General features: G+C 39.1%; 1 protein-coding gene across 1 annotated transcript; it reads right to left on the bottom strand.

Annotated features, from left to right (window-relative positions):
* Nucleotides 1-30,136: 30,136 nt before the first annotated feature.
* GRXCR1 (glutaredoxin and cysteine rich domain containing 1) lies at nt 30,137-71,315 on the bottom strand. Its single transcript, XM_027813440.2, has 4 exons — nt 70,781-71,315; nt 40,774-41,013; nt 32,613-32,678; nt 30,137-30,390 (listed from the first exon to the last, which is right to left on the bottom strand). Exons 1-4 carry the CDS (start codon nt 71,225-71,227, stop codon nt 30,211-30,213), a joined length of 933 nt encoding a protein of 310 aa, XP_027669241.1. The 5' UTR covers nt 71,228-71,315; the 3' UTR covers nt 30,137-30,210.
* Nucleotides 71,316-72,089: the final 774 nt, after the last annotated feature.

Below are 72,089 nucleotides of genomic sequence, written 5' to 3'. Positions count from 1 at the left end.
GATCTTATCAATGTATATAAGCACCTGAAGGGAGACTGTAAAGAGGACAAAGCCAGGCTCTTTTCAGTGGTGCCTGGTGACAGGACATGAGACAATGGGCACAAACCAAAACACAGAAGGTTCCCCTCTGAACATCAGGAAACTCTTTTTCACTGTGAGGGTGACTGAGCACTGGCACAGGTTGCTCGGTGTGGTTGTAGAGTTTCCATCTTTGGAGACATTCAAAAGTCATCTGGACACAGTCCTGGGCACCCTGCACTAGGGGACCCTGCTTGAGCAAGGGCATCAGACCAGATGACATCGAGGTCCCTTCTAACCCCAGCTTTCTGTGACTCTAGGATTTGGTTCCATTAAGAGAGGACAAAAGGAAAAAAAAAAAAAGTAGTTTATGAACCACATACAAAGGCTTAATGGGTCACAAGTGTCTTTGTGAGCTGCATTTTGGTAAGCCTTGACCTAACAGCAAAAAGGTGTGTGTATGTGTGTTAATCCAGATAAATCTCCAGACAAAATAAAATGCAACGGAAAATTAATCCCGGGGAAAAAAAAGCAGAAAGACTCAATCTCCTATGACATTTACAAAACTCCTAAGTTTTAAACAAGACGTGCACCCCATGAATAGTCACCCAGATGAAAGAATCCAGATGAAGTATATTGCACAGGACACTTTCCATCTGTTCCACACACAATTGAGCTATGTACAAAAGGAAGAAGTTAAAAAGCATTTCTCCTGCCTGTTTTCACATCGGTGAAGATAAGGGGGAAAGATAAGAAATCAAGCATATGCAAAGGAAAAAAAATAAAGCATCCATACTGGCAGAGAACAGGTTTAAAAATTACTGCAGAAAAGTTTTCAGCTAACTTCAAAAGCATCAGTCCATAAAATTCAGATTGTAGTTGGCTGAGGGTATTTATCTTGCCACAGACTGGTCTCTCAGTTCTGTTATTAATAATTGTTTAAATTAAAATAGGTAATTAATTAGTTAACATAGGTAATTAAAATCCTACTCTGGTAGATCCTAGAATACATAGGACAGAAAATGATCCATTCACATCGTAACAGTCAAGCTTTGTCATTCACAACTACTAGAGCACCTACAGAAGTTGAGTATGTTCCTCATTAAGGAAGAGCCAAAACTATTTCAACAACTTGGTTGTTCTTTCCCCCCTTGCAACATACTCCTTTTAGTAAGACTTCTCCAGTTACTGTGAAACTCTTTCCTGGTATTTTACAGAACTACTTAAGATCTCATTCATCACTGTGATTGTTCATGAACTTATGTGCAGGGATAATTCAAAGGAAAATGTTATTGCATTGTTCCAAATTTTGTTCAATAATCATTAATTTATGCATTCTTTAGTCATAGCTTCTACGTTGTGTCAGCTCTTTCCCTTCATGTACCTCCTTCAGTACTCCTGTCCTTGATGAGTTCTTTACAAATGCCGTCAAGAGGATGAGATTTCTTTGCCAGTCCGGTATTCAGATCTCTTCTGCAGGTAGGCAGACTTTGTCTGGTGTTCGGAAAGACAGCATCTCTACTTGTCATTGCAATAGATTTATAGCTTTTCTACCCGTTTCCTGCCAAGAGCCTGACAGAAAGCATTTATTAGCGAAGTCTGCAGTTCCTACACCAGCCCTTGCACAGCTCGGCCCCTCATGTGCTGTTCTCAGCCATTCTATACAACCCCCTTTTCCCTTAAAGGTTTTTCTGCATAATGTAGCATTGGTGGGTCACGTGGGTTAAAAACCGTGGTATCAGTAAGATGATATTTCATTCCAATTCTCATATCAGTTGTAAACACACAGTACCTAGTTTCACAGTAATAAAGAACCAAAAGTACTTTTAGTTGCAGTAAGTATTACCACTGGAAAAATAATACTGTACATTGCTTATTTAAGTATTCCACTGGCAATACCTGGAGTACTAGCAACTCCCAGGAGTGGATGTGGAGTCTTTGTCCCTAGGACACTGATTCACTTCCTGGGAGTTTCTATACAGACAGCATTTTTGTTATTAAGCGATATAGCAGTTTGGCTTGCCAACGTGGAGAAGTTAGTAAGGGCTGTGACTTAGGGAGGGTGTGAATTATGAGCTCCTTCATGCCACCACCTTATCTGCTCATCACAAAGGTTCACCTTATGCTTGGGAGGGTAGCCCGCTACCACTTCTAATAGGGAATGAGAGAGAGAGAAGCGGAGGCATCTCTGCTATACCTATGTCAGTCTCCCACTTTATATCGATTTCTGAGTAAACTTACCATTTTTTTCCTCATGGTTGTAGAGTGAGTCTGGGCCCTGTGAGCATACCCCTTAGAGCACATACAATTAATTCCAAAGTAACTGTGGAAGAATTTGTCTCGCAGGCAGTGGTAAGAGGCAAGCAGGTGAGAGGGAAGGGTATCACATCTCTTGAAGTGGAAGCTAATCTGCCTAGACTCTGTAGTCTGTGTGGGGTGAGAGAGGGGTTTCTCTGGAATGGAGATCACAGCACATGTCTAACTTGCATGCTCTGAATCTCCCTTTGCAGAAGACTCACCATTGGCAGTGCAGAACCCTGGGGACACCTGCAGCTAGGTGAGATGAATAGTTATGCTGAGAATGCCCTCACCTGGAGCCAGTGCAGAGTAAATCACATACTGTAAATTCACACCATAATTTATTGTGCACCAGCTTCCAACATAGGCAAGTCACTCATGGCAGAAAAGGAAACTGCGGACATGTTTTGTAGACAATGCTACAATGTGAAACCCAACTTTTATACCACACTTTTCATTCATTGATTTCAAGGAATTTACAAAAACAGACGAGCACAAGTGCTGTTTTAGAAACTGAGACTGCAAGTGGTACATGCACTAGTCATTCAGAAATTCTGCCAAAGACCTAGGACAACCCCAGGATCTCTGGGTTTCTAGTCAGGATTTATTCTCATTCAGATGACTTATTGTCACAAGGAAAATTAAGCAAAACTTTGCAGTGTTCATTCCTTTAGAGGAAATTACATTCCAAGAGTAATTAGTGATGTGTGTATGCACTACATAACTAATTTTAGCCATATGAAAACCCAGAGTAGATTCTGATATATGATGAATTCCCTTGCCTGCATTTTTATACTATGTTCCTGGTGTCGGAGGGCAGAAATCCCCAGTAAGGGTTCAGGAATGGCAAGATCTTACAGTTTTATGGAACAAAGTCTTGAAACGCTAACACTAGATGACAATTTGCATAAGATAATCTTTTGAAGTCAACAGATCACGAAATCAAAACACTGAATTCAAAACCAGAACGATTTTATATATGCGCATGCAAAACCATGGCTTAGTTTGTTGCTGCAATAGACAATTGACAGTAAAGTAGAATTGTCCTTTCAGTATCAGACATGCAGATAAAATAATGCCTTACTTTATACCCACTGAACTTTGTTCAAGAATTCGGTAATGTATGGTGTCACTAAAGTACAGAAGCTGAAGACCTAAATAGGCAAGAAGGAGAGAACAGTACAGCAATAAAACCTTTCTTTCCATCAGTTGCTTGTCAGTGTTATGCTGCTGTAACAATGACCAATGATGGCTTTGAAACTTTCACACACTGCTCTTATAATGTGCTGCACTAAATCACAGTGTAAGAACCAAAGAACTGCAGGGAAGGTACAACGTGATATCAACAATACCGCATACTAACTTCTGAAATAGCGCATAACTCTCCTCTTCTCAGCACACTGAAATAAAGTTGTCAGGAGCACGAAGATGGTGAATCCTTGCCCCCCTCGAGGGCAGGGCACAGCTCCTCGCTGCCACCGGCATCTGCACATTTTGCTATTAGAAAGTTAATGTCACAAACAGAAAATCCTGACGTTTTGTGCAGACTGGAAAGCTTCCTGAATTGTTCTGCTTTTCTTCCCTACCCCCACGAGCGAATATGCAAACTGAATCCTAAGTCACTCAGGTGATCTGCCCAAGGCAGGACAACTCCAAAGGCTGGTTGACAGCTCTGAGCATTGTCTTTTAGCTGCGCTGTACGGAAGCAGGGGTTTGTGAGAAGCTGTCACCTTCTGCACTTGTTAGTATATCAAATGATAACTACTGAACTTGAAAACTGAACCCAGCACAATTGCCACGGTAAAGACATGTCTGCTGGTGTAGGTACAAGGTCTCTTTGTCTCCCTCAGATATGGTCCCCAGGGTAGCTCATGGCCTCTGCATAGGAAGCAGTGCCAGGTACAGCCATAGAGCTCTACATGGATTGTAGGTGCTACATACCTGTGCTTTACACCCAAGACCCTGTCCTTTTCTCCTAAACTTTTGGCCTTTGGACAGCTACGGGCCTTCATGCAGTAAGAGCTGCTGTTGCAGGAACACCCTTTGCAGGAAAGAATGCTTTAAATTAGCTTAGAGGTAAAAAGGAGAAAACCTTAATATGAATGTGAGCTGTGGATGAGCTCTCACTGTAATCTGTACTCTGACCGTTGGGGAGGTTGGAGGTACCTCTAGAGCTAGGAAACTTGGAATTCAGTGTGGAAATTCATGGTTTAAAAAGCGTAGAATGACAGGCTTATTTTTTACTAATTGGCAGGTGTTTTATGACTGATGTGAAGAGGGATGCTTCTAGCATCTCCCTACTTTAAAATGTCGGTGTCAGTGACTGTACAAGGCCCTTGTACACAACTCAAGTAGGTGCTTCAGGTCAGTACAAGCTTGAACTAAGCAGCTGCAACTCCACAGAGGCATCTCTCTGCTTACTGCAGTCCTGTGTGACCAACATGCCCCGTAAGACCTAAACGATTGGTCACAAGTTTTCTGAATACTTCAATATTTTATGGCACTTTATGAGCACAATGTATTGCTGTGTGAGAGTAAAAGTGCAAAAAGAGCAACATATCATGAAAACTTTGGAGACAACTGCAATACTCTGTTGCAGTTCTTCTCAGGTTTCTATTCATGTTGTGGTACATCACCAGTACCTGAATCAGAAAGCCACACTCCTCTTACCCACCAGTGCTTGATAAAGGACAGTTAATTCCCACTTATGCTTGCTACTTTTCCACTAAGCCAAAAGAAAATCTTCACCACTGACCCTGACACATCCCTAACCACAGTCCTGCATATTTTTCTGGTTGTCTTTTTCTGCGATGAGCACGGCTGTCAGAGATTGGAAGCACACTGGCTCCATCTGCTGAAACTGCTTCTGCAGTGCTTCACTCAGAGAGCCGCGCTAGGGAAGAGATTTATTCGCATCGGCCGGCTGGTATCGAGAGGCGATTATTGAAAGCAGGAGAGATTAAAGTGAATGTCCCTTTGTCAAAGCTGACTCAATAAGCACATAATATATTAGCAATCTTGTCTCAAGATCTGCTTTGTACGAATGTATTGTCCTTCATAGTAAAAATAAGCTTCATTACAAAAATTAATCACTAGCCTAAGTATTTCCTATTTTTGCTGACCTCCATTTATTCCAACACTCCTATCATTACATGCTTTCCTTTTTAAAACTAGGTTTAGGATATTTTTATCACAAAAATATCTTTTATATTCTGATAGCTCTAAACATGAAAAGATCATGTAGGGTCTGTTCAGAAATGCCAAATTAAACTTTTAATTCAGAAGATTGTGTCTTTCCTATGTAAAATAGGTTTTATGTCAAAATGAATATTTCCTTGTTACTCATGAAAAATTTGTAAGTCGATCATCAAGGAAAAGTTACTGACAATTTTGCATCTCCTACGCCCACCAAAGAAAACAATCTGAAGTACTGTTAAGATGGGAATTCTGCATAGAAGTCACTGAAACCGGTATTTTACAACTTCTACCAAGAAAATTTGGCAAAAAAAAAAATACACCAACCTAGAAAATAAAGAAAAATGTAAAGTAAGCACAACAGATGAGAGAATTGCTTCTTGAAAGACCTCAAGTTTGGTACATCGCCACTAACTCATCTGACACTGAATTCAGGTCAAGAGCTAGAACAACAGATATGGGGCAAGTATTTTTCTGACTGATAAGTCCTGCCAGTTTGTGGATATGTTAAACAATAATTGTTTCTCCACTATTAATCTTTAAGAGGCCAGTCTGAAAAAGAGAAAGAGAACCCAAAGTAAGGCTTTTACGTGCCTCTAAATCATAGCATGAATCAACTGGAAAATGCTTTGGTCAGGTAAAAACAAACAAACAAAGAAAGAAACAAACAAACAACCCTTCTAACATATTGGGTTTACATGCAATTGTTAATGAAACAAACTTTGTGCCAGTCTTTCTATGGAGTTTAACAGAAGGTCCCAAGATCTATTTCAGTTGTTGGAGAACTTGCAGTCATCCAGACCAGGAGGTTACTGGATAGTACAAGTCAGTCCTAGTCCTTGCTGTCCCTGTCCTCTAGCCAAGATCAAAAGGGGCGTAGACTTACAGAAAAAAAAAAAAAAAAAAAAAAAAAAAAAAGTACCTGTGACAACCACAAAGGCAAACAAAACAGCATGCACACAAAAACTGAATAACAAAGGTTTGTACTACTTCTGAGCCATACTCTCTTAACCACAGACTCTTTTGATGCAGGTTCCCAAAGCTTTACCCTTGCTAAGAGTACTGAAGTGCTTTGTTCCAGCATCATCCATTGGTGCATCTGCAGACTCACAGAGGCTATTAATATTAAAGACACCCTGCATGTAGCAAGTTGGCTTATTATCTCCTGCTGTACTTGCTCAGGCTTCTAATTTTCAACATCCCTGCTTGGTGTCTTTTCTGTTAGCTCTGAGGTTTGTGTCCCACAAGGAGTGATGAGGAACTTTTTCCTGTGCTTGATCTTCTCAACCAAGTATTAAGTATCAGTTTGTAAGACAAAAAAAACCAATATTTTTTTTCCTTTTTTTGAAGTGTACTCTAGTGAAATGTTTTCTATTCAGTGAAGACAAAAGTCTAGAAGAAACTTTTTACGACACGGACTTCACCGTCTCTGGGGCTACATGTATACTTGTCACACCCCAGCTGTTAATCTGGTGGAAAATCTAGGGCATTCAGTTACACAGTTACTTAACATATTTTACTTTGCCATTGTGCTAATTCTAATGACAAGGAAGCTGCGTCTGAGGTTGTGGTGAAGCTTCTCAGTAACATCTGGGTGTTTCCTTTCATGAATATCTCCTATTTAAGATAAAACACGATTCCGCATAGCAAGAGAGACAGCCTCTCTGGACAACACGATACAGGTCCCGCAGGCTGCAGGGGAGGGAAGGGGACAGAAGGAAAAAGGCAATGAAAAGGGGGGGAACACATCAACCAGACATCAAAAAAGAACAAAGTATAGTAAGTGCTTTAAATATTCCTTCTACAACTATACTTTTCTAAAGTTCACGTAGGAAGTCCAAATTCTGTTCCATTTTCCATGACTGCAAAAGTAACAACAATCCCATGACATTACCAAAGGGACTGATTTCACCCCAGAAACAGTCCAGAGCTTTAAGATGTTGCAAAGGCACAATGAACTTACCCTGCTGTAACCCACAGGCTGAAGAGGCTGCATCCATCCCACAGCACCACAGACCAGCAAGATGACAAGCTGAGGGGCGAGAAAGCAGTTTTATTTCTGTACTGGAAGATACATATGGGCTTAGGAGCTCTCAGCAGCACAGCCCTTCTCCTAGGGGAATAACCCTTCTTTTCCAGACTGTGAGTAGGTACCTAATGAGTTAAATCAGCATTTAGGCTTGGCAAAATCCTAGCTGGGAAGTAACTGGTTGCAGCTGAGTATATTTAAGCTCAAAACATTTTTAAATAAAAGCCTGGAATAAACAAGCAAATGAGGGAAAAGAAGGGGAAAGAGGAAAAGGGGAAAGAGGAAAGAAAGAGGGAAAGGGATTAAAGCATTAGGTAGGCTCTGTTAAGGCAGAGGAGCGATTTCTTTTGTTTCTACCTCAGCTTGTTTTCAATAGCATTCAAGCTATATGCCAGTTAGCAGGCTGTAACTGGTATGTTTGGTCTGCTTATTTAAGCAGAACAAGCTTTTAGTCAGGTAAAAATAAACTTGTCAAAGCAGTGTGGTCTAGTTGTTCATTTTGTGTTTTACCTTGAGATTTCTTTTGTGTTTCTCTGTTGTATGTGTTTATATTCTAGTCCCTGCCAGGCATTTGTGTGGCCTCTAGATTCTTGAAGATTTTTGTATGGTCAGTAGAATTTCTGTAGTAATAATATCTAAAGGCATAGCTTTTTAAGGTAGAACAAGTAAGCCCTAGTCAGTCTGCCCCTCTCTCCTCAAACTGAATAAAATTGTGACTGAGACAAAAAAAAAAAGAATTCTGCAGGAAACAAAATTATGACCCTTTTTCTAGAACGTTGTGGAAAAAAAACATTTAAAAATGGGTCTGTTTTCAGAATTGAATTTCCAAAATTGAGGAAAATCTTTTTCAGAAGACTACTTGGATCATCACTGAAGTCACGGTAGCAGTTTGGATGGCGTGGCAATTCAGTACCTGGTAATGTGAAAGGAGGGGAATAAATATGGAATCAGCTTATGGAATATAGCTTGTGAGCAATTAATTTGCTATGAGTGAATAACCAAAGCTAATGGTCCTGATGAAAAAAAATCTATCTCCATCCCAAAGAAAACTAAGGCTTATCAAAAGGAGTTTAAAATTATGCTTAAAAAAAAAAAATGCTAGAAACTTAAGGAAAATGATAGCACAGCAAGTCAGAATGTAGGAATTACAAAAACGTTCACAAGTGATCTGGTTTTGTTTCTTTAACGTTTCTATTTTTTTCTTGTGATAGTATTTTATGCTTCTATTCCAAGCATCACAGAGTGCTTTTGTCCATTAACAACCAGCAAAAGTGTTAAAATATTTATCCATAGTGAATAGAATAGATAAGCAAAACTATAGGGAGCACAGGGACAATGGCAAAAATGCTGAATGAATGAACTAGATTGGTATTTGACTGAACACTCAAATAAAACACCTCAGGAAGGTTTTAGTGCTAGGTATCAGGTGCAGGCTTCACAGAAATAAAGGACTTGGTATCATATTCCTAACAGAAATACTCCAGGTAAACTCCCATCTGATGCAGCACTAAAAAAGGCTGGCAGTCACGTGATACTTAGATTAGTATTAGATGTATGAGAAAATAAATTTTTATTAGCTATAGCAGGACTGACACTAATATTAAGAAACTGTGTACAGTTTAAGTGTCTGCATAGCAAAAAGGTAGCTAGGAAATCTCTAGATGAAAGCCATGTAAACGATTTAAAGGTTGGAGAAATTGTCTTGCAGTGAGAGTTTGAGAGCCCAATCTGTTCAGCCCAAAAACAAGGCTCAAGAGGTGGCTTGATTGCTGCTTGCAAGTGCCTTTACAGCAATAAATTATGTATTAAGGGTCATAATAAGAACATATGGACAGAAAGTAATGCCAGGCATTTCTGGCATGACATTTTTCCAGCAATGAAGATGATTAATCATTATAGGAAAATCCTAAGGGAAATCGTGAATATGTAATTGTTTCATGTCTTTGTATCAAGATTAAGTGTCTCTCCTGGAGATATACGTTTGTTAAATGCAACCTGTTTGGTGTTAACTAGGTGCAAGATAATTATTCAAGATCCCGTAATGCCTATAAATCCTGCAGATCTGTACACCAGGGCAAGACCTGTGCAGTGTCTCTGAGGCACAGAGAAGAGTTATTTATGCATTGCAAAAGTAACTGTTTTCTCCCCTGAACCTATTAACCTACATGGAAGGATATATATGGCTATACTCATTCTTCTTTGAGGATGTCTGAGAACACCTGGCAACGATGATGATCCAGATATAGCACCAATGTCACGTTTTGTGTCCCCTTTTCCATTTGTGAGCCTCCAACACTCACTGCTTATCATAATAAAACATTTTTTGTAAGTCAATATATAACAAACTTTCAGTTTGGAGTTTCACTAAGCCTTGAACCCCAACAGATGGAGATAGATCATCAAAACCAAAATGTCATCTTTGCTGGTTACGTGAATTTTATGGAGGGTTAGAAACTCTCCCTTATAACTTTCACTGTTACAGGTATGCACTTTTTGTGTGTGCATTTCTTCTGTTTCACACTGGAGCCTTGCTTTAGGATTGCTGCAAAGACCAGGAACAGTTCTGCTCTCTCAAGACCTCTGGATTCTGCAGATGAAGAAGCTGATGTTATTCATATGCATTTTCAAGTCATCCAGAGATCCAGTGGAAACTCTTGATGTTGACTGTGTGTTGATAATCAGTCTTCCAATGCTGATCTTCACATCTATGTTACCTTACAGTAATGGTTATTAAATTCATTTCCAGTATGGATCCTGTGTTAGTGGATAGCATTCTCTAAAACACTGCAGTCACTCAAATAAGAAGTATCTTGGCTGTATCTTTGCCAATGCACAAGGCTTACATAGAAAAGAAATGCTGATGGCTGGAATAAATAGCATGAGGCTGATACAAATGAGATCACCTTCCTTCAGATCACTATTGGCAAGAAATCCAACTACACAGCTTGCCTTTAAGAAAGGTAGGAGAAAACTAGGAGACTTTCTCTGACAATAAGAGGAAGAATCTAAATCTTTTACTGTCAGGTTTGTTCTTTAATAGATGCAGCGTTCAACGTATTTCTGTCCATACGAAAGAGGTAGAGTACACAGACTGGCTTGCAGAGGACAGAGCACATCTGGTGTCTTCCCTGAACTCTTTAAAGAATTGAAAGGATGCTGTATATGTGAAGCTGGCTGTAGTACAGCTGATTTTAGTAGATATGAGGGAAATAGGAGAATCCTGGGAAGAAAAGTAAGCAGAATCACCTGGATAAGAAGCGTAAGGTCCTGGAAAGAGTGATCACAGAGCTGTACAGTTAAAGAAGCTGTGTTTTGGAAATGGCAGGGGATGGGGAGTCAGATATAAAGCTGTGTGCTGCCTAGCAAAAGGGATGAAAGCTCCTGAGTGTGTCATTTTGAAAGGAAAGCATTAGAGTGCACTGGAGAGGTAAGGCATTGTGAATATACAGACTAGCCTCTTTTTAAAGCCTCGCTAGCATAAACTGCTGGTACTCTGGTTCAGTTAACTGAAAAAGACAACTTTTTATTTTTCCTTGCATGCAGAAAACAGGAAAGTAGCCGCCCCAGGGATAACCAGTGCATTCCTAGTTCTGCTTGCTGCAAGCAAAGCTTGGTTTGTTAATTGGGCTTCTGAGGATGCGAAACACACCAATGGGAAATTACACTATGACAATCATGTTGCAGGAACACAGCCAGCCCTGCAACATCTGTCTTTTCCCAAATTTTGCCGAAACCAATTAGATTCCCTCATAACCAGTTGGTCCCAATGTGACCACACACTGACTCAGTCAATGCAAGCTGAGCTTTCTGCACTGGGGCAAGGCAGCTTTCATTTCCACCTCTTTTGCCCAGCTTGCGTATGGCAGCCTAAGTCTTGCCCCTGTGGTCTTCCTTCACCAAAATGCCACTGTGTTCAGGGTAAGGCTAAAGCCATCCTCAAAACATCTTTTGCCTTCCTTTGTATTCTACTATGTGATCCAGATAGCTTAATGTCAACAGCCAAAAATGCCTGGTTCTTCCCATGTTGCAGCTAAGGTTGTCGTATTGATGTCAATGTCCCCTAGTAAATGTGAGGCTGTAAGCACTTTCCCAGTGCTCAAAGCAGGGGGTCCTCAAACTACGGCCCCCCAGGGTCCTCAATCCGGCCCCCGATATTTACAGGCCCCCCCACTCCCCCCCCCGCCAGGGGTTGGGGGGGGGGAACCAAGCAGCCGCAGATGACTGCCTGCCACTGCATCCGCGCGCCAGCCCCCTGGTTAAAACGTTTGAGGACCCCTGGCTTAGAGCCTGCAAAGTCTTTATTTTTCAAAGCAGTTTCTGGCATATGAACCATTCTACTCACGAGAGCAATGTCTGGACTGACTGACCAACCCCAGCCTGAACAACATGTTTCAATTCAGTGCCTTTCTAAGATACCTTTGTAGATTTCTGCTGGCAAGGTCACTTGCCCTTTGGCTTACCATCTTTTCAAAGGCATGTAAAAATCATTTGCAAAGGTGCTGCCTGTCATTTTATTTCCTAGCAGACAGAGTTATCGAGAGCAGAGGGCAAAATAATATGGTATCATGGTTCTGTTGTCTTTTTGCTCCTGCGCATCAATTAAGACCACATAGTAAAGAAAGTTTTATAGTACAGTAATTTTCATGAAAGTCATAGTCATACATTGATGAGGCTGTTGACAGAAATGTAAGTGAATTATAGCCTGGCAAGGGATGAAGCTATTAAAGGCAAAATGTCCTCCGAGTCATCCCTAAGGATCAGCAGGTTTTATACTCAACAACTTTTTACTTAATGGTGTTTCAGTGGGAATTACAGGAGCCCTGTATGTCTTACCATACTTTTTATGTCACATTTTAAGTGCTGTGCCTAGTCCATGTGGGGTTAGGGGATGGAGGAAGGAAAGAAAAAGAACATGAGAAAAAACATTGTTTTGAAATTGGGAATAGAAACCGTATTTTTCCTCCATGTACCCCAGCCCAAAATCTTTATATACCTCAAACTGAGTGATTACTATTAAAACATTTATCTGATATGAATTTATCATCATTGTCAAATGAAAACTGCAGTAGCAGGATTTGTTGTTACAGGGGAAAAATAGAAATTATTGGGTGGGGTGTGGGGGGGTGTTATCCCATACAAGCACATTTTATTCTACCATTTCATCTGTAGTTCATAATATCATCAGAGGTCAATATATTTTCATGCTTTCTCTGCATGACAAGAACTATGTTTTATATAGAGACAGCTCCACCTTGATAACTTCCTACAAGAACTCATCAACATCTTTATAATCTGCCATCACTTGCCAGAATGTAGGAAAGCCCTGTAAAGATAATGTTTTAGTTTGGTTCTGTTTCAGAGCCAAGTCTAGAGGGAAAATAATCTCCATCTTACTAAATCATGATCAGTCTTGTTTATTGAATTCTGAGATGTGCTGGAAGACCTCAGAGAAATGACAATCACATATAAAAATAATGTTATTTGTAAATATTCTTGTTATTTATTGCATTTTCCCCAATAAATATATTTCACAGAAAGCATAAGGGATTATTCAGTGTCCTAAAAAACATGCACTCTAAATATGAGTGTCTATTGATGAATAGTCGATGACACATATCAAAGCATGAAAGGATAGGCTTAAAGAGGCCCATATGGCTGCTCATGGTGTAAACATTATTGTTTATATATGTGTGTATATATATAGTTGTTATATCAATAGTACATACATTATACACACACACACATATATTTGTGTGTAATTAACATGTCTATGACCTACTTAAGATATTCTGAGGTTTGGTTTCATTTCAGAAGAGATTATCTGATATATTTACAGTTATCCAAACAGTATGGATCCACTCTAACACTTTCAATCCTGTTTATATATCCAAACAATCACAAACATTCTAAAAATGTATTTTAATATATTTTTGCTAGCTTAAATGCTGTAGTACTTACTTGGGTCGGAAGAGAAAACATCACAGCAACGATCTATATGTTTGTTCCTCTGGTTTGGGAAACACTGGCTTGCTGAAGATGATTTCTTTGAAGATTCTTTTAAGCTATGGTTTAGAGACATTAGAGCAAAATAAGTGGCTCCCTTTTGTGTTGGTTCATTAGTTGTCCCTTTAATCTCAGCCCAAGATGCCTCTCTTTCTGCATAACCATTTGTGAATTAAGGTCCTCAGCTTCTGCTGATGCTCACGAGACATATCCTTGTCCACTAGTAGCATGGTATGGATTGTCACCGTGCAATGTATTTTCCTATGAAAAAGAGTAGCTCTTCTCCACAGGCAACTAATTATTTTCATGACAGTATAAACCAGTGGGTTCCAGAGCTAGAGGCTTTGTCCTTCACTTTTAACCTTACACGATCCTGAAGATTTTGGGAACTATAGTGATTCTGTTTCTTATTCAAACAGAAATTGTTTCTCTCATATTACTGTGCCTTTTTCTTCTGATTCATTTTTTATCAAAGCGACACAGTCTTTCTGAGCAACAGAATAGGGAAACGGGGAATTGTGCTGTCAGCAGAGAAAGCAGCAGGCAAGTAAACAGATCTTTCTCTCTTACATCACAGTGCACAGCGTTAGCTGTGAGCCCGCAAGAAGCAAGAGCAGCTCTGGGAAAAGCAGTGACACTTGCCATCATGATAAAAGAGAGCTTGAGGCTGAGCTTGAAGAGCTGCATTGCCTGGGACAGAAACAACTGGCACTGCTGAAAACACTCCTGAACACACAGCAACTTCAGCCAGCTTCTTGGGGGGGCAGTTGTTGTGTGCCGTTTTTTATTATCAGAAAAGGCAAAAATATGACAAAAGTGTATTGTAACACTGTGTAATGACATGTCCATAGTATTACTAGCTGTCTCAGTGTGACTACAAATTTTGCGCAACATGTGAACAATATGGTCATTAAGGAGCTTCCTAACCATTTTGAATTACCTCTGGTATCTTGTAAAACTGCTGACAATAAAATGCTTTCAGGACAAAAGTTCACTGATAATATACAGCATATCCCATGCGGACTTCTACCTCCTCTGCTGGGTCCTCATTTACAATGATATTAGGAAGAACATTTTCCTATGCTGCGCTCCAGATGCTGTTTCCATAGTTTTCATCAAAGTTGTGATATCACTGTTTTCTCGTATATCATTGGCGATATTTCTTCTAATCCCTGCAGCTGATAGCCAATATTACAGTGTATTTCATACCTGAAAAATGTCATCATGATGTGAAAGTTCAGAGTACAAACCATCCATAGTATGTTCTGACCTACACACAACTGTGCTTCCTCAGTGAGGAACACCAAGCATGTGGCACTCATAACCAACAGTGCAGATCTAAAGGAGGCATTAACTCCATCCCGGCAAAGGCAGGTTCTTTCCTGTCTTTTGTCCACCTTAATCATGATTCGGTACAGCAGTAAGAAAGTAAAGGAAAGCATTTCAGCTCTCTCACAGCTTCACTTTGGACCTCTTCTGGAATGTGCTTCAGAGGTCCTTCAAGAGGTGTTCAAGCTAAAGGCACTCAGCAGCTCTGCCAGGAGGCCTGGATTTGTCAAAAAAGATTAAAGAAGTGAGAAGGAAATAGCAGCCTCAGCTTTGGGTGTTTGGAGTTTCTTTGGTATTTTTTAGTTTCTTCAAGCCTATTGGCTTATGCAGTATATTGCAAATGATCATTTTAATTTCAAAATGAAATGTGATCTTTTGGAATTAGTGGCAAAATATATGTCCTCTCCCTTTTCCTATGAGCAACTAAACTCTTGTATTGCCCTACTAGTAAAAACCTATTCATTATTATTCCTCAGTTCAAGATGGGAGGAAGTATACTTTACTTTGAAACCTGATTCTTTCACACTTTTTTAAGGATTTAGCAATAGACAAATTATTTAATTCCCTGATTGGTATCATCTTATCTCTGAGGATGAAAAACTAGCCAAATCCCCAATACATTCTAAGCCATTTTTGTTGCCTTCCAGGTCTATAATAAATATGTGCCAAAGTTGTCAAGGTATCTTCCAAACTGAGATCACATCAACAATTTTTATGTATTTATTTATTTGTTTGTTTGTTTATTTATTTATTTTTAGTCAATATTTATTCACCTTCCACAGAGATCGTGAGTTGCTGACACAATGGTTCCAATGTGTGTCATATTGCAGAGGTTACATAGTTCCCTTGTGTCACATTTCAGATTGATATGCTGGGTAACGTAATAGGCCAGGGCCTGTTGTCAGTGCAGATACGATGGCCGTGTGTGACATAAGGTCTGAAAGGTCTAAGCAGAAAATATTTTCTTCCAAGAAAAATATATCGATTTAGGGCCAAGTGATGCTAAGGAATATTTGTGCAGCTTTGGCATCTGAGCTATTGCACTGGGTGACCAGGAACCCTTACAAAGGGGATTTCTTCCACCACATCATTAAAATTCAGCCAACTCATCTAAGTGATCTCTTGTGATATATGATATGCACTTAAGTCATGAGCTTAGAGCAGCTTAAATTAGAGTGTGTAAACCCCTGAAGTAAGAGACGAACGCTCACAACTAGCATCTACTTTTCAGCAGGAACTTAAAAAACAGAGGAAATTAACAAACAGAGGAAATTAACATTTCTTTGTAAATAGGAATGGTTTCACTGCCTGTGGAGACCTGTTCATCATACTTCTCATTTTCGACAATCTCATCTTATTTACATCATTTATATAGGTACATCACTAAACAAGGTTAGAGAAAGCAATGACTTCTCTTGGCTGATCTTCGTTTCTCAAAGGTATCTCTACTTTCTCTAGAATTAAATAACACTTCTGCCCATCTGTTTCTAATACTGATTACTTTTACTTTAGGGTTGCTCTAAAAGTCCTTCAACATCCCTTTTGCTGTGCCACAATTTCTGCTGCATTCAATCAAGAAGACATGTCGTCTTTGCATGGTTGCTATGGGCAGTTTGTCATATTCCAGCAATATTTTTGAGGTTTCCATGACCTTTCTCAATGAAGTAAAAATAGAACCATAAATTACTGCCTCCAGATCAAATAACTTTCAATACATCTAGGCAACTTTTCTGCCCAGTCTCTGTCTTATCTACAGCTATTCCTGTGCACAAGTCTCAGATCCATTCCTTTCTTTAAATAAATCAATGCTGCCAAAAAATCTATCCTAAAAATGTATTCATGAGTTCAATTGCTGTAGAGAATCTGCTTCAGTAATACAAAGAGGAGTTTGCAGCAGAAGGTACAGTGCTAAAGTGCTTAAATTTGCTAGAAGCTCTGTAAAAGGCCACACGGCAGAAGTAAAAGAAATGACAGTATTATTTATCATGATTTTCCCGTTACAGGTGTCACAGTCACACTGTCTACTTCGGTTTGCCTAACAGACTACTTCTAGGTTAGGGCTATTCTGGTCAGTTCTTTTTCTCCCCAGAAATAAAATTTATGCATAAATTATGTTATGTTAAGAAGAAAGGACATGGATTTTAGTGTAGCTATTATGAATTTCTTTGTACTAGATGGTGATTTGTTCCAATATCAGAAGACAAAAAAAAATTAAAAAAAAGGAACATAATAATTTTAACAGCAAGGACATTCACAGTTAATGTTAGCATGCAAGTCAACTCATTTTTTCTTTATTACAGGCAACATGACACCACAGCATCATCAAAGATCTATCTGACTTCTTTAGTGAAGTTACACATCAGCACTACTTAAATACCACTTTTGGGATTGCTCTTAGTTTCAATGTGCATTTCAGATGATCATTGACTTCAGACAGAGACAGTAATTTCCATTTGTTATCTGCATCTGATAGATTTAATCAGGTTAATTTTCCCTGATATTAAAAAAAAAAAACAATTAATTCTGAAGGAAAGAAAAAAATCCCTCCTCACTTGTACTAGGAGACTGTGATTCCAGTAATGCTTTCTACCAAAATACCTTTTCAGTATTCAAATCATTAGGAATTTAACTGTTACGTAATATAACTTTTACACAGGACACACAAATTTTGCTTATTTAATCATCTTAGCTCGATTTCTGACACAGTAGACATTAGAGATGAACCAAGGATACCTAAAAGGAACTGGTCAAGAAGCCAAGGTATAAGATTTAACTTTCATCATGTTCTTCAGAGGGATGCTGTTCAGAGTAGCAAGATGAGCAGCTGCCTTCCAGAACATGAAAATGTCCAGCAAACAAGAAATTAGGTGTGATCTCAAAATTTCATGTAATTCCTTATCCAAGGAGTAATGAGTCTGTGTGAAGTTATTCTGCCCCAGCTCAGACCAGAAAGGTAGCTGTTTCTTTTATTTGCTTTTAACAAGGGAAAACCCAACTCCCTGTGAACAACTCAAGGTTGTTCAAAGTTCAAGGTTGTTTCAAAGAAAGAAAATGACGGAAGAGTTCCATAATAGAAAGAAAATCTGAGAAGTTAGCAGACATAGTCAAATGTAGCAAGGAGCCTTCCAGTGTTGTAGAGAGGAAGATGTGAGGTCTGTGTAGGACACTCAGGCTGTGCAACTGAGAACACAATGGAGGAGAAAACAGTTTGTAAACTCCCATTGTCCTTGAGATGAGATAAACATGGTCAAAAGAGAAGAAAAATGGTGAAGAGCCTGTCCTTTGTGCAGTGACTGAAAGGCTAAAAGCATCCAGCTAAATATACAGGAAATGTTTGAAACAGCATGATTTTAAAACAATTGGTTCTTTAAAATTTGCTTTGGATGTAGCACAAAACTAAAATTAAATGACTAATGTGAACATAAGCATTTGTGGAGGGATTTTTATTTGTGGTTAATTTAAAGATACCTGAAAGATAACTGAATGCACAGCTTCTGCTTGTTATAGGCAAGCACTGTTTTTTGTTAAAATTCTACTTAACATGCTAAATTTCACTAATTTAAGTGTTGAATTGGTGTAATTTTTTGCAGGTGTAAAAATTGGCAGTAAGACATTTACTAGGTGGGGTGTTGTTGGAGAGCACTAGAGGTAAGTGGCTGAACATGGGACCTTGTGAACAGCCTTGTCCTACGACCTTCATGAATGCACATGGTCCAGAATAAACCACCCTGACTGTTCTTGCTGTGTTCAAGCACTGAAAGAATACAAGTTTTCCAGTTTACCTTGTTGCCTTCTGAGACAAAAAGAGAAGTAATCAGTTCAATTGCAACGAAGGATGGGGTTGTATCCTGATCTACAAGAAAAGTCTGTAAAGCACCTTACAAAGACAAACTGGTAATTTAAAATTCATAATTCTGCTAGACACCAAAACTATGAAGTCAGAAGTGGTACTGGTTTTATTGTACTTTATATTACCCCTTCCTCCTGTCCGTGTCCATAGCAGGCTATGTGCTACATGTCTCTCTCTTGCCCCTGAGGGATAACTGCCTTTGCCATCTCACCCTTCTGTGTTCCCACTCCTTCACCTCCTGATACTGCCTCCACTCCTCAGAAACCAGATACTTCTGGTCTAACCGATGCACATTCAAATAAACCTGAATCCATCAGTTTCAATTCATATTTAGCTCTGGAATCAGTTGCTTGTTTATCAGATGTTACAAAGGAGATATGTGTTGAAAACCTGCCTCTTTTTATGAGATACAAGCTATATAAAAAATGCAATCTCTCCCTCGAGGCTTCTGTTGCTTATATCTTTAGACCATATGGCATAACATGTGTTCATTACACTAAGGTTATACTGACAATATGCATGTATCAGGCATACAACAAACCTTATCTTAAACAACAGTCTCCACCCCTGCATGGTGTCACACTTTCAGACCACTGTCAGGACAGAGCTTGTGTCTGATGTTGAGGGCAGCTTTGAAGAGATCCCCAAAAGTCAGGCTGGACATGCTCGTTATGTTCTGCCATGTGCATCTTTGCTGAGTGTGAGTGACAAGGCACTCAAAATCTTTCAGTAAGTTCATCAGTCAATCAAAATCATCAGTCCTTGAGCAGCTCTTAGGATAGGAGAACAAAATAATAAGAAAATCTGAGTTTTATCTAGCTGGTCTACTGGGGTCTGGGGTCTGAAGTATAGGAATTTTCCCAGAAGCAAAAGGAGTTTTCAAATTCAGGTGTTATTTCTTGGTTATGGTATCTAAAATTGGTGAAACAGGGGTCAGAAAAGAACATAACTGTTATTTGAATAAAATTAAAGACATACACCACACATACCCCTCTACAGAGGTACGAATACTAGATTACATTCTATACTATATGACCTAAGTTAACAGTGTTAATTTATCTGCACTCGCTACACTATTGATTGTTTATGTGTTTAGAATATCTTAAACAAGTTCACCTTAGCTTTTTTTATTTTATGCTGAACTGCACTGACAGAGTACTTGTCTCTCCAGTATATAACGTCATTACATTATACATACATAAATACAAACTGCTACTGATTTAAATTTTTATTTTGTATAGACAGCAATGTTCTTCTGCACAGTTTCTTTCAAGTTGTTACTGTGAAAATGTAACTGAAGTCATCCAGTCTCTCATTCTAGACAGAATGCTTAATATAGCTTTTAAATTTCCCTTGTATTTTTAGGTGTGAGCAGAAATGTTTGTATCTTATTTGAAACACTTTGTATTAGCTTTAGGTCTATACACACTTACCAGTAGGAATTTCTAAGCTTAAAACAGATCATATAAAGTAAAACACTAAAAGAAGAAGTTACTTCAAAACTCAACAAAAAACCATTGTAATCATGTTTGGATTGAGTAACATGACAGGTAGTTAAGCTTATTTTGTGAAACACTGAAGTGTCACATAAGATCTGATGTGTTTTCCTGGCTGTGGTACAGATTTTGGCTGATTCATGGAGGTACATTAGGAGGAGTATCAACAGGTGCTACAGCATCCAAGACATTGTGTCATCCCACAAGTAGGCTGGAGAAGGCATGGTTGTACATGGGGCATAACACGAAGTCCAAAACCTCTGCTGCAGTCTTTTACCATGTCTCATGCAGGACAGAAAGTGCTAATAAAGAATGTCAACTGGTCTGGTCTGGTAAAGTTTAGAGCAAGTCTTAAGTATTGTGTCAGGAAAGGGCTCTTCCAAACACAGGCCCTCGTCTGAGAATTTTGCAATAAAAATAAGGATGTCACATGGCACCGTGAGACTAGCAAAGCAAATTAGTGAGAACAATGGGACAAGGGTTTGTATTATTTTCTTCAGGAACAAAAGAAGGAAAACGGGGCTTTATTATTCTATGTTATCGTTTTAGCTATGTGGGGTTTTAGCCAATAACTGATGCCAGTTGTGGTTAAAAACACTTCTGTTTTTTTATAATCTCCCTTCAAATGAAAGAAAGCATTCTGAACAGATTGCACGCATATCAAGCTCTAGAGCAAAAGTGCATGAGAATAGGAAGGTAAAATGTAGTTGGTTAATAATCTTAATTTGCTTTATTTCATTTAATAGAAAAACACAAACGATTTCATCTATGAGGGGTGGTTGCTATTTTTCCTTCAATTAGATAAAGCATCCAGTTAATGCATGTGTCATCATTAAGATCTTTCTCTTCCAATTAAGGTAATAGTGGTCCTTCATGGATAAGACATTTTCCAGTATTTGGTCAATAGACACAGCACTTAAAAACTTTTATATCTCTGTGTGAAATGACAAAATGTTTGCAGCCATTTTCAATCGCAGTTTACAGGAGAAAAAGTATCATTAAGCACAAATGCTCAGAACGGAAAAACTTTTCAAAAATCTTGTGAATGCTTCTTTTCATATGAAACATAAATCTTTGCTTCTGCAGAAACAATATGATCCTTTTGAGCAATCATATACAAAACACTCAGAATGTAATGACTGATGAAAATATTAATAGTATTTTAATGTCAGAGAATCAAATACTGATGAAGATGAAAAAACGTTACCAAAACTGCTACCAGTATATCACTATTGGCATCATTCAGTAATGAACAATGACATGGTGAATCTACTGCTCAGTGTTAGGTAGCAACAGAAAGTACAACAGAAAGCTCAATTTTTTTTATTTACTATACAACAGATTTGATTTTTATACACAATCAGATTTTCAAAGTTAAAACTGACATGTTATAACTATCTTTAACAATTTAATTATTTCTAGGTATCTAATTATATCATCTGAGGAAGGAAAGAAGGAAAGTCAGGAATTCCTAGTTTTTCAGATATAATGCTATTGGAGAAACTTTTTTGCTTAAAAAAAGGGGGGAATACTTCAAACAATTTTTTTTTAGGGAGAGAAAAATTAGTGCATTTCAGTATCTGCTTGGTAACATCTACATGAATCTGGGCACCAGATTGGTTTTGTCTGGAGGTTCAAATTAATTTTCTCTCCCTCAGTGCCTCTGAGGCAAGCGGGGATGTTAAAACAGGGATGCTAAATCTAACTTACCATTCCAAATTGCTGTGTTGATCTTCACTGTTTATGAAATACTTTCAGATTCACAGCCAAGAAGTCCTTTATCAGTTTGCAATTATTACTGTTATTATCAATATGAAATGCCATGTTGGAAAAATAGTGCTTTGGGGAATTAGTAAAACTCATGAAAATAAAGCTTACTATAAAGTTAAGCCACCAAAACAAAGAAACAAACAAAAAATTACTACTTTGGCTTTATGCTGTTTCTCTGCAGATGTACATCGGATGAAGACAGTTGGTTACAGGAGGTTAATAGCCCCACTCAAGGTGGCTGTCAGGAAGACTGGAGGACAGAGGCTGACATCAGTTGAGGATTTAGGAGAGCAGAGTGGAATAAACTACCTGTATTAAGCAGGGCAGATAAACTCTTTGAGGGAAAGAAGATGAAATGAGTGAATCTGGGATCAAATTCTAAAACCAAGCTATGGTATGGCAAGGTATTCTGGACCATAAGTTATAGTACAGCAAAGACAGATGGTAGGAAATCTCCTAGACAGGACAATAGAATTTGTGGCTAGGCCCTGAAGCTATAAATCCTACAATAAGTAGATATACCAAGTTGGCTGAAGGTAAGCGTAAAGTGCAGCATGACATATTTGGCATTATTGAGCTTTAGATGCTCTGCAAGAAGAATAGGCTGCAATAGGAAAGACTTATTGCCATCATAGACCTGATAAAGGAGTGGAGAATAAATGTGGAAAAATACTATACGGTTTTTCAAACCATATTGCTCATGAAGTATGTTCTGGAAGATCAGATATGGTGGCTATAAAAAGAGAGGATTTTATTGTTAGCTTTTCTGTGATACAGGACATGAACATTTGGTTGAGAATGTGAGAAAAGACAAACAAATTTAGGATCATAATGTCCCAAACTGGTAAAAGAATGCGGGACATGGAAAAAGGCAGAGCAGCACCAGTCGTCTCAGTGCGCTGAACTGAGAACTGAAGAAGACAACATCAAATAGCAAGGACCCCTGTTGTGAAACTCTGCATCCCACAGAAAGCACATTAATGGGTCTCTCTAAAACACTGAGGAAGAGGATTACAGGCTAAACTCTCTGATAGGTTTGTCTGTTAATCTTGCTTTGGTTATTCTTGCTTCTCCTGGGATCCTAACTGATGGAGGGGAATAATTATGATAATAATATTCTAATTATGTTTAAAAGTAAAGCTCTGTTGTTTGATAGTATTCTAATAAATTTTGCTCCATGATTATGATGAAAAGGAGAACTTCTCAGCACCAGCTATTACCATCAAGCTGTAATGAGAGGCAGCATGATTCTCCTATAATACTAAAAGCAATGATTACAATATCTCAAATCTATGAGTAATGACGATGACTGGTTTGTTGGAGTTTTTTGGTGTTTGTATCTAACAAAAAAAAGACAAGTTTTTACTGAGTCCTTTAATTCTGCATGCTGAGGTATTGATCTTATGTCTTGTCTGTCTGATGAGATCCCTGAGGCAATATAAAGCACTCATTGCCAGTGCAGCTCTGTTGATGCATAGGTTTAACATAAATTGATAACCCCAAGGTTTGGAGCTTTTTAGCTGGAGTACAACACCTCTATCTTATTGTGTGCTATTCCCACATGTCATATGATGGGGAAAGGTAATGTGCCAATGAACTTTGGGTGTAAGACAGAGTCTAGATGTTCTTCAAAGTCTCAGATATTGGCTCAAATCAGGATCAGAGACCCAAACAGAAATAGTATTAAAGTTGGTACTGGAGGTTAGCTCAGAGGTTACTCAGATTTAGGTATGCTTCATAGATACATCATCCTCACTTATTTATAAATTACATGACTTGAGATCAGAGAGGAATTTCTTCTATATCTGACAGACAAGAATGCATCCACCAGATTTAATACTTATAAAGTAAAATAGCCACTTTCAAGTGGTAATTTGGTGAGCATTCATGTTTAAATTATGACATTTGATGGTTTTCTATTGATCACTATTTGCCTGTTTTGAACAGGTCATGATCAATAATAAAAATAACAACCTGTAGTCAACTCTTCTGACTGGTAATATAACCCTTGCTTGTTCTGTGTAGTCACAACAGGGTTTTTACTCCAGATCAAGATATAACTCTCTGTCAGCTACCAGACGGCACTATGCTGCAGCATGTATCTTACATACTTTCAAATTTCAGGTCACTAAAGGATAAACATTTTGTTGAACTTGATACCTGGTTGTTGGGGGTGGGAGTCTTTTAAATAATTCTTTGTTTTCAATCAGATGATCTTTACATCAGTGGGAAAAATATGAGGCCTCAAAGAGAGACAGGCAGTATATGTCTTATCACAGCGTGGCTTTTCTTGGGTGGAAAACTTACTGGATTTCACAAATCTTTTAACTCATTTGAAATCAATTTTTCAAAGTAGAGCTGATGAGCTAGAAGAAGCTTAAACTGCAAGTTTTTTACACATCCATTTCCTTCTAATGCAGTTATTTCCTGATTCATCACCCCTAAGCAAATTAATGCAAGAAAGAAAAATAGGATTAAACATAAAGATCTATTTCTAATAATTTTTACTTTTCAAGTTATTGTTGGATTACAATGTCCTTTACTATCATCTCTGAATTATTTAAAGTGAGCTCAGCAATCTAAATTCCTCTACTTACTAAATTATTTAGGGCATAAATGTTTCCTATTGAATGCTTTTGTGGTCAAATAATGTATCTCAGGCTAAATTAATAAAATTAATTTTAATGCAATAATATGAAGGCAGTAGCTAGGAAAAGTACCTGAAGTATCTTCCATTATGTAATTACTCATGAAAGCTTTGAAACTCAGCTCAGGAAAATTAATTTCTCACTTTCATTAATAAAACTCCAAAACTTTAGACTTTTTTGTTACTTTTTCACATGATACTGAGGTCAGAAGTGTAAGTTTTCTTCCAATACATGTTTACTTACAGCAGAATTAACTTGTCTTGCAAGACCTGTTATGAGTACCTAGGTGTGGCAAATTAAGTCACAGAGTGGACATCTTGGGGGGCTTCAAGACACACCACATTCTTATTTTAAAAGAGGTATTTGTACTAAACACTATATAGCGTTAAGTATGTAACTTTATTCCACAGTGTTTCACTTGTAAAGGGAAGATACTTTAGCCCAAATCAACAAAGATCTTAAAACACTGGAATGGTTGTAATTGTTTTGAGAGGACTGTGTTTGAGATCAGCAAAATTTAGAATTGGGTATGGAGGTCAGTAAGCTCCATGTCTGATATAGTTTTTAGATATGAATTAAAAGGCCAAGCTTGTTTATGCAGCATTTTCTACAGAAACTCTCACCATTACAAATTAATATAAAATATTTTATTACAGTAGGATGCTGACAGGTAAGACAATCTATCTGTTTTATGTATGTTTAGAAATAGTACCCAAGGAAACAATCAGAGAGTGAATAGAAATCAGCTCCCAGGTGCACTATTTCTTATTGGAAAGGCTGGAAATCCAGAAAATGGCTGGATTTTTCCCACAGCAAATAAATTCCCATTGGAGTGTTAAAAAGAGTAAGCGACTCTCTAACATAGCAAAGCCAAAAATTTTCATTAAGTAGTGTAATATTAAATAAAAATCATAACCCCTAGGCTCTTAAACAGTACAAGTGAGAAATGCGTTACTCTGAAATACCCCAGTGTTATTAAAAAGAAAATAAAGGAGGGTGAAAACACTGCTTAAAGTGGTCCTCCCTATTTAGAGTAACAGATTTGCTGACACCGTGCTCTTATGAATGGTAAAAACCTCTATAGAGTAGGTGACAAGTCACATGCTCAGATGCCAACCTAAGACTACATAAAATGACAGTACAGGTAGGTTTGTTAACATGTGATCAGCTGTAGAAATTTAATAGATTGGTTTCGTCAGCATTACATGGTTTTTTACTTGGAAAGAAATGTCAAATGCATTAAGGACATTCATCCCTTTCTCAAAATTCATCAAAACAATATTAATAACAGGAAGAGAAGAAGAAGAAGGTTATAGGTCTCTCAGAGGAAAACCTGCTATTTCAGCCTTTAAGCCAAACTCCAGGCAAGTAGGCAGAAAAGAAATCTCAGAAGAAGCTCCTAATCACCATCTGGTCACTGAAAATTCACATACAAAATTTCTCAGAGTATTTGCTCATCTCAGATATCTGAGTCCGAACTCATGTAAAGTGGATGTGTGTAGATGCTGAATGGGCATCTGACTTCTGCAGAGATCTCAAGCCAGGTGTGAATTTGGTTGCTAGTCCAACCACATAGGCATTTGATTTTGTTTTAGAAAGTACTCAGATACATCTTCCTCTGCCTCACAACAGGCAGTTGTTCCTTTTCCAAAAATTAACCAGAAAAAGATATACAGTCTAGTATTTTCTGTCTTCTTCTGCTCCATTTCCCCCTCTGTCCTAAACACTCTTTTTATTTAAGTTTCTTTAGTTAGACAAAGTGAGTTAAAAAGTTTTGTCCTTTCAAAGCTGTCATGAAGTCACCAAAGCATGTGTATTCTGCAAGTCATTATATACTGCAACATTGTATTTGTCTATCCGGTTAGTTAGAGCAAGAGCAATAGTCGCAGAGCCTTTTCTGCTTACACCTGACACAATTCCTGTATTTTTCAGTCAGTAGGAGCTTTTTCCATGGGAAGGCCTGCATTTATCCATGAAGTTTCAAGTATACAAGACCTCACATGGCCCTTATGTGGAAGCCAGTTCCCTGCCACATTTCAGTTTCTATTTTCCAGGTTTTTTTCATGACAGTAAACAGTAGATATAGCCCATAAAGAAAAGGAAATTTAATATTAAATTTATAGAAAAATCAGAGAATGAGTTGCACTATGTCATGTTCTAGGACATGAATCCTGGTAAAGCTAAGGCACCTGATGGCTGTAGCAGATCAGTACTGGGAATAATGTAGCCCACTGGAAAGCGAGCTGCAAGCTAGGAACTCCAAACCATTCTCTTTCTCAGGATCAAAACGATTCTTTTGAAAAGCAGACAGCCTAAGGATTACTTTACTCTCTGATACTTACTCTCATATATATTTATATGCTGAGCTGTCAGTCAGAGAACATCTACTTGGATCCTTACTTTGGTATAACAATGAGGGACAGAAACAAGAAGAGCAAAGCTTTATGTGTTTAGAAATAGAAAATTTCCTACACAAAAATGCAGCTGAATGAGTCTTATTTGTCATCTCAGAGGAGATCACTGCTAACTGCTTGAAAGTAGAGATTCAGTACTGGTGTAAATTGGAACAAAGCTGCGTTCCTTATCTGCTCTCAGGTGGACTTAAAAGTTGGCTTGGCAGCTGCCTGACATCTCTCATACCAAAAAGTGTCATACCCCTGAACCAACTCCTGGGTCTGCCTTAGTAATGTTTTCATTTTGTTACCTTCAGTGCTTCCAGGATGGTTGGAGTGAGCTGAGAAGCCAGACCCAAAACCCTAGCAAAGGTGGTACAACATGCAGTAAAAACGTCTTCTTGTAAAAAAAAAATGGGGTTGTATTTGTTTTTCATGCAGGCTCTTACAAGGAAAATATAGCTGAGGAGAAAAAGTTTGTAATTCAGTTGATAACAGAGGAGACAAGAACTTTTCTAGTACTGGAAATTTGTCATAGGTTTCTTGAAAAATACATAGTGCCTGAAGAATGCTGTATTTGTGAGGATTACATGTCCTGTGTTTTATTATATTGTCTTCTAGTCTCCCACAAAAACCCTCTAAATAAATAGTCTACAAAACATGACTTCTTGCTTTCATTTCTCCTTCTAAAAAGAAAAATAATGAGGTTTTGCCTCATCTTAGCTTGTAGGAGTTAAATGCCTCTCTTAGAAGGGTAGTGCCTTGGCTACGATAGTCTCTCTCTAGGTTTCTTGCATGGCTCCTGGACATAAATCAGGAAAGAAACTGGATTTAGTGTATTTGTCTCACTGTGAAGAAAAGTAATTTTCTGATTGCCTGAGAGGTAGGAAAACCAGCTTCAAAGCTTTATTCCAGGTCAAGGAAAAACTTGAAAATAAGATAAGAAAATATGATAAGAAAATACTTTGACAAGTTATAGTAATTAGTGCTTCAGTGGAAGAATGTGATATGAACTATCTCACCAAGAAACATGTCTTTTTGAGAGTGAAGACTGTGGAATGACTATCACAAATACACTAGTATTTTCTTCAATAGCAACTTCCCTCAAGGACAAATTTGCTTTTGCTATCTTCAGCGCAGTATTCACTACTGTGAATGTGCTCACTTCCTAGATCCATAGCATGTTAACAACTAAAAAAAGTAATTTTTCATTCACCAGAAATGATGACATTCTAAGAATCAGTATTCTGCTTTATGCTACATTTCATTCCCTATCATACCAGCCTGCGATATTAGCCAGAAATGAAGGTTACATGACAGTATTAAATAAAAGAAGGGAACTCTGTTTTCTTTCTTTTCTTCTTACCTGTGCAGTAATAAGTTAAGCACATCTGCAATTCAGAGTTTTATAGCTGGGGTGACGCTAAGCATTGTGGATGGCCTCTGTAGAAAATTTAATATCTCTGATGTTCAGAAGATCCAGGTGCTCCCTCTGAGCCTCACTGTAGAAGCTGTAAGAGCAGTAGGATCTTACGAGCACATTCAAGACTGCACATTCAACATCTCATACAATATGTGTAAATCCCTCAGATTCAGATGTTCAAAAAGATAAGTTAGCCCAACCAATTTGTCCAACTCTTCAGCACCAGCTACCACCTCTAAACATAGCAAGTGGAATGGAGGTGGAGGAAAGGTTGTCTGCTGATTCAGGTGAGGGAAATAAGACATCATGAAACACAAATGTTATCAGAAAGGGCTTTTTTGCAAGCCACGCTTCATGCAGCTGTAGTCATTCTGCTTTATACCATTCCATTAAAAGGAAAGCTGAGTTTCCCATCACAGACAAATTAAGGAAGGTTGTATGGGGAAGAGGGAAGGGAAATGGGCCCCCTCACCACAGTAAGCAGCATCTAGTAAAGCAAACTGCACTTACCTAAACCCCAATCAGCACAGCGTTACAAAGAATGAAGCAAAGAACAAAAAAATGTCATGGCTTAACATTTCCTGAAGCGGTTTGGGCAGGATGAAATGCCTGCCATGGAAGCCTTTTCTACCCAAGACCAATTTCAACAAGCTACTAAACCTCTGTATTGCTTGTGCCAGTAGAGACTGACAGCAGGAACGGAAGAAGTGCAATGTCAATGTAGGCCCACTCAAGTACACTGTTAAAAAGTACTCTGTGGAACTGCATAAATGCTAATGCACTTCCAAACTGGAATATATTCAGTGTGAAGAGCCCACTAGTCGCTGACGAATTATCTTGTGCTTGTGCTGGGGAAACCCACCAAAAACGACAAAGGTATATACAGTGCTGGAGTTGCCTGAGCATAGACTGCTGGCCCTCCTGGAGAGACCAGAAGCCATAAAACAGTCGTGCCAGGCTAGCCATCAAACCACAACAATTACTAAGCTGAAAAAGCAGAAATCTCATCCTCAGTTGCTTTACATGCAATTTATAAAGCTATCTGGTTTTCTCACATGATCTCTATAAGATCTACTGTGATATGTAGGATCATAAAGCTCTGAGTACAACGATGTTGTACAACAGTACAACAATGTTATCAATATCTACTGTTAAATGTTTATGTAACTTTGTCTAACAATATTAATTTAATACCAAACTTAAAGTAGTACTAAGAGAGAAAGCTGATTCATGGGACTTTTAAGAAATGTTTCTGTTCTTCTGTTGCCACTTAGAATTCAGGCCAGAATTCAGCCATAGTGACTTTTCAGGTAAGTACTAAGTGGAATGGTCTTGGGCTAGTCCACATCACAAAACCTTTATTCTCACTGATCTTAAAAGCAGCAGCTACTCAATAATTGGAAGGTTAAGTTTCATTTTGCTGTACCCTTGACAGCATGACTCAGAAACACATCTGTTGCTGATGATCCCCCTATAGAAAAAGGGAAGACTTCACATGTAAAGGGCTGATAACACATATAATAAGTTTTTCAGACTACAAATCTCTCTATAAAGAAAGTTGAAAAACATATTTCAGAGTTCATTATATGGTCAGCCGCCTAGGTTTAAACAGCTCAAAATGATCAAACCAGCAGAAGTATACTACAAATGGATTTTTATTGACTGAACTGGATAAACAGATTAATTTAAAAAAAAAAAAACATATTACAAACTGGTGCAGTACCATAAAATTAGTTTTTACATGTGGAGATGCCATTCTCAGCCTGCACAGCTCCTGCAGCGCTGTAGCCCATTCTCATTGCAAGCAGTGCACTTGAGGGCTTTGAATGAGTCTGTAAAGCAGTTCCGAAACACAGACATCTTGCTCCCATGGCACGCTGAGCACGGCAGGAAACCAAAGCCACCACAAGAGCGGCACTCCTGAGGATGCTGGACTCTCTGCTCAAAGAAGAATGTGAGAAAGACAAAAGCATTACCTCATCAGCGAGCACAACCTCTAGGAAAACAAGTGCTCCAGGACAGCTGAGAATACACATTCTGATTCCCATCTTGAGCCATACCCACCACCCCATCCCAAGGTATATCACCATGGAAGACCAGTACATCTGCCTTTTCCTTTGGTCAGATCCACACGTAATGGTCAGAGGCTCACTGCAGGCTCACATTATACCTTAGTAGCCTGTGTTTATACTTGCCAAAATAGATCGCTGAAGGATAGCCTGCATATGTTCCTCTGATGTAGTTTAGGTCTAGATCAATTTTAGGAGATATTGCAACTGATTGAATCTAAACTCAAGGCAGTTTATGTTGACATTATGTTTTCTATGCTGTATGTTAAGATACTATGACTTTTAGCATTTGCATGCTCAAGCTGAACATATTGTTCCTATTACAGTTAGAGCTGATCATATCAAAAAGCAATTCATAGCTTCTGACAAGTAGTGCTTGAGGAAATAAGTGGTGTATTCAAATTTATGGGTGTAGAATGCTGAGGCTCTAAGTGTAAAGAAGAAAGATCATCAATATTCAGCAGTTATACCTGGAGAAAACTGCTGCAAGCAGGGCTTGGGCTCCTTCAATTGTCCTAATTCCTGAGTAAAACAATAATTTTGCTCTGTTTTGTATTGGATTAAAGACAATGGAGAACACAAGAAGAGATTTCAAAGACATTTTTAGGTTTCAACTGCTAAAAATGTTGCTAGTTTGTTTAATGCTTGCCTTAAAGTTTTATATCAGAGAAGGGCAAGGTACACCATGTTGGGTACTTACCACTGCAGATACGTGGCTTTAACATTGCGCTGTTGAGTGAAGACTTTACCAAATTGTTTACAAAGGAAGAACAAAAATCCATACAATTTGTGCTAGTTTTAGCCTGAGGAATTATGTAGCACTAAAAAATTAGTCACAAGTTATTACCAAAGCATACTAAAATATGAACAGATAACGTAGTCCTTCTTGTAGCTTCATCGAGAAAACCATTAACAATAGCATTCATCTATTGACAGCTCAGATGAACATGGAAAAAAGGCACTTTTTCTTTTTGTTCTGTAGCTCATAAACTTGCCGTTCTTCTTCACTGGGCAAACAACTCTTACCACTATTAACTTCTCCAGGAACAATGTTTGGAAGTATATAATGTAACATTAGCATTCTTTTTATCTCAGGAGTGCCCACAACTTTCACAATTTATGGTGGTGGTTTACTTTATTGGAAGTTATTTCAAATAATCTCAAAATTGTAAGAAAATAATATTTTTAATCTTTACATTCATTATTGCTTGTTAGGCTTGTAATTAACTACCTTTCCAGGTAGTTAAGAGAACTAACCGAAAAAAAAAAAAAAGAGCAAAACTGCTTTAGCTCAGTCCCTTGAACAATGGCCATTTCCTTCTTGAACAGATCACAGTTTGTGTAATCACTTTCTGCATCTTCAGCAATGAAAGACCTGACTTCCCCTTGCACTTGTAGCAAATACATTTTTGTGGAAAAACAAAACCAAAAGGCAGTGAAGCAGTGATTGCATTCAGTATGCAGTTATCAGTCGGCTGTAGTCTGGAATTATTTTTCATAGATGTACCTTCTATCCCACGATTAGGACACACGTTAGGCTAGGTAGTAACAATATAGGACCCCTCAAAACAGGATTTGGGGACAAGGAAAACTAAGAGCTGGAAAAAGGCATGATAACCTATAATTTCAAATTTGTGCAAATTGGTGTAATTAGAAACTTCCAGCATTTGCCCAGATTTTTTAGATGGCCAGTTTTAAGTCCAGCCAGACTGCAGATGTGCAGGTCCCCATGCATTCACTGCAGTGCACAGTGAAGTGGTGGAGCATCCACGAAAGAGGCCTGACTCCCCCATGGCATGGTTTAAATACCAAAGATGATGTTCAAAGGTAATGGGAAAGGGAAAATGGCGCTGTGGCAAAATCTAGAGAAAAGAGAGATGGACATTTTGGGCTGATGTTATTGCTATTCATGTTTTCTCAAACTTAATGGGCTGTGCTACTATGATATCATTCATTCAGAGAGAAAAACAAAAAAAGCATTTGGGATCATCAGTTTATAACAGAAGAAAAGGAACTGGTAAAAAAATAAAATTACTCAATTACAAATATTCAGTGTATGTTCCTTATATCTATTTGCAGAAATACAATTACCTCAATTTTGGTTAAGAGATCCTGCAGTTCCCCAGATTCATTCATTAGTAAAATTTTTTCAGCACCCTATTAGTAAGAAGAAGAAAAAGGTCAGACATTTAGCATGAAAAAACAGAGACGATTAGAAGATTTGGTCTTGAAAATTTTAACAGGCTGAGGACAAATTTGACTCACATTAAGTATTTTGTAAATAGGTCCACCTTAGGAAAGCTAGAATGAGAGGAGAATCTATTCAGAGTTCTGATAGTAGTGCCTGAAGTTCATTACCAGATGTTGTATCACACTGCCTTTTTGTAAAAGGTGATACAGCTTGGAAATTCTGATTGTGTTCCCTTTATTTCACAGGGTATGTTTCCTGACAGAATGAAAAATATGTCTAGTTACCATGTCAAAAATTACAATTATATAAATATATTACATATCAGAGAATGCAGAAAAATGAGAGAAGGAAATTGTACTTCAAATATTCTGGCAGTTGAGCATTGAATTAAGACATAATATGCCTAATATATAACACAAGGAGAAAAAGGGTAATGAAAATACTGTAACAACATTAAAGTCAGACACAACAATGAATAATAATAATTTAGTCTGACTACATTAGGCCTCGGAGGGGTTCTGTGATCTGAACCAAAGCAGTACTGAAGTGTTTTTTTCTTTTTTCCTCCTGAAAGTAAATGCTAAGAGATTATTGCAGGCAAAATTAAAGTGTCAAAGATGATCTAACACTTTTTTTCCCCCTTTTCTTCTAATTAGAGGGCTGATTTGAATGCTTATACTTCACTTATGTAACCAAACTCACTGAATACTAAATATTACCAAACACTTACAGACACTTTTAATCAGCAGATTGCTAGAAACCAACAAAAGGTGAGAACAGTGAGACACAGGGAGCTGCACAGCCCTTACCTGCTGCTAAGGGTGATAGGCCACATCTAGCCTGGATGCTAGGTTCATACCATCATGCTGCCCCGATTTGCTAGTGTCTGCATGCCCAGACTGTTAAAGTGCAACTTCGGGTTTGCTTCCAGCATGTGTTGGGAGGTGAACTGGGATGCTGGCATAGGGCTGAAGAGCAGTGGGGTGATGGCACACAGCTGAAGAGCAATGGGGTGATGGCACACAGCTGAGGAGCAGTGGGATGCTGACACACAGCTGAGGAGCAGTGGGATGCTGACACACAACTGAGGAGCAGTGGGGTGATGGCACACAGCTGAGGAGCAGTGGGATGCTGACACACAACTGAGGAGCAGTGGGGTGATGGCACACAGCTTGGATGTACCATCACTTTGAGCTGTCCACAGCCAGCTGAAGGGGCTCTTAGCCCCAGCTCCCCACCAGCCCTGCTCACCCTGTTACTGGAAGGTACAGTAAAGGCTGCTGGGGAGCACAGGAAACGTGTATAGGTCAACTAATATACGTGTTGGTGTCCAACGATTCACAGTGCCTTGCTGGGGAGTAAAGAGGCTAAAGCCAACTAAGGGCCACCAAAACATTGCAAAGGATTTTGTATGACACCCTACTTAAGGTTAGTTTCCCTCTAGTAAGTCTTTTTGCTCTGGCTTTGTACAAAACAAGAGGCACTTTTGACTCTGTTTGATGATTTTTGTTTCAGTTAAAAAGCATAGTATTAATATTTTAGTGAATGTGAGTGCCACTTTTTCAGTGAACGTTACTCTTACAAGTGCTACACTTCCAAAGAGATTTTTATTAAAAAAGAATTATCTACAAGGTGATTAGTTGTGGTTAATTAGTCACAAAAGACGACAGGGAACTCAGATCAGCTAGCTTTACTTGTGCTGACTCTTCTGCTGAAATCTGCTATAGATCACAGGCACACAGTGCACCAGTTTTGACATATGCATTAGGCTCTCTGTGTCCCCAGCAGAGCAGCTTTTAGCCGTCTGTTAGCCCCTTTCGTGCTTCCCCTCTAATCTTTCTCTGCTTTCACACAGAACAGGCAATAGGAGTGACTGGCACAACAAGGAGAGGGTTTGCCAAGGTGGCCCACAGAGCATTAGCTCTGGGCCTGAATGCACCACAGCGGCTTCAGACAAAGCTTGCGCTGCCCATCTGATGCAGAGACGTTAAGCTGCAGCTTTATTGATGTAATTGCGGCACTGCGAATTCCCTAAGCTAGGCAAGCCCTGATTTGTCTCCCATTAAGAAAAAGGATCTTTTCTCTGTGGCAACAGTTGGCAAAAGTATCCCTGTGACTTCTGCTTCATGTTACAGTGATGCTGTATGATAACACTGACTGGCTTTTGTGATAGTATAATTAAAAGTCCAACAGGTTTCCCATTATAGATTCATATTTTGAAGGATTTATATTTTGGATGACATTTAGTCAGCCAGCTGTGTTTCTTTCAAAGTGGAAAGCCTCATTACTATGATTCTAAAATTAAAAACTAAACATCCAAATGGCTATCAACATTTTAAAGTGCTTCAGCACGTCTTTTCTCATTAACAGCTGCCTCGGGTGAAATTTGAATAAAAGATACTTTGCAGAGGTTAACCTTCCCCTTGAATCTGTGAACCTTAACACACAGAGTCTATAATTAATAGAGTAATTAAAGCAGCTGTTAATAAGTCAAATAGCTGCTTTCCAACCAGAAAGTTATGTCTCTTTTCTTCCTAGGTCGTGCTCAGTCCACAATTACCCACAAAGGGATGCAAAACTTTAAAGATTCTGCCCCTCTAAGACTCACACAAGGAACATGATTGACAGTGCCCACAACATTTAGAGAAGCAGTGGGGAGAAGTAAGTTTTCAGTTTTGTTAACCAGTTACATTTCAAAGCACTAGCCTGTGAATCCTTTATCTACTAACTTCAGTAGCTCTTTACCATGGTGAAGGAACCCAGGGACTGCAGTCAGGTCTTTGCCCTTCTTTCAGCAAGGAAATGCCATGGACTTTGCTAAATCACTCAGTGTTGTAGTCTGAGTCCAACTTGGTTAGCCTCACACAAGGCACCAATTGTTGCAGCAAAAACAAACTAGTAGACTGCAACAAAACTTTTACCATCAGCCAGATTCTACTGTCCATGCTGTTTCCCCTTCCTCCAGAGCTCAGACCACACTACTCCTCCTCCACCCAACCACCTCTCCCCCCCCATCCTCAGGGCTATTTAACCCCTTAGCAGGAACGAGCTACACCTGCACATCATCCATGTCAATCAACCCACTGCCTTTGCGGCAAGGCCACAGCTGCATGTTATCAGTGCTAATCAGCCCACTGCCTTCATTCCTCTACAGACAAGTTTCCTAGATAATTTTTATTCCTCAACATAATTTCCCAATTTTCTCTTGAGAATGTCCAGAAATTAACATTGTATTTGAGGTATTGTTCCACTGATTGCAGAACTAGGACAAATCCAAGGTCCACTAAGTTTCTACTGCCCCGGGTGCCTGGTCACTAAACCCATCTGTTGCTCACCTGTCTTGGATGTAACCCATTACCATTTTCACCATTCACCATGGCATGTAACCCATTTCACCGTTTCACCATTTTCACCTTCATCGAGAAACGCACACAGATATTGCTTTGCACCCAGCTGTACTCGAATACCTGCTAATTTTGGGAAGCAGCTTCTCTTCCACATCCCTCCTTACAGAGAGAGTAAAACCACCACGGCACTGCAACGTCTCTCTTGCGGACATGCTTGCTGTGCAGGTAAATTACATCCCTTATTTCCTTAAAAACAAGCTTTTGCTAAGTATACAGATGAGACCTCCTGCTAAGGCAGCAGAATGCGATCACATGCCTTGCCATTCCTGGACCTGCCATGCTTTTTCACTGTGCCTTACCAAAGAGAGGGGCTGTATATACCCCTGTCTTTGCCCAAAGCTCACATGCTTTTCAGCCTACAACACTACACCTCTCACAAGGAGGTGCCCCTTAGCAGAAGACACGCACGGGGTACATTAAATGCCTGGAAATCTGCCCATAAACAGAAAAGTGACACTGCGGTATAGCAGCAGCACCAGAAGTGTTGCTTTTGATATGCAAAGAACTGAAAGATTGATGTGTAAAAAGCTATCATATTAATTGAACCCTGCTCTTCCTGAAATGTTAAACTGCAAAATGGAGGAAACAGGTGGGAAAATGCTAGGTGACTTGATGCAATAATTACATCATAGTTTTACTGCTACAGAGCCATTCATATCCACTCCATCAAGTGAATGCCAGGAGAGTGTGTTCAACAAAACACGGAGGCAATTGAGAGCTACTAATCATAGATGGCCACTGGGAAGCAGCAAAAAGGAAACCATTAATTCTTGTGTAACAACAAATATGTTAAGCTGTTTTCTAAACGTGTTACAGAAATATCCTCATCATTCTTGGCAAATAATCATAGCCAATGAGTAAAATAAAATAATTTTACTGTAACCCTCATGCTGTTGAGAATTCATTACAGCTGGGAAAACTAAATAGAAAACAGTTTCTTCAGGAAAAAAATATTAAATTCACATTTTTGAAAAAGATTCAAGTAGGTTTGTATGGCAAGTGAACACTGGAATGAAATCACATATTTAAAGTGAAAAATAAAATAAAGCTATTTTAAAACTATTATGCAGTGAGCTAACATGTTTACTAAGGTTGACTCTATTTGCCTTTTTTTATGTGTATCCCTTTTCCAGCAAAGTAGGTCTTTACATTAACATTAACATAAACCTCTAACAATCCTGAGTGCCTTTGTAAAAAAGTAAAAGAATGCTCCAGGTTTTTTTTTCTGTGTGGCTTTCTGGGTTTTGGAAGTCATTTTTTATCCTGCTTTGGTGTCCCAGCAGATGGCATAATTCCATTTCAGATGGAGACAGCCTCAGGTGAAGAGGAGGGATTATATCAGCTGGTAAAGAGCGTGCTGCAGAAAGAACCTGCAATTTCCTGACAGACTGATATTTAGACAGTGTGTGTCAAGAAATGAAATGATTCAATCCTGAAAAAATGAGAAGATTAAAAAACCTGCTGTAGTGCAGCACACAGGACTTTGCTTGACAGGGGCTAAATATGATTTTTCTATTGCTTCTGCCCAAGTCGCGGATTTGTTTCATTCCTCCTGTGCAGGCAATGATAAATTCTGCAGCGCTGTGAAGATTTATCCACACAGCCTGCAGTGCTCTAACAACCTTGTCCATGCTTCTGAATGGCTTGGATACCATATACTCTACCAGAAGCACATATGCTGTGTTCTGCTGGCTTTGTTACATTTATCTCATGAAAAATAATCTTTTCCCCTTTCAAAACTGTGCATATTTTAATTAGGGGCTGTTGATGTTTCCTCCTTATGACTCATGGAAAGGTGCATGGCTCAATATAGATTCTCCTTTGTATTGCTACATGCAATCTCCTTCAGGGAGGGATTTGTCGGGAAATAAATATTTATTTTTTTTTAAAGAGAGACAGGAAAAGAGAGAGAAAAAAATATTGCATGATTAATTTACTGACACACCAGGCTTCTGGATTTCTGTGTTGCATTTGCATATCAGAAGATAATTATCATAAAAGGCATTATAGAAATGTTCAGTTACCAACGAGACCAAAATCTGTAATTAGTTCTCAATTGCATTTTAATGAAACAGAAGCCCAGCACAGGTTCCAGCCAACTTACTGTCTGGAGTCACCGATGCATTGTCTTCTTAAGGTGCCACATCCACCAGGCAATAACATAGCTAGGGGGTGAATACTTCATCGCCAGACCTTCTCAATATGCGAAGTGCCCCCCTCCTTATTTCTGTTGTTAAATGAATGAATGCCAACCTCTCTTGTGAAGCCATATTAAGATAGAGAAATAAAAACTGCCATAAAAATGAGGGGGTTTGCCACATTTACCAAACAGAGTGTGTGGACAGAGGTCCCCTGCCACTCTGAGTGACAGGTCCACCCTGGGGCTCTGCTCTCCCATCACTCGGTGCTCCCGCTGGCAGAGTTAGCTCTGCTCACACTGAACTTGGTTTTCCCACCCTGGTCCATCTCAACTAAAGCACATTAGAGAGCGACGCTGCGGCAAGCAGAGTGCTACCCACTATGACGATAATTAGTGGAGAGCAGCGGAGGACAGAAACCCCACCTGTGAGCAAAGGTGAGGGGCACCCACACGGGGAGAGCAAAGGGCTCCCTCCACTCTGGCTGGCCATGATGCTCCCTGCAAGCAGAGTAGGCATCTCCGGGACTGCTCCCTGCCTGAAAAGCAGATTCTCCACAAATAATATCGCTCTTACGTGTAATAACTTTAATCCTCTCCTGAAGCTAAAGTCTGTTCCATTTAACCACAGTGTGCTTTATCAGTTTAATCAAAAAATAGAAAAAGAAGAAAGAAAACACCTCCCAAGTCTGAATTTTTCTGATTTTTAGTAGATTAATATTTTTTGCTTTCTTGTGTTAAACAATGTGAATGCAGTTACCATGCTGTAATAAATGTCTGTAGACCAGAACACCAAATTCTTTACCTACAGAGGAAGTAAAATCTGCTGACTACTTGCCAGCAGCTAGCTAGACAGCTTGATTTGTCTCTCCCACAGACAGCTAGACCCCTAATTGACTTGCTTTCTTTTCTATACCTCTCCAAAGTATCTCATACAATACTTAAATAATTTTAATGAGATCATATTGCTTGTTACACTGTTGCTTCGCTGTCAAAAGACAAGCTTCCCATGATCTTCTAAAAAAAAAAAAAAAAGCAAAAAAAAAAGCCTCAGTGAATTAATGGGCCGTCCATCATACCAAAATGACTGTAACCAGGCTTCACCTACAGCTGAGCAAATAATTTATTCAATCCATTTCAGCATTTTAACTGAATTCTTTTTGACAAATTGATCACACATGAACTGAGACTTTATTGGGGTCTGTCATAACTCACTACTTTTATTTTTAACATGATCATTAGGTGAGCAAATCTCAGTCTGAATCCTGTTGAATTTTAAGCTGCTTTGGACAAAGTACTTCTGCTCCTGGCTGGCTGGAGAACTCACCAACTCAGGTTTTTGATAAAAGCATCCTCTACTATGAAGTAAAAATCAGTATCTGCACACAGGCGACTTTGCAGTGGCTGTAGTGGTCTGGCGAGCCCTGCGCCAGCAAATGCCTTTGTTATAGTGCTCAGGGAAACCTGTCTCATGCAGAGCGCGCAGAGAGCTAGGAGGAGGATGGGGAGAAGGGGAAGAAAGGGAATTTGAGTGTTTATACAGGCCCAATATCAATTATGTCTGACTGTTGATTACATTTCATTTCATTACTTAAATCTTTCATGAAAATGAAAGTGATAAGCTACACAAACACAATAACCCCACTGTGTTTAAATATAGTTTGCCTTCACAAATCACAGTCTCGCTGTTGGTGCTAATTGCTAGTTCTTTACCACTCCAGACAAATAACTTCTCTGAGCATTCAAGCTGTTTTCTGTGTGCCACTTTCCAGAATCTTTTTTCTTTTAAACTCTGATCTTTTCAATTTCTGGAAAATATCTTTTGAAAGTACAGGCTGGGCTTAATGAAAAGGTGATTTTAAGTACCAGAAGGCTTTTAGACCCTGAGTACCAATTTGGATTATAGTTTTCCATTTGGAGTTTATGTCTTGCAACAGGGCAGAGTTGGGCTGTTTTTCTCTCTTTTTTACTGGTAGACTTTTCTAAAAGTATATATTAACCAATTCTCTACCTAAAAAAATGTTCAGTGGATTACAGATCCTGATACAGACTACATTATATAAAATTCAATGCATGTTTAAGGCCTGACACCCCAAGCTGTTAGTGTCATATTCAAAACAGATATTACTAAATGACAGGTTTATGCTATGTGTGTTCATCTTCCTGGGTCAGTCATACATACAAGTTCCCATGAGGAAAAAAAATCCATTTCTTTAGATTTTCATGGTTTCAGCTGCAAAGATAAGGTATTTCTTAAGAAACACTGGATAGCTTAGATTGTATTACTGCATATTATTCCCCTCCTGATAGCCTCTCCCTGGTTACCTTTTGCATCTTCAGATTAAATCTATCAGTGTGGATCTGTGCAGTACATACCACAAAGGGATCTCTGTCTTTGATTATTCCCATCGTTCCAGCACTACAAGCAATTTCCTAAAAACCCTACTTCTCATTCATCAAGGTTTTCATCTGTTCTTCCAGATTGCAGCGTAAAACATAGGCTTGTGCTTTACTTACCCCAAGGTAATGGCCATCGATAAACACAACAGGGAGTGAGGGAACTTCACAGACCCTCCTGCATCTTTCATCTAGTTCTTTTCCATAATCACTGTTCAGAGCAATGTTTTTTTCTTCAAATTTAACTCTGTGATTTTGAAAAATCTTTCTAACCAGTTCGCATCTTTCAAAAGTGGTTCTCACCACGCGAAGGCTGGTAGTATAAATTACTATGCGGCCAAACTCTGGCACTGTTGATACCTGGAAAGAAAAAATAGTTCCCATTACATTACGTAAGGTGTTAATAGTTCTCAAGTATTGAGTAATTTCATTAAAAATATTATTTAAGCAAAAAAAATGCATCTTGAAAACACAATCCGTCATCCTACTTTTTCCAAGACGGGAGCCTAAGCTAAGCTTCATCACATCCATGAGTCAACATTAACTTAGAACACTAGGTCTCTCCACACTGAACTAGATTACGACTGCAGAGTAGACAGCTATATCTCTAATTTTTAGTGTGGATCCACATCAAACCATTCTAATATCCAACCAACAATAAAAAAGTATGTTTTGCGAGTATTCAGTGTTAAATTCAAGGCTCGCTGCAGGTAGGAGAGGCAGTTCCCTTGGCTGTAAAAACTTTCATACCACAATTGAGATTTGACTTTTTACCCTACTTCTTCATATGTAAAATTTTGTGCCACGTCTTTCCTTTCTGGGATGAAAACAATTGGGGAGTGTAAATACTACAGCGATTTGTTTTCCCAGGAAGGAATGGAACATTTTTTAAAAGCCTGAAAATTATTGCTTTAAACAAAGATATTATGTTCAGATAAATAGCTAAAATCCTAGCTTTTTTAAAAGATGGTAAGACATTTCCAAGCTCTTCAAATTATCCATTATATTCAGCAAATTATATTTAATGATTCCAGAATTATCCCAGGAGTAAAAAGGCAAGTTGGAAAATAAAAAGGAAGGATACCTGTAATGCACTGTAGCAATCTATGGAAAAATAACCTTGATGTATGAATAGGTAATTTTTGAACTATGTCATGCGATAACTGTAAAGACACAGTTGTAAAATTGGGCAGATGTCACCGCAGATCTTGCCACATAACAAAGTGATATTTGTCTTACTATGTAAATGCAAACAAAACAAAAATTCATTGCAAAAAGCATATTCTGCTTAGGTGTTTACAAGGTTCAACATACAGTGAAGAGTCCTCAGAAAAACCACTTCATTTCACATATCACTTCTAGATCGCTTTAAGTGTAATTGCAAACATATGTAATGTAATGGATTTACATATCCCATTGTAGGAAGGAAGCACGTTGTAGTAGGTCAGTACTTATTTCTCTTTGAATGGATGTCAGAAATACAATTTTAGGAACAAATGCTATAAAAAGTGATCTACTTTTCTCCAGCCTGTTTTCTAGTTTGGAAATCTGATATACTGCTACTGCAGCATTGACTTTTCTCCAGCATATTGTTCACACATTCCAAGTGAGAGGATTAGCTCGTCCTCTACTTAAAAGACAAGTACATACTTTACATAAACACTGCCAAATATTTTAGTAACCACACATGGGTTGCTGGAAGGAAGAGCAGTTCATCCTTTTCGGAAGTAACCAAAAGGAGTTCTTAAAATATTCCTTAAAAAGATCATTTCCCATACTCGCTTTTTCCTCCTCTTTCGAGTGAAAATACATTTTGAAGTGCAAAACTATTCAATAGGATGGAAATTCTTGTTCCCTCACAGTTCTGATCTCTAATGCTGCTTGTTCCCAGACACCAGAGGCTGGCAGCATAGATACCAACAGTCATTATCTAGTGAAGCATCAGGACTGTGGTGTCCCTACAGCATACAAATAAGCAGCTGAAGAGACGGAAAAATGGAAAGTTGTAAAGTGATCTGGAAAGATATCAAGTGGAAAGTGTGCATGCAGAGTCACTTTTATGTTTATTCCTTTATTTTTTCCTAATGTGGCAGTGAAGAAATACCCTTGTTTGCCCTGCAAATAAGTATCAAGGGCATTGACTAAATAATTATTTAGGGAAATTTTAGTAAACACCTTGTTTTCCATGCTACAAACACAGAATTTGTCCTTGGCAGGACTTTATCATACCAGAAAAATCCCTCCTGTCACCTGCCTGGAACCACACTGGTGGTTAAAAATAGGAGTCAAGACAGTTAGAGAGATTTACAGGGTTTTCCTTAATGAGAATCTATGCTAATTCTTATTTTGCTACCTAATTCAATGGCTACAACCTGCAATATTTAGTTACTAGTATATGCTTTTTAAGTAAATCAACAGAATAATGTTTGAATATTGTGTTTTTCCTTCCTAGGTTGGAATTGTGGCAAAAAAAGTAGTAAATGACAAGCAATGTAAACAAATTAATAGAAAGATATTTAAAAAAATCAGCTTTTACAATTTTGTGTAACAAACTTCAAATTAGAATCATCTTGTATAACTCAGAAAAGCACATAAAATTTTGTCTGAAGTTAAACAGAAGGTAATTCTCTGTTTAATAGGCGTGACAGAACTTTACTCGGGCTGTGGAAGTAGGACAGATGAACAAACCAAAAGATTTGGAGCAACTTACATTGATCACTTTCTTGCACTTTCTGTAAGTGGGATTCTCATGGAAACCTGAAGCTTATGGATATCATTTGGCTTGAGGTGGCAACTTTTGCATCAGATTCAGAAAAACCCGTGCACCTATGGGCCAAGAGCGTGCTTCAGAGAAAGTGTCCACGTAGAAAAACTGCCAAGGAAGGGATTTAAGGTTTCAGAGGGAAATAAAGTTACTTAAGTAACAATCCTTTACATCATTTACAGCTCTTCGTTTAACAGCACAGTGCCACCATCTCTCCAAAGGTCCAAAGACAGTATCTGTTTTACTGCATCAACCTGAAGAACTTGCATTGTTCTTGGGAGCGTCAGGTAGGCAGCAACAGTAGTAGCATTACCTGCGTCTCCTCATGGCACAGATGCCACTCCCAGTGACTCAGGAACAGCTGCCCTTTTTTTTTTTTTTTGTCTAAAGTGAAAAAGTAATTGTTGCACCACTTCAGTTCTGTCCAGGGCTGAACATAAGAAAACCAACAGCCCTTTCTTGTTTTGCACCTGACTCATTCTTTTCCCAGACTTCTTTAACAGGTGGATTAGGGCTTTTGCAAACGAGGAGTCAGCTACACTTTAGTGTACAACTGGGGGAATCCTATCCTTCTGCCATCCCACTGGCATCCACCTGACGTGGTTGCAACTAAATGTAATCATTAACTGAGCAAGTCTTGCAAACTCAGCAAGTCTCTAAACTGCAGAGACATGGATTTGATGGATGGACCACACAGTGGATAAACAATTGGCTGGATGGTTGCACTCAGAGTTGTAGTCAACAGCTCAATGCCCAAGTGGAGAATAGTAACAAATGGCATTGCTCAGGGGTCAGTACTGGGACAGGCGCTCTCCAACATCTTTGTTGGTGACATGGACAGAGGGATTGGGTGCACCCTCAGGAAATTTGCTGACAACACTGAGCTGAGTGGTGCCGTCAACACACTGGAGGGAAGGGGTGACATCTGGAGGGACCTTGACAGGCTTGAGAGGTGGGCCCATGTGAACCTAACAAAGTTCGACAAGACCAAGTGCAAGGTCCTGCACATGGGTCAGGGCAACCTACAGCATCAATACAAGAGACCTGAAAAGGGACTTTTTACAAGGGCATGTAGTGATACAACGAGTAATGGCTTTAAGCTGAAAGAGGGTAGATTTTTATTAGGCATTAGGAAGAAATTCCTCACTCTAAGGGTGGCAAGACACTGGAACAGGTTGCCCAGAGCAGCTGTGGATGCCCCATCCCTGGCAGTGTTCAAGGCCAGGCTCGATGGGACTTTGAGCAACCTGGTCTAGTGGAAGGTGTCCCTGCCCATGGCAGGGGTGTTGGGGCCAGATGATCTTTAAGACCCCTTCCGACTCAAACCATTCTATGATTCTAAGAAGTCTTCTGCAAACAGCATGAGAAATGTCATCCCATAAGGCTTAAATACTTGAGTTTAGCATCAAGAGTGACCACAGAACAGAGAAAGAAATTGCTGATGAAAAAGAGAAAGCCTAATAGAGCAAGCAGATGAACAGCAATCTGGAGGGGTGCAGGGGACTGAAAAAGTTCTGAAAAGACAGAAACAACCAAAAATAGGTAATAAACAAGAAAAAATCCAACCAAAATATCAGGATACTGATAAAGGAAAAGCAGTAGAAACTAAATGCAGGAATAAAAATATTAAAAATATGACAAAAAAATAGAGAGACAGTGAAACAAACCAAATTAAATAATAAAACAGAGAGGTCACTGAAATATGACATCCTAAATCTTTTTTTAAAGAAATCCTGGTAGTCAGTGTAAGCGCATAACAACAAATATATTGCAGAGTATGTGACTCTCCAAGTTGTTTCAATATTTTGGAGTATCTTTTTAAAAAAAACTGTGTATTACTGGAGCTGCAGAAATATGAAATATTTGGGAATTGTACTCCTAAAATATGTGTTTGGGAATATACCTTCTCTGTATGACAACAGTCTTCTCAGTAGCTCTGAAAATGTAGTATAACAGGTGTTTCCATGGTGCTTCTGAAAGCCAGTTAAATATGTACACCATAAAACTCCCATGAGCATCTCTGGGTTTGGACCTTCACCACTGTATCTTATCCCTGGCTTCTGGATCCAGCTGCAACTGAAGTAGCAGCAAGAAGAGTCCATGCTTCTTTACTGGCCCCATAGCTACCCTGGCCCTGGCCAGGCCCCCGAGTCTGAGCATATATCACTCACACTCCTATTTGTGAGGGGAATTTATAAAATGAATTACTGAAAAATAATACGAGATTATTTCCTCAGTGTATTTGTCATGAATTGTTTTCCCCAGGCTATAGATTTTCTTTAACATCTTTTACGACATTTTGATGTCTGCCTTGCTGACTTTGAGTGGCTTTTTGTCTTTGGACCAAAACTTGTAACATGGATAATTTCGCAGCACAGCTAAGAGCTGGCCAAATTCAGAGCAGAGGAAGCGGTCCAAGACAATCTTTTCTACTTGTGGTGCAAGGACCACTGCTGGATCTTAGGGCATAAAGTGATTGATTGCAAAACAGTGGTAATATTTACTTTTTGAAAACTTTTGTATATGACTAAGTCTGCAAGCAAGTAGATAGGCAAGTACAGCAGCAAGAGGAATACTCAGGACATTAACCTCATTTTTATTTGGTTGCAAAAGAAAACTACCACAGCAACACTATAAAAGCAATCATGAATATTTTTTTTAATGCTATCTGTGAATTTATTTTTACCTCATTGGTGTGAAAAGAATAGCTATTTACCTTCATATCCATATACAATTTATTTCAATGGTGGCATCACTCATGAATTTAGACTTGGTTCTTTTAAAGTACAAAGTTACAACTGCAACCCCCCCACCACCAAGCCCAGTCTATACTTCGCATTATATGCTTTATATGAGCAACTGTATTCTCACAAAAGCAGAATATTTTTCCGCCAAGATTAATGGGCTGGTATCACACTTTGGCAAAAGCTGAAATGTTAATGCCAACCTTTATCGCATATGAGATTTTTAAAGGTTTTTACTGTGTTCGGATATAACATTTGCCTAATGTTATTCGTGTGATAGTGAATTGCTTCTGTGACCTAAATCAATGGCTGATATGCCCTTCTCTGTCTCAGAATATCATCTTTCAACATCTCAGAGTGTTCTGCTGAAATATGCACCCCTTGGCTCTGTAATTAGATACTATCAGACTGGCAGAAGTATCTGCTATCCACTAAGTAGGCTGAGGTAGGACTCGAGAGCACATTATGAACCTTGTGCCAGAGACGCTTCAGTGAGTAAATGCAGCATTCATGATCTAAAGCAAATGATGCACAAGAGAAAATTAGTATATATATGTATGTATGTATGCATATATGTCCATACACATGTATTTTTATGTAAGCTTGCATATCTAGAGCTTCGAATTAAGCTGCTCACTTCATAATTGGTATTGCACAGTTAATAGCTTGAATCAGTATCAAAAACTGAGTGGCAAGAAAAAATATGGTCTAACACTAATTTTCTGACCACAATGTGATTTGGACTTTTTGGTTTTATTTTCCACTCAGAAACGGAAGGGAAGAAAACAGCTACAACTTTCCTGTTGAAGTTCTGCAGAAAAAATAAATCAATTTAAACTTTTCATTTCTGCTAGATTGAAAAGCTTTTACTAGCTTTTGAGTTTTAAAAGGCTTTCAAAATGTATACTAAATGTAATTAATACTTTCTGAAAGATTTATTTTAAAGTAAAAAGCTATCACCAAAATGTTGCGATATTTTTCTACATGACACTTCATCAGAACATATATGTTTTTCAAAATGCATAGCATTTCATGAAAAGCACACTTTTCATCATGCACTTGAATGCGATGGCTGGAGATTGAAGGTCTATGTGCTAGTGAAGATGACAATATTTGCCAACACAAGAACGCAGCACAATGCTGATGGAGTCGTGAACCAGCCCCTTCTGCCAGTCACTGTTGGTTGCCTGGCTCAAAATAAAGGTTTAATGGCATTTTTCAGGAAGAATTGATTCACTGGCCAGAAGACCTCTTTCAACAAACAGCCTTCATCAACCAAAGTGAAATAGTTTTCTTTGGCAAGTTCTATTTATGCGTACAAGAGGAATTGCAAATAGTCCCCAGTCATGGTGTTCACTCTTGGTATGAAATCACATTCCCTTCCACTTCACTGTTTGCAGTTCCAACCCTCCATGGGCTCTCACACAGCAAAGCACAGTGCACACTTACATTTAAATGTAAGCACTCTGCTTTATTACGTTAAAGCTGTAGTCCTGTTTGCATTGTCTTCAAGGAGCTGGCACTATATCAATATTCTGGAAAATTCATCATTTGAACTGTATTTAATTCAGAATACTATACATTTTAGTAAAGCTCAGTAGAATAAAGACTAATTTCTGCAACAGGGCATGTCATATACTCACATCAAAGCATGTACCAACCTTCTTTTAAACACATCACCTCAAAAGCACCACATTTTTTCTTATCCAGTTTTGGTAATTACAGGGAGTATAACTGTAGGACATGGAGTCTGTGACCCCCTGGGACAGTGGAACAATATCACCAGTTATCCTCATAACCATCAGCAAGCAGTTATCATCCTCATAACCATCAGCAAGCTGGTAAGGTCTATCCATACCAATTTACAAGTGAGGGCATCAAGAGCTGCACTCCTAAAGAAGGTAGCCAGAGCACCTGGGACACTCTCAAATACAGATGCTGGTTTTGCTCTGTCTGCCTGTGTTCTGGCTCTCACCTACTCCATGAACAGCAGCCCTAGGAATATATGCATTTCCAAAAACTATATAGGAGTGCAGTGTCCTCTGCCTGGTTGAGTGTCCTGACACAGTGCATGAAACATCTCATTTTTTCCTGTTGCAGTTTGATAGAGCTAAATAACTCTGAGGAGACGGTCACAATTATAGAGAAGTGCTGTGATCCAGCAAGAACCTGAATTCTTTGATCTCCTAACTCCTGGGCAAATGTTGTCTTTCTTGTCTACACACCCACCACATTCTGATGATTGTAAAATAGCACAGTTTTACCTCTTTAAGGCTGGCATCCTCAAAATTGTTCATCAGCTCCAGCATAAAATAGATATAGAGTGTCATCATACCTAAGACATTGGTATAGTATATTTATATATGCCTGTAATTTATTTGTACTTTTCAGGCAGTATATCAGTTTTGGGATATCAGATGAAAATAACAAAAGTAATAATAATACTGTATGTAATATTTATACTGTTCCTTTCATCCTAAAATTACTTGACTGGATACTAAAAAAAACCCAAAAACAAAAGGAGAGCTTTCCACCCTCTGACACCATGGATATGTGTGTTGTTACCCTTCCTGTTCCTCATATAATGCAATATAACATCCATACCTTCTTTTTGCCACTGTAGGCTTTCCCACACATCTTCTGGCACAGACTGCTATTCAAGGAATGTCAAAGTGTTTTCATTTCAAAGTAGAAAAAATGCTCACAATACCACAGCAAGGGAGTACAGAGTATGACCCTGCCTCTCCCTGCTCTCTGTAAAGCTTCAGCTACCAGCAGGTTCAGCAGGTACAAAGCCTACAAGTGAGCTCACGTCCCCGCGTCCTCATTGCCACTCACCCAGCACACAGCCACGCAGCCAGGCTGCAGCCTGCTCTCAGGTGACCCGCGCTCAGGTACGAGAACAGGCTATCTCCCAAGGGTTCACAGTCTCTGCAAGACCCTGATGCCTCTGCTCGTGTAGCAGTCAAACTGCCTGCTGCAGGTGTGGCACTGACTCTGGGGAATAAAGCAGCTCCTGTCCAACCAGATGCAGCAATGCTGTGGAAGTCAGCCGGGGCAAAATTTATTACAGTGTTCGAATTAGTCAAAAAAAATCCATATCTGTCCATGGCTAATTGGATTTTATTTATCAGGTGTTGGAAGGTCTATCAGTATATTGTTATCAGTTTATTTATGCCATTCTGCAGATGATTGGAATACATGAAACCTTTGAAAATCAGAAGCAAAAGATAATCCTGTGAGTAATTCTAACCTAGTCTGCAGCTCTCCCAGGAAGAAAACACTGTCATATAATGCTTGTTTCTCTCTTTTGCTTGCTTGCTCCTTATTTCTCTCTTTCCCTATCTACCAATTTGATGTCTCCAACACATTCTTCCCAGAGAACAGAGAGAGTCTTTGTTTACAGAGGTTTGTAAGAAAGAAGAAGCATTTCTTTGTTGTGCAAGGACACCGTCCATAAAGACTGGAGGCAAAGAAGCAAGAGCTACTGAAAATAGTTTTGCCCTCAGCAGTTTACATGAGGCACTAGAAGCGCTTTGAAAAAAGGAGTGTCCAACAACCTTCCCTCACATCATGCAGTTCTGTGAACTATCCCTGTATCCAGCAGAAGAGGCCCGATGCCAGACGATGTACCTTGACTGTCCTGTAACATTGATGAAGCTCCTCCCGGTAGTCTGGCATGTGGGGGCATAGCTTTAAAATAGGTAAAAGCTGAGCTGTTTACACAGGTTGAGTGTTTCTGTCTTCTATACCTGACAGTCCTCGTCAGATTTGTAGATCTCATCTTTCTTTTTTTTCCAAAGGAAATACAGTGACTTAAATGATCGGGTAGTTTTGATCCATGAAATATCTTATGCTGCATAGTCAGCACAGTAATGTATTTTATAGCTGATAAAATGTAAGCATTTAGAGGATCAAACCACATCTCAGCCAAGTATTATCCCTCATATCCCTTATCTTGGAGCAGCCAATTGCATCTACTAATGGAGAATAATAGGAGATGTTATTACAGCAAGGAATAATAATGGCCAAAATGCTGTCCTGGAAACAACAGATATTGCAAAATTGCCAAAATGTGCTTTCCCTTTTTCAATTTCCATGCAAAGCCCTCAAACATAATCCTGGTGTGTTGTGAAAAAAACTTCAAATGATACACTCTTCATCAAACACTGTTTATGTATCTTTTAACCTAACTGTCTAAAATGTTGCTTATAAATGAAAATAATTACAGTGTTAATTGACAAAACTGTTACGCTGTCCTTAAAATGTAATTGAAAAATCTTTCTCAGATAAACCAGTGACGGTGGTAAGAAACAAATCAAAAGTATTTCTTATTTAATTGACTTCATTTAATTTTTTTTCATTATTTAAAGCCCTTCATTGTTGCAGAGATCTCTGTGATTCCATTTGCTAGCATCCTCCTCCCCTCTCATGAGCCTTATAAAGACACCGAGAAAAACACAGTGTTAGGAAGCATGAAGCAAATAGCAATAAAATATTAGAGGCAGACAAATGGCTCCACAGGTAATCTTTTTATAGTTGGCCTGTATAGACTTTGGACTGCCAATAACTTTGAAAATTCCACTATCAGTACAAAGAAAATCTTTATGACTGCATCCATACCAGGAAAATCTGACTCATAATTCAGGACAGTGCAATTTTTAACAGCACTAGCCAGAGAACCTGATTTCAGAAAATTTTCACCAACCAGTGCAATCACCGTGCAAAACTAATATGCAATTATTTTTTAGGACAGACAGATGCAGTTCTCTGCCATTTACAGCAGGAATCTTCCATTGCAATCTTAATGCAGCAATCAGGAAATATCTAAACCAAGTTTCAGCAAGGCATGTGATATTCCCCCTCATTTGCAAAACGTACTGCGGTATCTTACACCAAAATAGACAGCTGGAACCTGATATATATATATTTTTCAGCCTTATTATGATCTCACCTACAAAAGACAACTGTGGAGCCAAATATTTCCTGGATTAAGTAGCGCTTAAAATCAGGTTGCTAAATTTTGCTCCTCTGGGTATAAAACATGGTGTGTTGTCCCATTGATTTAGTTTCTTTGACCATATCAATCATTGTCAGCCATGGAAAGCATTACTCTAGAATGATGATTTTATATCAATTTTATATTTATAGTTGATATTTTATATCAATTATTTTGACTAATGATACAGATACATTTGGAGGTTTTTAGCCACTTCAAATTGATAACCAAGATTCAGCCCTGTAAAAGTAACTGTAATGGAGGGAATGCTCTGCCATCCACAAGGCATTCCCTGTACAAAGTGAATGAAATCGCAGTATTTCCTAGAATACGCTATGCAAAGGGAAAATATTTGTCATTAAGAGGGTTGACTGCAAGTAAATTTCACAGAGTGATTTTTTAGCTCTTGGACCCGAATTCCAGGAGCAGACATCCATGACAATTCACCAGGATAAAGCTCCATGGGAGTTTCTCAGCATGTGCATTTTACCAAATACAGTATTTGCTTGTCGGGTGAGAAAAGTGGCCTCAAACCACATGGGGAGTGCACTTGCTTTCTCTGATATTGATCTTCATCTTCACTGAGAGCTTGATTGCTTCTCAGCCTTCAGTGGCAGGGCCATGGCACAATCCACTCTTGTTCTTTCATCTTAGTTTGACAACTGTAATGTCAGCTCTGAAACGAACTGATTGGGAAAGGGGAGAGTAAAGGAAGTTAAAAAATGCTCTGGTGCTGTTCATCAAACAGCCTGTTCACCTATTACCCTCCTCTTCCCCCCATCAATTCATTTCAGAGTAGCAAGACTTCCTATACAAGAGGACAGATGCTTGGATTACTTTACTTAGAGATGCAGTATTTGCAAAATGGCTCTTTTGAGGCAATGAACAACACTAACCTATAAGACTTTTTCTTTCCAGAAACTCAGTTTTTCAGTGGGGAAATGCTGCTGTTTCTGGTAAGTCGTTTTCACTTTTCATAACTGTTTTACAGTATATTAGTATATTTAATGTGAACACACTTAATACCCACCTTAATCTATACAGAACACATCATGCAAACTTCAGCCAGACCCATCCCCCGTCCCAACAATGAATTTTCTTCGGCAATGGGTTATTTCATATATCCCTTCTGTGCCTACTGTGTGTTGAAAGACTGATTGTAGTGTGCTGTAACCTGGCATCCATCCAGGGAAACAATTGTTTTCTACAGGTGCAGTGTTAGTAGGAGAGTTATAAGCTAGTTTTACTGATGTTTGATTATCTGCTATGTTTGATAAATGGCTTCCAGCTGAATAATCTGAGTGGCAATATAAACAGTTTCTCTTTGTTTGATGTAATCGTTGGATCAGGAAACTGAAACTATGCTTCTACAAAATTGTGTTGCAGGAGATACAAGCTCTCTGATTTGCTTCTTGGGTCTTTGCGTAAAACAAATACTACTTAGAAATGCGTATTAAATTTTAACACTACTTCTTAAGAAGTAGGCTATGCCAGTCAGAGAGATGAGCAGTTAATTTCGGGAAAATTAAATGGTAAAAACTACAAAAAAATTGCAAAACTTCAAATTGCCTTGTGGTCAGGACTGAAGTTCTGGTGGAAAATTATGCTAAATTTTGCTCCTCTGGGTATAAAACATTTAGCAAGAAAATTCTTCATAGATGCGGTTAAAATAAAGGTACTTTTAAGTTTGAATCAAAAGAATGAATGTAAAACCTCTGTCTTCCCATTCATCTGTCTTTGCCAAACCTCCTGAATTCAAGCTGTAATTGAAAAATCTTGTTTCCCTAGTCCTTTTTTCTTTCTCTTTACTTCAAAGAACTGATCAGATTGCAGACTACACTTCCTTTCCCCTCCACCAAGTCTGATTGCTCTTCAGCTCTCTTCCAGGTCACAGTCATCTCTCAGGACCTGAACCCCCAGGCCTCCAGGAGAGATTTGTGCTTCCTGCAACACTGCCAGCATGCAGATGACTTTCATCTCCTGCCTCTCGCTTTCCACTATATTCTCTCAAGACCGACTTGACATTTCTGGCAGCTATTGAGGGATTGATTTAAACTCAGCCCTTATCTTTTCATAAGATTTACGTAAGGTCAAAATTGTAAGCCTGTGCTGCAGGCAGGCTGCAAGAATGGCTGGGAGATGGAGATCTCCATGATGCCAGCTCAGATGTAGCTGGTGCCTCCTTATTGTGTTTCAGTAGAGGCGAGCATATAGTGAATCAGCTAAAATGGCAGAGGCTCACCAGAGGCCTCACACCCCTAGCAGGCAGGCACTCCCAAATCAAACCTAGGAGCACTGCGGTTAACACAGATCCCAGTTTTCTGGACATGTCTTACTTACTGAAAGTGTCACAGATAACTCACCCTTTCATATGAAGATCACCACTATGCATTGCCATGGAACACACATAATGCCACCATTTCTGATAAACTCTGATGTTCTGGTGCAAGCTAGTGCCACAAGCTAAGCCAGGAAGAGACTGAGCCAAAACCTTCAAAGTTTTGTATTGATTGAAGTTGATCCCTGGAAATGTGCTGAATTCAAAGCATCATTTCCCTCTCTGGTAGGTTTGTTGAGGAATTCCAGTGAACACATTTACCTAATCATCTTAAACTGAAAATACAGGCTACTTAAAACCACTGGTGGAGCACGTCCGCAACCATTACACCAGCTTTTCAGGCTCCCAAATAACATTCCAAACACTGACAATCACAGCCCTTCCATTTTTCTCCAAGATGTCTCTGTGAATCCAGATAGCAGGGAGCTTTCTCCAGTATCACATAGATAAACTCAGTTTTTCTCCACAAGTATCTATCTCCTGAGTTCCCTCAACAATATAAGTGTTCCTATTTTATTCCTCTCCATCCTATCCCATATATTCACAGTCACAGACTTTGCATAACTACCACCTGAAATTTTCTGCAAATTACTTTATCTCAGTATCTACAGTTTGGCCAGTCTCATTTGTCATGATCTTGGTTTCCACTAGTTCTTCTGGCTCTTAGTTAGTTTCACCTTTCCAAATACCTCTACAGAATTACTTGACAAGGATGCTACATAATTTCATCCTGTGAATTTTACCTAGAGAGGTTTCTCCAAAGATATTTCAGTTATCTTTATCATCTTGGAGAAGAGAAGGACCTTTGCTTCACCTACCAATAGCCTCTTCTGTTTTACCCATTTACTCCCAGTATCCACTCATTTTCTGTCTCACCTCCTACACTGCTTGATGTAAGCTGAATTCCTTTAAAAATCATCAGATACAATTTACCAAAGCACTAAAATTCACACACAGTCCACAGAAAATATGGTAGCTATGAAACATGGTAGCATATCAGTGGTCAAACTGAAACTTCCCATTTCTGCAAGGAGAATATTATTTCTGGCAGATATTGCTTGTGTTGTGACAGGCCTGAATATGGTTGTGATGTCTACAAACACATACAATATTATGTTGTTGCATTAATTGTGTGACCATTTGGAAGTCTTTTAATTTAGGTCTAGATTTTGGCTTGAACTTTCATTGCATATTAGACTCATTTTGGCTCCAGTAGCACGTCTGATTTATGCAAAAGTAAAGGGACATAGTTTTTAAATTATCCCAGTGATATTAAATTAGACCAGTGAGAGTTTGTGGTTGTGTTACATAAACAAGAAAGGAGAGGGAAAAGGCTGAATTTCTACTTCAGCTGTTTGCAGCTGTTTACCTGGAGAGAGTTTTCTGAAGACTGCTCACAAAACAGCAGCATAACGGTTTATGCAACGTGCCTTTGACATGAGAAAGATACAGGCATTTTTAAATGTCTGGAAAATCAGGAAGTCAAACAAAATGTGAAAATGAAAATGATAGATTCGCATTTTATCATTCGTGCCCATTTTCTGTGTCTTCTAATGGACAACATGAAGTTAGAGAACAGGCAGATTGTAGGGTCACTATTACTTCTTCAATGTACCTTGAAAACAGAAACTAATTAATGTAAAAGGAAAAAAAAAAAAGTCTACTACATGTCACCTAAAGAAATGCTGCTATCAGTAAATTAAAAATGTATGGCTTGAGCTGCATAGCATCTGCCTGCCTAAAGCTATGCCTGTAAATAGTGTGGAAGACCAGAGAACTGAAACAATGGATCACAGATGGGTTACGAAAATACTGATAGTATTAATTATACAATTCTAAAGAATGTGCAAGCCCTGGATACCAGAGAAGAAGTCTCTATCCTTAGAAGAAGATCTGTCCTAGATTAGACCATTTAATTTCCTATTGCTTAATAGTTATGTTGCTACTTGGTGATATCAGTTATATGTATGAGTATGAAAAATAATTATTATTCAACATTTGATCAGTGTTTATTTCAATTCTATCTCTTTATCTCTAGCAACAGGGAGTAGCAGACTGAGTAAAATGAGAATCAAACTTCAATAAAATGGAATATTTTCTGAATTTTAAATAATGTTGGTCAATTTTTACATCCATTTTTTCTGGGCCTTTCTGTTTTCTGGTTCTACTCCAAACAAAAAGGGCTGGAAATAGAGAGCACGTAGGTCAACTTGAAAGAGTTCTGACTAGCACTTAGTGTTTGGTCACTTGCCAAAAAAGAATTTTTAAACATGTCTAGACTTGCCTATATTTGCTTGTAGATAAGAAATACTTGAATGAATGACTAGTTATTTTTCTTGTATAGTTGCTTTTCTGTTTGATCATTTTAACTAACATTTTAAGCTACTTTGGGGCTTGCTTTTTAATAATATGAGTAGGATTTTTCAAATATGTTTAGTTGTCTTGAGAGGGAATGTTTGTCCTATTACTTACTCCAACTTTGGTGGTAATTCTCCTATTTACTTATGTACCATTTCCCATGATGTCATCCTGAATTATAAAAAAAAACCACAATACATCTCTCTTAAACAGAACCCTTAGTTGTGTGGCCCAAATCCCATTTTCTCTTGTCATAAGCAACTTTTTCTTTTGCTTGTTATTCATCAGGCTATTCAAGATATTTGACTCTTTATTTGCCTGTCTGAGGAGGATCTTGGGGCAGGTTATGTCCTCTTTGAGAATATTCTGTAAGTAATGATGGACTAGGCAGGACTAACTGAGGGTGGGCAAATGAAGAGGAAGGTGTTTGATAGATCATGTGGAGAAGTTAGCAAACAGCGTGGCTCCAAGTGAGCCTTGGTTTAAGCATGTTGGCCCCATCTGTAATCACTGTTCCTTCACTCAATGGAACATTTCATACTGCAGAGAAGCAGAACCATGCTGATCAGTAGCAAATGGCTTACATGGAAATTACTGTCTACTCTGTCCCATTTCTTTTTTAACATGGCAGTAGCTTTGGAAAACCCTGTATACTGGTCTCTGGCAGGTAAATGAAGCTTAAAAAAAAAAGAAATGAGGTTGCTAACCATTCCCTCTTTCTCTTTTCTCCTCTCTTTCACCAGTCTCTTACTCATCTTTTCTAAAATAGTTGTATCCTTAGGCTGCTGGAGAGACTGAATGGTGTTAATAATAATGTAACAATAATACATATATACATATGCACATGGATCTCCAATTAAGCCATTTTATATTTAAACATAGCCAGGTGCAGTTTACTCATGCAGTGATCCCCTTTATAGGTCCCAAATGTCAATTACAGTTTGGTTAATTAAAATGTGATTAATCATAATTCTGACTGAAGAATAAAACAGTTAGCTGGGGAGATCCCGCTTGTGATATTATATGGCTCTTCCTTCTTTGCCAGGTTATGCTTTGTGTAGTGAATGGATCTGTTTTCCTAAGATTTACTTTCAATATACCAGAATACCATAGGAAACAGCACAATAGTCCATGACTTCTTTCTTATTTGCACCAATGATGCAACTGGTGATTTTCCCAGTGTTAAAGACAATCGGCAAGTTAAAACCAGTATTCAGGAAAGCTCTTATCATTTGGACTTAGCTCAGCTGATAATTTACTACATTTTCATTGGCAGATGGTTCAGCCTTCCATCGTGGATTAATTACACCCTAGAGTCAGTCTTGTACAACAGAACTACTTCTCCTCACTCAGAAAACAACTAAAGAAGGTAATAGCATAAATGAAATAAGGTGCCATTTTCAACTGCAATCAGCAGCAGAGAAATTTCAAAATTACAATCCATTCTGCACGATTTACCTTCCTAACCGATAAAATCCAAGGAAAGAGTTAAATAAAGTCTGATTTTGATTTGGGATACACCCTGGGATTTTCGTGTTTGGCAGATAACAATCTTTCTGTCAAAAGTTATTTTTTCTTTTACTGTGTTCCTGTGAATGGAAGCTGGAATGAGATGCACTGAGATCCTGAAACTCCCAAGGAGTGTTGAACAAAACTGGGAAACCATCACCCTCCCAGTATGCTCAGTTTTCATTTCCAAACATTTACCAAATTATGTACTTTTTCTTTCCTGGCACTTTATACAATTTAAATTCTACTTGAAAATGTTACTCATCTGAGCTGAAATAAAAACAGGCTATTATGTACAAAGTTGAAGTTGTCATTTGTACTGCAAATTAAGGAAAATGCCAACTTTTTTACAGGTGGACACAGATCATTGCCTCACACAGGGTGACAAAGCACTCTGCAAATGGTAATGAATTTTGTCCGGGTCTTTCAATGAGACTAAGAGCAAAGTTAAGCTATGCTTAGTGCAATAAAGTGACGGTGAAGTGCTGATTCAGTCCTTACTCCTCAATGAGAGCCAGCCTTATCACTCAGTATACGAAGTGATGAAAAGGGATCTCTTGTAGTTGTAGCACTGCTTTGTTCTGTGTCAGCACTGAGTGATGAAGGACCTTGTTTCCCTGCTATATTACTTAATCTAATTGGAACTACACTCTCAGCTGCTTAATTACTTGAAAATACCTAGAACTTTGGTACCTTCATCTTCAAACGCTGAGTAGTTAATTACTAGTTATATACTCTATCTCCATTTCTTTAAAGATGCATTGCACTGCACACATACAGGGCTTAATTCCTTTCCTTATGCAACAGATTCCAAAACCAAAGGCAGAGAGCTTGAGATTTTTACACAGACCTAGAGGATGCAACTCCTAGACAGCGTACATAAACCAGCTCTGTCCTAGAATAGCCTGCACTGTGGCTACTAGCCTTGATGTACAAAACGGGACAGGTGACTCATCCACCATTTCTGTGTGAGCAAAATAGAACACATCTCCACGAAGCACTTACAGATTTTGTTGCTGAAAAAAATCTAAGGTATAAGCTTTTTTTTGGTTTTGGTTTGGTTTGGGTTTTTTTAACCGAATAGGCAAAATGTCTGAAAATCAGAATGTAGCAAGTTGTATGCCAGCTTTATGCCAGCTCCTGAATCTCTTAGTCAAAATAATTGCCAAATTAGTTATTCTGTGCATATCACATCTGCAGTTGGAGTAATTTTTTAGCAAGACCAGTGTGAGCATCTTTATGCACTAATCTGATTTAGGATTCGGCCTAGAGATAAGTAATTTTTAAATAGAAAAGAAATTGTTATTCTTATAATCCTACTTTTTGTATAATAATATTCTTATAATGGGGCTAGAATCTCTATCATGTCATAGGGTTAAATGTGTTTTGGTCAAGGAATATGACTACAAGCAGATGCTGAGGTGATTAAATTGGCGATCTGCTTTTCTTTTGGATCAAAATTTCAGTGGTTCCTTTGCATTGATATCATTTAATCCCCTGCAGCAAGAAAAATCAATAACAACATTTAGTCTAACATCATATCATGTCAACAAGCAATGCTGAAACTCCGTACTGATTACATTTCTGCCAGTCGCATAACCTCCTACCAAAAAGAGAATTGAGACAGCATGAAAGACAGGTCAGAAAATTCACTAGACATCTCTTCTTTTTTGACGACTTTTGCCCTTATCTGTAGTGACTTCAAAAGAAAACTGCTGGAGCAAATGAGGATAAAGCTACCTGGTTGAAGGAACTACATGGTGCAAGGCTGCTCCCAGTCAGTGGCAGCAGAAAAAAAGATATTAGTCACCTGAATTCAGCTGCAAATACTGCCCTGTACAAGTGCCCTTCCACCCCACAGTCTCTTACATGAGGATCCATGAGAATGTCATGCACCAAGCAGATAGGCTTGCAAAAGCCTGACCACCCAGAAGATACGAAACCAGGAGCTGCCATAGCAAAACTTTGCAGACAGATTTAAATTAACAGACTCTATTTCCTGAAAAAATCATTTAGAAACTTCTATTTTAAATGATTGTTTTTAATTAATCTTCAGAAATTCCTCTTTTAAATCTTCATGACAGCTTAAGTTTCGACTTGGAGGGACTGAGTAGGTGGTTATGTTTTTGGATCATGGTGGGATTTGGAAGAATGACTGGACTTAACCACTGCATGTTTGGAAATCTGATTGAAAGCATCAGCCAACACCTGGAAAGGGAAGTTCTCAAGATTCTGATTAAGACCTGCAATAAATGGAAGGAACTCCAGCAATAATGCTTAAAATTCTCATTTTTCACTGTGTCTATCAGTCTGTCTCTTATGACATTCTCCACTCGAACAGCAATGGAATGCTTCACAGCTGCCTGTGGGGCTAGGATGGAGAGTCCTTTGCATTTACATGTAGTAAACCAAGAGCAGGACATGAGCAGCTGGGCAGGAAAAGATCATTTTTTCTTTAAAAATCTGGAACTTCCATTGCAGGTTTAGAAACTGGGTGCTTTATGTCTTACAGAAGTTGCATGGGAAAATAGATTTTTCTTAAATAATACTGTGTGACAGCTGTCAATTCTTAATATCTTGAAAGGCTGTTAGGTAATTAGCAATCAGAAGTATTCCAAACAAGGCTACCAGGAGCCAATCCCAAAGAAAAATGTCTTTGCCTTTACACCAGCATTGACTGATTTGTCAGTGCAGAACACAACAACACATGTTGTTATAACTATGTGCAAATATTGGCCAGTAAGGTTTTCTGTATTTCTTTGTGAGAAGTGGAGAAAGAACAAGCCTGCGTGTGTTGTTTCTGCAGTATGAGAGACATGCTCCTCTGACATTATTGATGGATGGTGTCTCTATATATAGTTCCAAAGCAAAATTGTACTAAGGTTGTTAAAATGTTTTCCAGAATTCATTCTAGCAATGAATGATGGGGTTTCTGTCTTCTTTCTTGTCATGTGTGAAATAAGCCTCTACCTCACTGACTCTGGCTGCTCATCTGTGACCATTTCTGTTGCTTTATGTGATGGAGGCTGTAGAAGGCTGTGCTGTGGCAGCCCCTCCAAAACATAACTACAGCGTCAAGCAAAACCAGAAGATTGCCTGCTTGGATGGGGAGCTGTGGTTTTTCCAGCTCCTTTTCAAAATCAACAGACTGGGGATGCTGTCCTTATTACTATTTTTCTTACAAATTTTTGAAAAATTCAGTGAGATTTCAGTTTCATGCTAGTACTGGATGCTGCAGTAAAGAGGAAGGTTTTCATGGATGCAAGTCCTACCCTTTTCTCTCTGGTTGCAAATGCCATTCTGAAGCATGTTTTATTGCACCGAAGCAGCAAACTTAGGATGCTGCCAAACTTTGCAGTCACAGGTTAAAACTCCAGCCAAAAAAAAAGCAGTATCTCTTTGACTATTTCTTTCTTTCAAGCTGTTAATCACATACCATGTGTTGGTGTAATGTGTAATAAACTGCCAACACTAGTAGACAAATGTCAAAGCAGGCTGCTGACAGACGAGAGCAGTCCAGCAAGCATTATCTGCAAATAAAGCATGACTTCATTTCTTCTTTCTTAGGCAATGAAATAGTCCTCAGTGACATCTACATGCCAATTAAATTAACAGTGGGTGGCTCCTGAAATGTGTTTTTGGTCAACTGCTAAAATACAGTTTTCCTGGTTAATTGTAACACAACACCTGTGTGGCATGTGTACATTTGTATTTGTCTAGTATGTGTAAGCTTACTCGTGTAAGTATTTGCAAATCCTAGTTCAGAACTGAAACACTTCTGAGATCTGTAAACTAAATGGAATTGTAATGTTATTAGCTTGTTAGAAAGTATTTTTGCTAATGCCTTCTATGGCATGAGATCAAAAACATTATTACATGCCTGGAGAATCATACCACCAAGGTAAAGGTAATTCCTCACTCTTCTGAACTGGGTTTTTTTGTTTGTTTACAAAGGAGCTGTGTTTCATCCTCATTATTACCATGTTTTTGCAATTGCAATGCACAGCTGTGCAATCTGGTGACAAATTGGCCCAGTGTAGCCAAATACTTGCATCCCTGTTTGTAAATTGAACTAAAACATACCTCATCCAGGACAATCAGGTGCAATGAGGACCCTTAAATATTCGATTGCAGAGTAATTTATTTATACACAGAATTAGAGGTCAATGACCAAGAAGGATGGTAGTAATTAAGCATACAGGTTTGTTCATATTTGTAGGCAATGAATTTCAGCTTTATGTGTTCCATAAAACCTGTGTTTGCTGTGTCAAAGGCATGCAGATACTCAGGGGCGAGAGGACACAACAAATGTGCTAGCAGGCAGCCTGTTGCACCATGTCAAAGAAAAGGGAATAGACCCCAATTTTCTTGATAGTTCTAGTTTTAAGAGTACTTTGAAAGATATTTTCTACTAATTGTCCTGCTGGGTTACCAAGCTGAGCTCCGCAACCAGAAAAAAATGAAGAGTTATTGCTACTAATTAATGATTAAGACTAATCAGTTCATCTTTTCATCTCTGTTGTAGGCCAATTCAGAAAAATACTTTTAAAAAGTATTTCCTACTGTTAGAATAAGTAGAAAATATTTCTGCACTCTAGCATCCTATGATTTTTTTGATAGGCTGTTTATGTAACATCACTCTTTTTCAAGTCAGTTTGAAGTAAGATGAAGCATTTTCCATGTTAATTCAAAGGCTGAGCACCTTACTGAGCAGTTCCACAAAGGGACATTACATAAGAGTCCCAGAGCAGTACACAGGCTTGGACCCAGCATTCATCTAGTATTTTAGGTCATCTACCAGACAGATAATTAAAAGTAAGAGGATGGCAAGCATATATGGTATTTCCTTCTAATACTTTCTCATTTTATGACTATTTTCAGCTCAGAGAATTTCCTGAGGCCAATATGATTTCGGAATTCAACTTAGTAAAACCAAGGGGCATCTATTTCCATTTGGCATTCACATTTATTGCCTGAGAACAAGCACACTGGTTTTTTCTTTCAAAAGGAAAGCAAATGTATTTTTAGATTTAAAGAGAGAGGATGAAACAAGGTGGTAGAATATGGTTATTTGCAATCTCTCGTGTCTTGGCTACCTCTGTTCAGTCTCGTCTTTATCTCTTGTCCCCAATAAGCAAGTCACAGGCTACAAGCTTTTCTAGGATACCTCCATGCTGAAGCAACACCATCACTATAATGCTTCAGAGTGAGAAAGAAAGTCAAGCATGATGCTGAAGGATAGTAGTATTTGGTATGGCAAGCTGAAAATCAGCAAGCGTGTGTTCCACTCCTGCTCCAGCAATTTATTCATGCTGTCTTGTGACTGTGTAATTCAAAGTACAACTCCCACCACTGCCTCCTGCAGACATGATTTGTAACAAAGCAGCATCTGCTTATGTAGTTTGTGTAGGATCTGATCCACTAGGCGTGCTGAGAGTACACCTACTACATCAAGCCCCGCAGGTGAGACAGGCAAAGGAACGCCTATTTTGTGGTTCCCATTGGACATGAGTAGGAGGTAACTGTCATGCCCTGTCAAATATGTTTTGAATTATTTGTATTTTTTGTAAATATATGTAAAGCATTATTTTTAGTATTATTGCTATGTATTTGGAAGCAATATAAAAACATCACATTTCCTTTGTGTTCTCTAGCTGATCGTACATTTGATTCATTTCTCAGGGGAGATGATATCACTCTCTACATCTACCTGAAATGAGGTTGTAGCAAGGTGGGTGTCGGTCTCTTCTCTCAAGTAACAAGAGATAGGACAAGAGGAAACTGGCCTCAAGTTGTACCGGGGGAGGTTAGATTGTATATTTGCAAAAACTTCTTCAGCAAAAGGGTTGCCAAGCATTGGCACAGGCTGCCCAGGGAGGTGGTTGAATCACCATCCCTGGAGGTACTTAAAAGATCTGTAGATGTGGTGCTTAGGGAAGTGGTTTAGTGGTGGACTTGGCAGTGCTAGTTTAATGGTTGGACTTGATGACCTTTAAGGTCTTTTCCAACCTAAATGATTCTATGATTCTACTGAGATGCTGAGGCACATGGCCAAAGAAAACCACTAGTCAAACTTTCATTAACAAAAGGCTTTTGCTGGCTTTGAGACAAGATGGCACCAAAGGGAGGTTTGGAGGATGACAGTTTTGGAGCATGATGTCCAAGTCCTTCTTCAGAAGCCTATGGGTATTTTGAATCTATACCTGAAGTCTTGGTTCACTCTAGCACTACATAATCATACATATTCACTGCAGTATTACCACAGCTTCTTTACTATGCCCTTGTTCATGCAAAGGAAAAGCCAGAGGCTGAGGCTTATTAATAAATAATTCTGTTTGGGAAAGTAGCCACATGGCATAGACTTCACAGAGGGAACAATTTAATTCTGCTCTCCCTCACACCCCAGGGCAGCAGCTCCGCTTTTTCCTACAGAGTCCACAACCTGCTTGGACCACAGGCACTTAGGCCCTAGCTGGGGTAAGACAGAGACAACTCTATTCAGTACCAGTCGGTTGTTAGGATTTGTTTTCTACCAACGGAAGAGCGAAGATGCTAATGAAGTGCAAAATTATCTTTTCCTCACTGCTGCTTCCATCCTGCATCTACCAGAGTTTGATTATACTTGAGACTCCAGCATGCTTCACACACCCTTGCTGGGAAGTGTGTCAGTTCAGTCTCTGTCTCAGGAAAGGCTGCTGTGCACAGATTCAAAACCATACCACTCATGCCACTAATGCCTGACCTCTACTGCAAAATGCATAAAGGTTAGTTCTCAGCTGTCTTGCATTTTATGTGGTCATTACCTATGCTAAACAGACAAAAATACTGCACTCAGTGGGGAAAAATTAATTCAGTGTCATAAAAATTTTCACTCACCTGCAGATGTAGGTGTGATTCAGGAAGCAGTCAAAGTACTGCTTATCCTCTGAAACAGAAACATACGTAAACACAGAACAGAAATGTTTATTGTCCCAGGGCTTGCCTCTGATCAGCCCCATACAGTGCACCTGAGGGTCTCAAGAACAGTGTCTTCATCTTCATTTATGCATCCTTTACAAGGATTTTGAGGCCATGCAGTGCTCTGGAAGGTAAGACACATGTCCAGTGCATACTGGTCAGACTACCAGCATAAAAGTTCAACTTTTCTTCTTCAGTTATTGATTCAGTCTTGAAGAAGTGATAAATTTAACCATGGTTTTGTTGCTAAGCTTCCCAATGATGAGTGAATTGAAAAGTCAAGACAGCCCTTACCCACATTTTAAAAAAATGAGACAGCAAAGTCTTTTTTACCTCAAAGCTTGTATATCACTTTAAGAGGATTAGATAGTTTAAGGTCTATTTACTGATCATTTCAAGTCTGTACCAAATATGAATTTCAAATCCAATAGCAGCAGACCCTAAAATATCATGAACGGTCTAATAATAGACTCGTCTGAACTCAGTGCTTTGCAGCTGATTTATAAGAGAACATGAGAATAATAAAGAACCATTAACCAAAGTACTGACCAACCCCAGGCTCCAGTTAAAAGCTCACAGACCTGAACATCTCCCTTTTTAAATCACTGTGGCTATTCAGCCACCAGCCCTGGAAACTACCTGTTTTACTCATGACCACTGTGGTCACAGATCAAAGAACTTAGGAAGGTACAAAGGAAGTGGTGAAGGGACACTGCCCATTTCAGTGGTGATCCAGTTGTCCTCATAACATTAAGTTTTCTGTAAGAAACAGAAACCTGCTTCTCATAATTACTTGATCCTCTGTGTCACTACAATTTTTCCTATTCTTCCATAGATTTCAATGCAAAAAATTGTTCAATAATTAGTTTTCCAGACTTGCTGAAACTAGGAACATACATTGGAACTTTATACCTCAGAGGAGGTACCTACAGCTCACTGGGATTTATCTCCATCCCTATAAATGGCATTACTACAGCAAATGCTATGGCTTTAGGTTATCAACAGGTTTCCCTAACATTGCTACTAGTAGGTACAAGCAATCCAGCACGTTTTTTGCTCTTGCAAGCTGTGCCCATTTAGGAGTCATGGGGCAGTGTGTATGGATGAGAATATGAAGGGGAAGTTCAGGAGACCTTTTACAGTCTTAGTGGAGTCCTAGCAGAGGTCTTTGAGTTCAAAGAGTCCAATGATGCTGGAGTGTCAGCACTGATCATCTGCCAAAGAAGTGAGGAAAACATCATGGCCTCTCCAGTGAAAGTGTGGACCTCTCTCTTCTCCCCAGAGTTTTGGGGATTGTAGTGATACATGGTCCAGGGGCTGGGGTGGTTGTATATCACCCACCCTAACACCTTTGCTTGTACTGTTGCACCAGAAACTTTCCTTAGCAGCACTATGCAACATCTGCCTTCTTTAGAAGATGGCTGGTTTTGCTCCTGTCTTTCTTTTTATTTTCTCTGTGATATTAGCTAGCCCTGCTGGTTTGTAAGCTCTGCATGTGCTGCTGTGTATTCACTTTTCCAGGTCACTTACAAGTAAAGAAAGACGAAAATTAACTTAGCCACCTGAGAAGCTCTCCTTAACGAACTTCCACCTGATTCTTAACTCTTTCCCACCTCTCTCTAAACATTAATAAGCTAGTTCTTTATCAGGCTGAATACTGACTTGCACTTTGCAACCTTAAATGTTAGCTCTACCCGAGATGCTGTGCTGGAAAACATTGTAAAGACCAAGTACATTATGTGTGACTCTTCACCCATATCCCCTCTGATGCAATGCTCACAAAAGGCATTAATCAGGTTTGTTAACCAGGCCTGCCATTTCATAAGAGACGTCAGCAGAGCCTGCCTGAGAATGAGATCTGCAGCTAATTTAGCAGAAGGTGACCTTTCAGAGGAGGCTGGAAGTCCAGTGGAGTGTGCAAGTATGGAAATGGAGGAAAGGATCCATGCTGAAACAGTGGAAATGAGGGGACACCTGTGTGAAACCTTTCGTTGAGCTCCATTACATTGCATGTTGGAATGGAAACCCGGTCTGACATAAGATGATCATTGTACTACTCAGTAACATACCAGACAATCCAAGGATTATTGCTCTGTGTCACCTGGAAGCCATCATAGGGGTGGTCTAGTCATAAACATTGGTCATGAGGAAAATTATATTTATTTCAAGGAAGCAAGAACTACGTGCACACACAGAGAGACTGGGAGCTCCAGATCCTTTCTGTTATTCAGGCTTTTCAGTAGCGCATATTTCTCATGAATAAATTGTTCCCGACCACTGTATTGCCAGCTCTGTTGGAGGCCACCCCTCCAGTGCCAGGTCAGGCACATGTGGAGGGCCGGTGGGCATATGTGACCATCCCTGGCCTCCACCCATGACCACCAACTGGCCTCCCACCTTCCCTGCCTAGCAGGGGCTGAGGAGGTGTTGCCACAGCAACGCCCTCCCCATGCGGTTGCTATGTCAACGCTCTCCTTGTGGCATCCACCTCTGGGAGGGAAAGGCTGGAAGGGTTGCCATGGAAACCATGCTCCCCTGAAGCACCAGTAACTTTGGTCTCTTCCCCACCTTTCTGTCCCAAAAATGTCCTGCCATGAAGCTGAGCTACCCCCTGGACATGTCCTGCTCGGTCCCACCCCATCCCCACAGCCGTGCCAGCCCCAGCTGCACACGGCGGCTCCCACGGGGCTCACAGCAGCTTCTCCAGCCATGCAGGGCCGATCTGATGGGAGACCTTTTACTGTCACAGTGCTGGAGCAGCTCACATCTGAGGACAGAGACAGTCATCAGGACAATGCAAGGAGCTTAGCTTGTCTTCTCAAGGGACAGTGGAAATGGGAAGGCATTGGTTGTGCTGGTGATGGAAGTGCTTGGTGGATGTGGGAAGGTGCAGCAGGGGATGCAAGTCTAGTTGGCAGTAGCTATACATTCTCAGGCCAGGCTTGTATCACATAACAACAACAAAAACTACGAAAAACACCTTTTCATCTAGAAATACTTCCTCTGTTACATCTCTTTTGAAATTCCCCAGAACTCCAGAAGGTGTGATTTTTTTTTCAGATGAGTCTTTTGTGGGAAAGGACTTTCTGAACCAAATCTGTAGAAAGGCTGTAGTTAGAAAATGTGGAAAAAATACTCAAAAAGGTATTTGAACAGAAAACATCAGAAGTCTTGGCTGCATGACTTAATACAGCCCAGTTAACGAACCCCTGCTTATCCCTAGAATATCCAAGCAAATACGTTTGTTTTAAAGGATCTCTCCTCTACGGCAGGGAGCAGCTGGGGATTTGGGGTAATAACATAGTAAAGGAATTTGCAGATATAGTCTGAAGTATCAGAATGCTGACGCTGCAGAAAATCTCAAAAAAACCCCTAGTTTCAGGGTCACAGGACAATCACATGTACTCAGTATTTGGCTTGTTGCATACACATTTTAGTCAATAAGTGATACATTAAATACTACATAAGAAGTCTTTGCATTCAAGAATTCATCAATGCGCAGGATTTAGGACTGTCAAGAGTTCATGTGCATACTCTGAGATTACAAATACCTGCTTTGACACTGAATCTGAGAAATGTATAACAAGGTCATCCACTGATGAATTATCCAAGGGGCAGAGATGGGCTCTTCTCAGGGATAAGGAGCTTCATACACATCTTAACTCGTTATACATCTGCTGTTGCTTATCTACAAAGAAGTGAAACATGTAACTGCGGATAACCTCAGATCATCAAGGGGGAAACTTAGAAAAATGCCCAGATCAAGAGATATTGAGTTATCACAGAATCACAGAATGGTCAGGGTTGGAAGGCACCTCTGGAAATCATCTAGTCCAAACCCCTGCTAAAGCAGGTTCTCCTAGAGCAGGTTGCACAGAATCACGTCCAGGTGGGTTTTGAATATCTCCAGGGAAGGAGACTCCACACACTCCCTGGGCAGCTTGTCCCAGTGCTCTGCCACCCGCAAAGTAAAGAAGTTCCTCATATTCAGATGAAACTTCCTGGACTGCAGTTTGCACCCACTGCCCCTTGTCCTGTCTCTTATTATATCTTCTAATAAAGACACACTTCTACCTTATCATACCTTTGAATGAAGAACTCTTGTTGTTCTCTAAGTGGTATTACCGTGCAATTAATTGTCTGGAGCGGATTTACAGAAAACTAGAAATCATCCTTTAATCTCATCCTAAAGGTCACTACTTCATTTGTAATTGGAAGAATTTTAATCATATTTCACATTAGGATCAAGCAGTTCCGAATCAGTCTCAAAGTCAACTTTGTACTTTGCTGTCTTCTGTGTTCACCATGTGGCATAGAAAACTGGCTTACAGTATGACATGAAAGATATGCAAACGATCATTCCTCTTCACTAGACGTCAAACCTTATCTCTGGGGAAACAAGAACTTGTTTGTGTAGAAACCTCAAATCATGATGTTCTGTATATTATTGAATATATGTCTTTGATCCACTAGATTCTTAAGCTAAGAATATACAGTTATTTCTGGTTATCAGTCATCTAGACCTGCCTAAGCAGAAGCTGCTTAGTTCCCCATCTGTTTTCCTCATCTGCTTTCAAAACCTGCCTATACTTTTGGTCTTTACAATGCCGGTAGCTGAGAGTTCTTAAATTTAATTACGTGCTGTACAAAAACCTGTTTGTTTTCACCTGGTAATTTAATTTTTCCACTTTCTTCAGCTGTAAAATATTGACAGTACAAAATCCTTACCACCTTTTAAACCATTCATTATTTTATAGGCTTTAACTATAGACCTCTGGTGATAAACTTGGCTACGTATCATTTTTCAAAGTTATCAGATGGATACATCTCCTCTCAAGTATTACTTTCTTCCAGCAAAACACCTGATGGAAGTAGTGCTGGTCCTAGCTGTAACTCTACTAAAAGAAACTTCGTTGCAAAGAACATTGATTTCAGTCCATGAACCTTTCCCAAAGAACTTCCAAACTAAAACTGGATATAGAAACAGGAAGACAGGGAGGCTAATTAAGGTATATACGTCTTCAAATGGGTCTATTTATCTAGCTTATTCACATTTCTTAGCTTGATGTTAATGATGAAGTGGAAAAAAGCCTTTAGGAGGTAATGAGGTTAGCGAGGTGAAATGGTGTACTGCATGTAGCAAAACAACATGGAACAGTATTGAGAATCCAAGTCGGAGAAGAACCCAGACATGAACCAGTTAATACTTCCTAATTCATATCTACTTAGAAAATATGACTTTCTTACAAATTTTATCAGACTAGGGAACTCAAGGACAAACTCTTCAGTGAGTGGCTTGAAAGAAAGCAAGCTACTTGAGTGTTATGTGATGTCAAAACAAAAAAGGAACAGCTAATTCATCTTTGAAACATCCAACTTCCACAGGAACATCAGTATTGACAAAAAGACTGTTGTAATTTAGGTACAACATAGAGGATAAATTAATATTCAGAAGCAAGAGAATGTTAATCCATAGCCATTTCTAAGCATATTATGAAATGACTTAGTTTCAAAGTAAGAAAGAACTTCAGAAGATTTCACTTCCATACACAACAGTTGTTACTGATATCAAATTCCCAATGCTTTAAAATTGCATAAACACTTTTGAAATGATACCCTGAAGCCAATTGTAGATGAATTTAAGTGACCATCATAATATAACAACCTTTAGAAAGAGTTTGGTTCCATACTTGTTGCTCTTTTTTTCAATAGTAATGATTTAAAGGCTTGAATAGCCTATATAGATAAAACATATACATGAGCTAATTGTTTTAGAACTCTTATCTCGATTTTTCTGAGGCCTGTGTTTCTCTGCCTAAGGCATCAGTGTGGCATATACTGTTTCAAATACAGATATTCTGCTCCTTCTACAAAATAAATGGAAAACACATGTTAATAAAAGAGACGTCCGACTAAGATTTCATTCCTCTGAAATTTTAATGTGGGAAAACCGTCAATGCTGCCATCCTGCACCTAATTTGATCTACTTTGCACATTAAACACAATGGGATTTGCAAGTATACTTATTTACATGTAGGGGACAGTGGATAACATCATAAACTCATTAGAACTAATATAATAGGAGTAGAAACATGACACATCCCTGTACGGTGGGTCTGTACAAACCTCCAATAAAGTGCCAGCTAATTCCTCTGTTAACGTTTCTTTCCTGGTCCATACGTGGGAAGCACAACATACACATCTCTACTCAGCAAACTTCAGGCCAATTTTGGAAGAAAAAGTTCACAGTCAATTTGGAGTGTGGAAATGGGGAGGTGTTATACAGCAGAAAGAACAATGAGCCCCTCCTGGGCAACAACAGCAAGTGGATGGCAATGGAAATGAGGCAGAACATTGAGAAATCATAAATGAGAGAGGTTTGGACAAAGGGAAGAATAACATGAGGAGTTAAAAGGAACAGACACAGGGCTTACAGCCAGCAGAACCACATCACCTACCTGAAATACTTTTGCCAAATTGTCGAAGAGGGCTTGACCAGCGCTCACTTTATGCTTGACTCCCCTGACTGTGCCATTTTTGCTGAGGATGTTGACTCGCTTTGTACCAAACCTCCTCTCTTTAGTGGCTCTGACTAAAATGAGCAAGTCATCCTGCTCGTTCTCATTTTCGTCGCACTCGGACCCTACGTGTCCATTCTGCTGCCCATCCACTTCGCTCAGCCGGCTGGTTTGGTCAGTCTCTGAGCTACTGGCATACTCGGAGTCCAGAGAGTCGGCAGCCTCCCCGTCAGCGTACACCTCCTTCAGCACCCTCCCGCTGTGCGAGGACGCAACGCGGAATCGAACCTTCCTTGACAGCCTCTCGCTGTCCGCCTTTATCTCACTTTTAAACATCGCCTCTTCCATTGATATAAGCAGTTTGCATTGTTCCAGCGTGGTGCCCATTGCATTTGCCAGTTTGTCACACTTAACAACAATATCAGCGCTGTTTTCTGTTGACAGGGGTTCTCATATTAAACTAAAGAGGGTTCCCAAGAAGCTACACTGCCGTTCTGCAGTTAATAATGGATGCATTTGTGCTATGGTTACCTTTAAACTAAAACCTGTAATATGATCTAATCAATTAAATATTAAAAAGCCATTGTGTATTTTTTAGCACTAAGGAAGAAGCAAGAAAGGGAGAAATTATATTCATTGAATAAAATAAAAATTCAAATCCACAGACGATAAACCCAGAACAGAAATTACATGAGTTTATATGAATGCAGTTTTTGTTTGCCAGGAACGAAAAAGAGGAAGACCTTTTCACAAGGTCTGCAGAGTCAAAACTGTTGATGTACATTACATCTAAGGGGAAAATCACAAACTTCAGCACTGAAGAGGAGTCAATGATGGGCACGTTTCTTTCATCAAAACAATTCCCCTACCAGTCAGACCTCATTCACCAAAGTTTGCTTTTTATATAAACTTCCAGAGTTTCAGCAAGGAGCTCTGACTTGGTGTTTTGTGATGCTGGCCTTTTCACAGACTGGCAGGGCAATGGGGAAGTGATTAGTCACAATGTGCTGCACAGAGTTATGCAGTGTTATTAAATAAAACTGAGCCACAGGTAGTACCACACAGCCTCTGTTCTGCTTTGCCAATTATTCAAGGGACTGGGCCAAGGGAATCTGAACAGGGAATAGGAGGAAGCTAATTAACTGGAGAAACAAGGATCAACCAAAAGTAGGTGGATTCAACCACAGTGGAAGCCAATTCCCCTATCCCAGCAAATCACAAGTAGAGGTTAGCTCAGCATGAGGTACCT

Source organism: Falco cherrug, chromosome 1 (genome assembly GCF_023634085.1).
Source record: "Falco cherrug isolate bFalChe1 chromosome 1, bFalChe1.pri, whole genome shotgun sequence".
NCBI lineage: Eukaryota > Metazoa > Chordata > Aves > Falconiformes > Falconidae > Falco > Falco cherrug.
The sequence above is the reverse complement of the archived record's forward strand: the minus strand, read 5'-3'. Positions and strand labels throughout refer to the sequence as shown.

What these genes read in the sequence shown, in the direction of transcription:
- GRXCR1 (XM_027813440.2), bottom strand. Translation starts at nt 71,227, where the DNA reads ATGGGCACCACGCTGGAACAATGCAAACTGCTTATATCAATGGAAGAG. An exon ending in TCGATGGCCATTACCTTGGG is followed by an intron (nt 32,679 to 40,773) that starts GTAAGTAAAGCA and finishes TCTTACTAATAG; the next exon opens with GGTGCTGAAAAAATTTTACT. An exon ending in ATCTCTTAACCAAAATTGAG is followed by an intron (nt 30,391 to 32,612) that starts GTAATTGTATTT and finishes TTCTTTGAGCAG; the next exon opens with AGAGTCCAGCATCCTCAGGA.